This window comes from Ruditapes philippinarum, unplaced genomic scaffold, assembly GCF_026571515.1.
Source record: "Ruditapes philippinarum isolate M1 unplaced genomic scaffold, ASM2657151v2 ctg4409_1_1_1_1, whole genome shotgun sequence".
Lineage (NCBI taxonomy): Eukaryota > Metazoa > Mollusca > Bivalvia > Venerida > Veneridae > Ruditapes > Ruditapes philippinarum.
In genome coordinates, this window is record NW_026855991.1 from 144,287 (window position 1) to 216,375 (window position 72,089).

Sequence of the window (72,089 nt, forward strand, 5' to 3'; positions counted from 1 at the left end):
TGGGCACAATTGACAACGTTTTTATTTTACATGGATTAATTAATCATATTTTAAGTGAAAATAAGAAAATATACGCATGTTTTGTAGATTTTACCAAAGCTTTTGACTTACTAGTGCGAGAGAATATTTGGTTAAAGCTGATTCATATTGGTGTCCGAGGAAAGATTCTTACTGTTTTAAGATCTATGTATCAAAATGTTAAGTCTAGGGTGAAAACTCAAAACAACACTTTGAGTGAAAGCTTTCTATGTTCGTTGGGTGTCCGTCAAGGTGATTGCTTATCTCCCTTTCTTTTTTCTATTTATGTAAACGATATTGAAGATACTCTTTTACGTGAAGGATTTAAAGGCATAGATACCGGTTTTTTAAAACTTTTTCTTCTTTTATACGCAGACGATATTGTGATAATAGCCGAAAGTTTAGATGATTTACAAAAAGGCATGGATATTTTAAAAGATTATTGTGAACGTTGGAAACTTACCGTAAATATTAATAAAACAAAAGTGATGATTTTCAGAAAGGGTGGACGATTACCAAGAAATATTAGGGTTATGTATAATGGGTCTGAAATTGAAATAGTGAATAAATTTACATATCTTGGTATAGTTTTTTTCTTGTGGGGGTCTTTTGAACACACATATGATGCATTGTCAGGTCAAGCATTAAAAGCTATTTTCAAAATGAAACAATACTTACAGAAATTTACTTATATAGATATAAAACATAAAATTGAATTGTTTGACAAGTTAATTAAACCGATTTTATGTTATGGGTGTGAAATATGGGGCATGAATAAAGCTGATAAAATAGAAAATATACATACACATTTTTTTGAAAAATATTTTAGGGGTAAAATTACAAACCCAGACTAATTTTGTATACGGCGATTTAGGTAGAATGCCTTTAAAAAACAAAGAATAATACAAGTTTTAAAATTCTGGTTAAAGATTATTAAATGCGATAACGTGAAACTGATTAAACAAACATACAATTTGATGCTTGAAGATATTGAACGAAACAATGAAATTACTAATTGGGCAACATCTGTAAGAACAATTCTTGAAAATTTAGGCTTAAATTATGCATGGATATTTCAAGAAATAGGAAATGAAAACATTTTTATAGCAGAAATCAAGCGAAGACTTGAAGATAATTTTATTCAAACCTGGATGTCTGAAGTTGAAGCTTCACCCAGGGCCGACACATATAAACTTTTCGCTACTTTCGGTTTTTCGAAATACATAGAACAAATTAATATCAATAAATACCGAGCTGCTTTAACAAGATTTCGTTTATCGTCACACAGATTGTATATAGAAACCGGCAGATGGCATAAACCGCATCCGATTCCAAGAAATGAACGCAAATGTATCTTATGTAACACACTAGAAGACGAATTTCATTTTCTTTTAGAATGCGAATTATATAAAGATTTAAGAATTAGATATATAAAACAATATTTTTCGAAAAAGACCGAATATTCCAAAGTTTGTTGAACTTCTTTCCAGCGACCAAAAACAAATAAATACAAATCTTGCCATATACTTATTTAAAGCCATGGAACGCCGTAGCATAGTTTTATATTAAATGTGAGTCACTTTTCTCCACAAAATATATTTTTACATTTTTCTCTTGTGGAAGACTCTATTTTGATGTATTAATAATATTTTTGTATACGTGTGCACGTGTGTGTGCGCGTGCGTGTGTGTGTGTGTATGCGTGTGGGTGTGCGTGCGTGTGCGAAGTTTTTTTAATTCTCATGTTTAATATTCATTGTATTTTTCAAAATCTTATTGACGTTGACTATAATAGGTGTATAACTGTTTGAAAATTTGAGAAGATTTACATAAAAGCATTTATGATACTGTTGTTTCACCAATCGCCTCTTATAGTTTGCAAACTGATAATGATTGCATGCAGTGATGATTGATATTTTTTACGATCTCATACATTTATGCTGATTTATATAGAATTGGACCGCCACTGATTATTTTGTAAAAAAAACAAACTTGTATTATATGTATGTATATATGTACTCACAGGCATTTGCCTTTTGTTCAATAAAATTATTATATTATATATATTTAGAAGAAGTGACCTTTCCTAAATAGTTCTCGGCATCATCCCATTATTGTGAGCATTTGTTCCAGGTAATACTTACTTTAAGTGTTATGGAGCGGACTCAAAATGTTGGTTTTGTTTTCAAATTTACCTTTAAGTGTAACCATGACTTTGGGATAGCGACCTGATTGTAAAGCCTTTTTACACCAGGATGCTCATTTGTGCTAAGGTATTCTAAAAACCTTTCATATTTTTTGAAAAATATTTAGCGGACACGAATGCTGACTTTTATATTTGACTTTTAAGGATGATCTTGACCTTTGGGGTAGCGACCTGATTGTAAAGCATTTTTACACCAGGATGCTCATTTGTGCTAAGGTATTCTAAAAACATTTCATAATTTTCAAAAATATTTAGCGGACACGAATGCTGACTTTTTATATTTGACTTTTAAGGATGACCTTGACCTTTGGTTAGCAAATTTTTTGTTGTGTTATTGTGTGTGAAAATTGTCACATAATTGTGTACTTTAGCTTCGAGTTACTTTAAAGGTTAGCATTAAAAATAAGAACAAATTTTCACTACAGTGACGAAATGTTTTGGGGTTTTTTTTTTGTTGTTGTTTTTTTGTTGTTTTTTTTTTTTTTTGGGGGGGGGGGGGGGGGTACATTTGACCTTTAAGAGTGACCTTGTCCCTAGGAGTAGCGACTTGGTTGTTGTGCTTGATAATCATCTCAAAAAGATGACCATTTATTTACACATATGAAAAGAAATCTATCTATTTATTAGTTTATAATTTATGAAGTGGACAACGAATTGTTATGGAGCCATTCCTATTATGGTCACCTCCATTACGGAACAGGGGATAAAAAATTAGGTAACATATTTAAGTGATTAAACACAACTCGAGTATGAGTACTTTAACCACATATCGACCAGCACGAAACATCCGTGCTGAATAAGCTTCAACGATCTGCAATATAACACTAAGGCATTAAAGTAATTTAAATAAATGCACTGAAGTTCACAGTATTAATCAAGGCTTGAAAAAGAAATTGGTTTCTAAGGCAAAGTTTGCTAACAATGAATTGCATATTACGCTGAATGAGAACAAAGGACATGTTTATTCTTCTACAGTTGTTTTAATCAGAGGAAAATTAATTAAAGTGCATTCCTGCAAATAAATGATGATCAAGGATTTTCAATTCTAAATATTGTATATTTGCTGTTGAATTTAGCTCTCTTAGAAAAAAATGCGTTTTTCTAAAAGTATTTTGGAGTCTAAGTCTCGTCCTTGTTTAAGAAAAATCTGTTCTGTATATAAGATTTAGAGAGGTTCCAACCACAAATAATATACATCAGGAAAGAGTTTTGGTTAAGTGATATTCGTTTTGTTTAACTGCATATTGCAAAACATATTAAGTTTTTGTCTGTGGCTTCTTCCCTATAATGATTCTAATTAGATTGTTTTTTTTTTGGTTTTTTTTGTTTTTTTAATTTTCAAGTGAAATACGTTTGTTGTTTCTGATGCAATACATGTACATTCACATGTATATTATCAATTAATCGATTCGTATTGGGTACAATTAAAACAAGAAATATCACCATATTGCAATTTTTTGAGTAAATGCAATAACAATTATGTCCATATTTCTATATTTTGATACGAATAGCTTCAGATAAATCCTAGATGGCTCATAAATGAATTGGACCCATTGAGCTGCTCAGAAGTAAATATGGGTAAGGAATAAAATGAGCATCTAGTATGCTATAACATTATTACAACATTTTTGCATTGATTGTTGCAATTTCCTCTTTCATCTCTTTCTATTAATTGCTAGTCTGATTTCATGATGCCCTTTTGTTTCAATTTCAACAAAGTTAATGCAAAAAAGTAGACAGTGAATATGTTCAAATGACAAGATTACAAATGAATTGAAACTTTATTTTAGAATTAAGACTATTGTTATCGAGTAAGGTAGTAGATTATAAATTATGCAAGGGAGAAACACGATATATTGACGCTTTTGTCAACATTCTTTCTTGAATTGATATGTCAGTTATAAAGGATTTACACATAAAACCTTACTTTATCGGTATTTACAGTTTATTTGATATTTTACGATTTATTTATGGATTTTCATTTACTTCATTTTAACAATTTAAAGGACAGTGGCTTTAAAAAACACCTTTTAACACACCAAAGTTTTAATCAAGTATTAACCAATTAATTAAGAGTTTGGTCCAATATTGAAACTCGATTTCTAATTTTCTAAAGTCATGTGTTTGTGTAACGTGAAAGAATAACTTGTTTATGCATCGAACAAACTGTGAACATTTATTGAGAAATTGATCTTCTAATGGAAGAACTTGAATGTTATCATTACAGATGATCATTTTAGTCTTGACCTTTTCGTTCTTTTGAGTCTAGTCTTGTCAATTATTAGGATAGTCGTAAAAAACTGAAACGCGATACCTCTTTTCTAATATTCTATGGTTATTTTTTTCGTTTGAATATTCATGACTTACGTTCAAAAAGTATGCAAAATGAAGTATTTATGACCATGTGTGGACAGGAAATATGTAGGAGCAGAGGAGATTTTGGGAACATCGCTGCACACTTTTATATAAAGCAACAGCGCAAGTCAATAATGTTTATTTGAAGCAAGTTAAAGCAAGTTGAGCGATAAAATAAGCGTCGTTCGCTTGATATGATAGCATTAATTTTTCGTAATAAACTGAACTGCACAATGATTCATAAAAAAGTTACATCTATATATAAGACTATAAAACCATACATTTTATAAATATATTTTGTGTTTAGTTTTTTATTCTGTTATCATATTATGATTTAATGTAAGGAAAGCCCATAAAAACAAGTCATCAGTAACTAAAATCTTCAGGTTAGGTGATAAATGTACTTGAATTTTCATTCTCAAATGCGGACGTATTTTATCATTACTGTTAAGAAAAGATGCCTTGTAAAAACACCACAAGGAAGGCGTTGAAAAATGAGATAGAAGAATAATAAACTTGTCGAGTCTATCGTCACCGTTTCGCCTACACAATATACTCAATAGTCTCGTTCTCTCCCCATTTTGAGTAATGCCATTTCGTACGTTCACCGTATATATCAAACGTTATACAATTTATAGCATGCGTCAATGTCGAACGATAGTGCAAATCAAACGATGATCATTTAATGTTCTTTAAGAAAGAAATATAGTTGTTGAATGCGTTGCTAATTGATAGCTAGATGTTTGTGGAGTTGCAATAATCAGATATAAAAACAGTAGCATGATATCAATATGACTAGAATTATCATTAAATTATCAGTTAACAAACGTTTTACTCCATCTTTTAGATTTTATTTAAATATTTCTTCACTTTGGTTTGAAGTAATTTCGGTAAAAGGGGCGTCCGGCTGGTTTCTCACTACCGCAGGTTTTAGCCGTGCAAGCGTCGTCGAGAAAGATATCCAGCTAGCTAACGGAACGTCAATGGTTCTACTCAGTTGCCAGTTTGTGCCTGATATAATGTACAGAGGGACACCTGAGACCATTATTCACTTGTAAAGCTTGAACGTCGCATTACGACTTATACTGTGTTGGTACGACGAAAATCGAAACAACAAAAACGACCACAATTCGGTAAAAATACAAAATCGTAGGTAAAACATACCACTGAAAAACAATAGATAGTTGCGTGTGTGTTATGCCATACGATGATTCAGATAAAACATTTATATAGACATTGTTTACTTATGAAATAATAAAATTAAGAGAAATTTATAAAAAAATAACTTTCTAAAAATATATAGCTCAAAAGCAGTGTAAACATTGTATGATTTGTATGTCTAGTAAATATTATTTAATTTCAAAATGTGCGTAGCAGTCCGATATATTTGTTACTAAACAACTCAAATTTACCTCATTTTAAAAAGCAAAGTAAACGCTCGTTTAACATTTAATATGAAAATGCATACTTAGAAATGTACTATGTGCTAGTTTATAGCAGGGTTGGGACACACGAGTTCTATGAGTATGAACCAGCCCAGCGGGTAATACTGGGAAAACTGTTTCTTGGTTATACTGGGCGGCATTTCTTGATTATTAAAATTTTCAATATAGCATATCATTATTCATGTTATGTTTTGATTATATAGTGCATTGAGAGATGCAAGAAAGGTGTAAACAAGTAGTTTGAAGTGATTATTGTTTGTATAGGCAACGCTATACCTTACTTAAAGATCAAACTGGTTACCTATAATGACTCTTTATAATAGTACCAGCAGAAACCTAATTGTATGAACGTGAATTTGAGAAATGTTTTTACAAGTAAAGCAAGTTAAGGTTTAGTCAAACAAACAAGAAAAAGTGACTTCCTTGAGTGACTGGAAATTTTCCTACCTTAACAAAAATGAGACCTTGTCAGGTCTTTCGATCTTGATTCTTGGTGAACAACAGTCTTAAATAGCTTGTAAACTGTCGGGAATGCATGCCAGCTCAGCGTCCGTAGAGCGCTTTTTTCAAACTTGGACTTATCCAAAATAAATAAAGAAATAAACTTGGGATACAAAAAAAATCGTGAAATACAGAATCCCTAAAGAACGTGCTATGTTAGTTTTCTGCTACAGAATGCTGAGAAGAAAGGAAGAGATAGAGATAGGAACTTATCCTGTACTGTAGCCTGATAATGACAAGCATATAATCAACATAGTTGTTGATGTTCAGAACTTATTTTGTATGAAATGCACGTGTGCGATCCTTATGTCTACTCTTCCTGTTAATTAATGTAAATATGTTCAGTATTCTTTGGAAATGAAAACACATCAGAATATCATATTATCCAGTATTGCCCAATATTGCGCAGTTAAGGGAATATTGCCCAGCCCGGACAACACCTGTCAACCTTGATTTGCAGTACATGTAGTATTGTTTACTCAAATAGATTAAGAAAATAAATATTTTTGTGTAACAAATAAGTAGCATTGGAACATTTAAATATCAAATAATAAATTATAAAAAGTTCAACTAAAATAAGTATAAACAAAACGTGTATTTCTGATTAAAGATTAAGCACGCAGCTTTACATCTTTTCTTTTTACAACAAAGAAAGTACAGTTTGCATTTTAAGAAGAAATATAATTTTGCGATGCAAAGAGGAACATTGAAAAGGATACGATAAAAAAGGTTCTAAGGGTAATGAAGTTTCATGTTAGTTTTTATCAAAGGACACGGTTTTAAGAAATATTTACCATATAACTCTCGAATGCTAATTTTCTGTCAACCTTGATTTGCATCACTGTTTTATTAGCATTCAAAGTCTGCCAGATTAGATTTGTTTACAATGGCTTTCCTTGTTTATTTTTTCTCATTCAATTATAATCAATTATCTCGAGTTGTTCGTTATGTAGAGCCAACATTTTACATTGGACAAATTCTCTCGTGCGTTTGTCAATGTATTAAAAAAGAACGGTATCTACAGCATTCGTTTTCTTTATGAGACATGACAAGGTTAATAAAAAAAATCTGAATCTCATTTCAACTTTGTTTGCACTTTATTCCTTAATGTAAACTTTCTAAAATATATAGATAATATATTGTCAACCAAAATTAAGTTTAGTTAACATTTTATAGAATATTATTTTAGATAATAATAAATAATTGTAATTATATTAATATATTCAACTTTTTAAGTTCTTATTAGGCTTGACTGAATCTGATACTAATGATAAATGGGTTTTGTGGTGGGTACAGTAATTTTTATACATTCATCAGTTACAGTATTACCTAACACATAAATGTACAACTGTTTGAAATGTTGCATTAAGTTATAATGGTAACCAGATTTTACGAACGGGGCTTTTATTGTAAGGGGCAAGTTAAATCAGCCTTCAGTGCTTTTTTATGCTCTACTTTGCTTTAGGACAAAATAATAACTTAAAACTAGTAATGTATAAAGTTCATTAAAAATCAAAATTTTTATTCAATTGACATTTGTATATCATTGCAACACAAAATATAACAAACTTGTATACAACATGTAAATATACTGTATATGGGTTTTAATCAATCAACAGTTGTCTAGTGTTTCAATTAATAAAAGAACTTTATAGTTTATCAAATTATCTAATAGTTCCTTTCTATAACTATGCAAAAATAACATTTTATCATTCAGTGAACACCTTAAATTATACAGTACAACAATTTAAACAATTTGAAAGTGAAATTATCCATATTCAATATAAATTACATAAAGATAGTATCATAAATAGTTTTAACGAATCAAAGCACTATATTTTGATGCATTAGAACTGTACATTTTATGATTTGAAAAATTGCATATATTATGTATGAATGAAAACCGATTATTAGTAAATGTACGTTAAAACGGTAAGAAAATACATAGTTTATAACCTTTTATTCTAAGTTATACAAACTAATTAAAAATATTGTTTTCAATGTGAACATCATCATTTTTCTAATCACAGGCATTATACATTACAGCATAGTTGCATTTGTGATGTACACACTTATTTAACACAGATGAAAAGAAACAGCAATTTCAATGACTTATGTCTTTCCCTGGTCAATTAAGAAAAACATTGATCTAACTTGTTTTACAATTTTACATAGATCTGCAGATTGATTTGGGTAGCTGCCGGGCATAAAGCCAGACACTTATAATATGTTACAAGAATTAAATTGTCATAGAATAATAATGAGATCACTTAATCACTGCTTTATTTGGCCTTAATTGACTGCCTTAACTGTTTGTTTGTTGATGTAGTTTTGTTGCAGTTTTTTTGTTGCTGTTTTTGTTATTGTTTTTTATTTACTTCCATGGACAAACGCACAATGAAGTCATAAAAGGAAGTACACAAAAATGCACAAACATGTAAAAATCACTTGAAGGTTAAGTAAGACATAGTATTTATTAATGTAAAGATATAAATTAATGTCTGGAGCATCAATATTTGTATCATGCTATTGCTTGATTTTCAATTTTTATTTTTTTTCTTAACAAAACAAAAACCTATGTCACAATAATTTCCGTTTTAGGTACAATATACAATGCATTTTTTGAATATGTCTGAATACGAACTATGAGAAAGGGAGCTAGCTTTGAGAAGGTGAAGTAGAATATGACTAAACTCTAATTACCTTAGTAAGTTTTAAATTATAACCTATGTTCTTAACATAACAAAACAATTATACTAATTATTATAAATTTCACAATAGTTAAACACAAAATAGTTCTTTCAGAAAATGAATGTGCATTCATTTATATTTACAAAATTGCTTATGAATCACATTTGATGCATCTTTTGCATTTCCTTGTTCCGATAATTTTTATCACTTTTTTTAAATGGAGAAACAGGAATCCCTAAAGAACGGTCATAACGTCACACTTTGAAAGTCTTGCTGGTAGTTCACCTAATTTTATTAAAATTTAAGTATACTTACTATGTTTCAATGGAAAATGTAAACAAGTTTCGTGTTCATAAAAACAAATTACAAGATCACTTATGGACCTTTACTGCCGCCCAACCCCGTTTAATTGTTGGTAGCAAAGTTTGATTGCGCTTTATCATAGTCGGCAGTGGTAATTGCAAGTTTCTGGTAATGCAATAACTCAACACTTCTGTGTTAAAAATATATATAAGAATGACAATACTCTTGGAGTAATTGAAAAGCTCTTATTTAATATTGTCCTTTTTATTGAAAAGCATTTTGTTTCTCGAAAATGCTAATATTCTGTTAACATTAATTTGCATTTAAATGTCTTATTTGCTACCTGATTTAATTTTTCAGGACAGTGTTCATTTTTTCCTTCCTATTCAGTGCAAATTTATTTCGCCCGGTGAGTTATATTTAATCTATTCAAAATTCTTCGAACAAAATTAGGTAAATTATGTGGACGACTGGAGTGTTAAATGGGACATCACATTTATATTTTTGTTCTACATTTTTTCTGTGTATGTGCTTGTATTGTTATGCAAGTAAAAAAATATCATTCAAATGCCTTTTGGGTATATTTTGCCAATGTCATACTTTTATAAAAGTTATAAATCCATACGTATACTGTATTTTATAAGTATATATGCGTATAAAATACTTACAATAAACTTGAATTACCGTTATACTATCATCATGGTGTTAATATAGCTTTCCGGCAACCAAGTGGGTTGCACGCTTATTTTATTTGAAATTGAAACTACATTAAGGGCTTTTTTAAAAAAACCCCGTTTTACAAAAGGGGAATTTTAAAACCCGGAAATTTTTTGGGTTTTAAATTTTGCATTTTTTAAAAAAAAGGGGATAATTACCCTTAAATTTAACAACTTGATCTGGGAACGGGATTTTTACATTTTAAAATTACCCAAGAGTCTCATAGTTTTGTTTTTTGGAATAACGGGGGAAAAACGATTTTTTAAATTTTTAGCTTTTTACAAAATTTTTGGGTTTTATTGCCCCTTTTGGAGAGGGGAAAGGGCAATAAATTAAACCCTTTTTTCAAACTTCGAATAATCAAAAAAACTGTTTTTTTTTAATTTTTTCTTTTGCTAAAAAAAATTTCCCGGGGAAAAAGTTAGTTTTAAATTTAAAGGGGGAAAATTATGGGGTTTAAGAACGGGGCATAGTTTTTTTTTATTTTTTAAAGAAATTAAAAAAAATTATACTTATATTCTATCATGATTACATTAATCATAATTTTTTCAATGCTTAATACATAAGACCTCAAAAGAAGATGTTTTGTGCCGTTCTGTTTCCAAGTTTACTTTTAATTAACAATTAACGTTAATCGAAACAAAAATTACATGATAATTGCAGACTAAGTAAGTTTTAAACATTACTTTAGAATGCTGACCGTTACAAAATATTCACATTTGACCAATGCATACTGATATCAGTTAGCAAATCATGGTCCTCAACGTTTTGTTGTTCATTCGGCACATGTTATGAAATGTTTTTTGAAACTGATGAATATGTTTGTCCAACATTGAAAAAAAGGACACGTCAAGTAAAGACATTTAGCATGATAATGATTCATAAAATAATATTTATCTACTAAAACCTTTTATTTCATGGAATAAACTTCCTTTATCTGAGAAATCATGTGTACATTATTAAAGCTGATCAATCACTTTATGATCTTATAAATACCTTTGTGATTTAAACCCTAAAACCACCAACAAACATACAAACTATATAAAGGAATACTTGTGTTAAGATTTCCTTGTTGTTAACTAATAATGAAAACTTCAACTTTATGTTTGAATCTTGATTCTAAACATTATGTCTGCCATTTTAATACATATTATTATATGATCTAAATATAGCTGCAATCCCATTGGTCCAAACAGTAGTAAACAGAACTTTTTTATAAAATCATATTTACTGGGTGTAGTATCATATTCACTGGCTGAATTGGATTTTCCCAGTCTAAAAATAGATTGAGACTCATATTCAATGATCATACACCGTAGACTGTTAATTACGCCGTGTTAATTAAAAAAATAATTGTTGCTTTTTTCTTTATGGCATTTTTCTCGATTAAAATATCAATACTTTGCTATAATACTTCAGGGTTACACCGCAATAATGAGTATAAACCTGAATTTTTTTTTGTATGCGCAGCGTTCGCGTAGTCGTTGCACGCCTTACACGCGCGTCTTTCTTCCCGCGATTCAACGAGGCAAAATGTGTACATGTATAATTATAAGGTTGCACTGTTGTGATTTTTTTAATTTCTTAGCCTATTCATATCATAAAACAATTATTGACTAGTGAACCATTGAATATGATGTGATATTCACCGGCAGATGACATATTGACCGAGGCGATATGTTTGAATATGTGAATAGCACATAGATAGTAAAATAAGTAAAACAATGGTTTTAATTGTGTGTACGGTCTTCTTCTATGATCTCAAGTGCAAAAGAAATCCTAAATAAAATCACAGTTTATGTTATCAATTATTCAAATCTCTGAACACTGTTTTTGACTATTTTGTCATTACTGTTTTGTTTTTTTTAATAAATAGACAAAATGCTATAAAGTACGTAAAGCAATGCGTTATTTCTTATTTCATAGTGATCTGGTTTACAATGGGCATATCTACTGCAAATATTTCAAATATTGATAAAACAATTATAATGTAATAATGTCGGGATATTAATGGGAAATATTCGGTTAGAAAGAAGATTGAGACTTAAAGTTCCTAGGGTAATTTCATTTTATAACTTTTATCTAGTGGAAAGGTCATTGGGATTTTGGGGAAAATCGTTGATAGTTCCCCACCCGCAGGGGAATGGGAACATTATTGGGGAAACGGAGCGATAGCCCAGTGGGATATCATATTCATATTTCTTTGGGCTCAATAGTTCAATAAGCTGCTTATTATATGGGGAAGCTAATTTAAAATTATAGAAAAAAAGTAATCAGGAAAGTTAAAAGCTTTTGGAGGGTAAAAAAAAAACCTATTGTTCATTGAATTGTCAGGAAAAAAGACACCACGGTAAAAACAAAGATGGACGTCGGGCGTTTCCAATAGGGCTTACCCCGCCGGAATTTTGCTGCCGGCCGGGCAAAAAAAGGAAAATTCAAGTTTTTTTAACAACCTTTCCCCGTAAAAAGGGTTTTTTTAATTATTAAGGAAAAAAGTTAGGGGAAATTTTGGGGAATTTTTAAAGAGTTTATTTTCATAAAAAAAACCCCAAAATAAAAAAATTAAATATTTTTCAATGGGGAGGCCAATTTTGGTTTTCCGTGTTATGTTTTAAATTGAATTTTTGGGGTTTCTCATTCTACTTTTAGAAGGGGGAAAATTCCCCATTTCAAGCCAAAAAATAAAATAAAAAAAACCAAAGGTTTTTATAAATTTTTTAGTTTCGTTTCCAATGATTTGAAAAACCAAATTTTAATAATTAAAATTTCAAAAACTTTTTTAAAAGGGTTTTTTTTCTGCTCTTTAAATAACTTATGATCTGCTGTAAATAAATATGTAATATCGGATCATGTATCTCACTCATATAAACAACTTCCACATATAATTTGTTTGTGTTCTGATATCAAGTATGACACTAAATGCTATCAATATGATTATTTATGGCACAATGTATTACAGACATTCTATTTAAAACAAATTCACTTTAAGCCTACGGTCGAGACACTTTTTCCTACACAATAATCAATAGTCTCGTTTTGTCTTGATGAATACATTAGTTTGTCGCATCATTCTGAATGTTGTACATTAATAATGTTATTATGTAATTGCAAAAACAAACGTGCAACAACTCTTTCTTATTATGAATTTAAGCATACATATACTTTGAATAGACGTATACATAAAAATTTGAATCATTAAGTAAACATCATTAAATCTTTTAAGTAAATACCCGATTAGAATGAGAAGTTTTTATCAAAATGAAGTTATATCATAATCTTATACTATTGCATTAAAAATGTTACCATAATTGATTGTTTCAGCATTTTATATTCTATTACTCTCATTACGATAAAATTTCTTCTTAAATTTCATAATACTGTACAGTAAAATGATAATGTTACAATGCAGTATCCTTTTGTATTCACATAAATGAAAACTACACTTTACATCGTCCAATTAAATACACTATACAAACCGACGTACCAATTCCAGTCAATAAAAACATGAGGTTATTCACGGACATAAGTGCTTTATTAGAAGAAGCACTTAAAGTTTGTAAAACCACACACGCAATTAGCCATCTTTCTAATGCTAACTTTCTGTCAACTTAAATTTGCATCACTGTTTTCTTTGCTTTCATACTTTTCTGATTTGATTTTGTCAACAAATGCTTTTCCTTTCCTGTTCCTTCCAATTCAGAGGTAATCAATTCTCTCCTGATAAATTGGAATTGTAAATACATTCAAGGAGCCCACTTTCCTACACATTAGGGACTTTGTATTCGACAGCATAACTGAATCTGTCCTTCCATTGTGATATTTTTTATTTTCTATGATCAATGAAGAAATGTTCATAAACACATAAAACAAAATAATTTTATTACTCTTTACTAAAGTAGTTCTCATATGATTGTATTATGTTTCAAATATGAATAGTGATTAAATTAGTGTTTATTATCTTATTGATTTTCAAAACCTCCTTTTGGTTTTATGGATGCTTTCATTTAAAAAAAGATAGAATTGCTAATAAGATATTTCTACATATTAAATTGTTAGATAGTATTAAATGCGTATTTTCATCTTGTAAATTGAGTTTTGTTTATAACGAATGAGCATACATTTGTTAAGGCATAATGAGTGCGTATTGACAAAGTGGTTACAGAACTACAGTGCTTGCTCCACATATATAGGTATAGATAAATGAAACTGTCGCATCATTCTGAATTCAGAGGTAATCAAACATAGCATCAACGTAGATATAGCATCATTTTATTCATGTTATATCTAAAACACAAGATTTTTTTAAATTAAAACAAGTGGAAACTATTGCATAAAAACAATGAACGAAGGACATTTTAATATTCGTCTATCAGCACCAGTATGACCTTTACATTGTCTGTGTCATTCAAATTATCAAAAAAAACAACAGAATTTCATTTGGAACTTAAATGTAATTGGCCACTTAAGTGTGTCTGTTCTTTTGAAGATATTATACAAACGTCCCTTTTAACACAATGTATTGCATTTAACATTTAACAGTCCATTTGTTAATGAACGGACTGTTATATAGTCCGTACTTATTTACCGAAATTTATTAAGACTATTTCATAGTAACATCTATTACAATGGCTAAAAATATACAGTTCTTGTAAAGAAACGTTTAAACATTGGTACATTGGTAGGCAAGAAACTTCAAGTATAAATTATACTTAAATAATTATAAAAATTTTAAAAAATGGAAAAATGGGGCTTCCTGTTATTTGGGAAAACAATTTTTTTTCCTAATGCATGTTGGTAAATTTTAGTCATTATAATAAAACTTTTTAAAAGAGAACAAAAAACAATTTAAAAATTTTAATTTTTTTAAATTTTAAAGAACTTTTATCCCCCCGCAAAATTTTAAACCATTTAATTTTTAACAATTAAAATGTGCCAAATTTTTATTTAATACTTACGGACAAATAGAATCATAATATATTTTAATATTTCGTGAATGTGTTTGTCTTTTTTAATTTGCTATGTCTCTATGGCATTTTAACATCTGGAATTTTTATTACACCAGACGCTGTCGGTATATGCTTACATGCAAAATAGGTTGAGTACATAAGAACAGTTATTTCTTTATTCCAATAGGGATATTTTACATTCGTATTGAATAGATTCTTATTTCATTTCCATTATTTATTTGATATTGCCTGACTCAGACATAACACCAAAGAAATTGCCCCAAGGTTGACATTTGACATTTCATACCGTCTGGGTTGAACTGTCAGTGTTTGTGTCACATAGAAATTTATTAAAGTATAGTTTGGAATTTATCTATCAAGAAATGGATTTTGGATAATGAATAGAAATAAAAAAAAACTGACGTAATTATGTTTTAGAGTTGCATAATTATTATATGTTTGTAAATATTTTAATAGTCAATTTTGCATTATATAAAAGCAATAGTAAGAACTTTATTGTATCCAAGAAAGAAATGCACACTACACTTAATCCGGATTTATTCTAGCTAATCCGGGGATACAAACAAATAAATTTCTAAATTAGGGTAACAATATTGTCGCAATTTCAAATCTATCAAAACTCTTTAACTATTGCTCGCTTTTCCTTCATTTTCTAAATAGTTAGGTAATAAATGTCAAAAAACTGCAAACAAAAAATTGAGATTCCTAATTTACTGAAAAAATATAGTCACAAGGTCGTTTCTAAAAATATTTTATAATTCATTTCATTCAGTGTACATGAAAACTTCATGACTTTATTTACCACTGTATATTGTTATTATAATAGTTCAATATTTATAAAAGAATCTGATTATCAGAAATAATTGATAAAAAACATTCTTTTTTTGTTTGTTTCATTTTACGCCTTTTTCCAACAGTATTCAGTCATATAGGCGGGTAGTTTCCCTAACCATCTCCAGGAACGATGGTTAGGAAACTACCCCCCTATATGACTGAAATACTGTTGGAAAAAGGCGTAAAATGAAACAAACAAACAAACAAACAAAAATAAAAAAGAATGTTTTTTTATCAATTATTTCTGAAAATAAGATTCTTTTCTACACAAAATAAACAAAAATATAAAATATTTCATTGACATTGCATAGACAATAAACAGTAAGTGTTTAGTATTGAATTTTTAAGACTTTCAGTCTGGTGACACACGACACATTACGTTATCCTTATTGAGATTATAATGTTCATAAATCGTGGTGTAACACGATAAAACCATATTGCACCTGCTTCAGTCTACTCATAACTATATAAATTGTCTAGGGATAGTCAGGTTTTTAAATTTTTTTTCGAAAAAATAAAGCTAAAAAGAAAATTTTTGTCGGGAAATGTTTTTTTATTTTCCCTTTTTTTTTAAATTTCATAAAAAAAAATATGCCCACTTGGTATTATAAACATTTATCAATGGCAGATAAAATTTTTTTGATAATTTTTTGATGCGTGGAAAACCCTTTCGGGAAAAGGGGGCGAAAAATGGACAGTTTTTGTAAGGAATTTTTCTAATAAAAGATTTGCTAAAATATAAAATTGTCTAAATGAATTGGCATTTCCTATCAATTTAAAAATGGTTTTATCCCCAAAAAATTGAAACAATAATTAGTTGATTAAAATAAAATTTTTGTAAAGTATAATAAAAATTTTTTAAAGTGACTTTTGGGGGAGTAGTAATTTAAAAAGCATAAAAAATCAATTTTTTTTAAAAATTTTAGTTTATGAATTTAATTTTAATTGTAGCTTTTTTAATTGTTTTTTATGGGTGGTTCCCGTATTTTTATTTTAATAATCTAAATTTTAATTGGGAAAAACATTGCCTCCTTTTTAAATGTGGTTTTTTTTTGACTTGTCTTTTGATAAATGTGCCCTTTCCCGGGGGTGTTGCACAATTTTTAAAGGGAATGAACAGCCAAAATTTGAACATTTCCCCAAAATCGGGCCAAAACCCTTTTTCCAATTTCAAATTTTCGTTGTTTTGTATAAAAAAATTAACAACCCCAAATTTCTTTTTCGAAACCTTAAATTGTGAAAACTTTTTTTTAGAATATTGTATTTGATTTAAGAAACCTTATTTTTGTGTTATATAAACCCGTTTTAAAATAATGAATAAAAAATAGGGGGGATTTAAGGAAAAGACCCCCAAATTTTTTTTTAAATTATTGTTTTAAAAACAAAAAATGGATTAACACAATTTTATTGATGGTGTTTGGTAACAACGTCATCTTTTATTTCCATTGAGGCCTGGCGTTGCAGCAGAACATTATAATAGCCATAAACATGCAAGCCATTCTAATAGATTGAGTAGATTTTACAGTGTAAATTTGATTTGTTTATTCTATAAAATGGAGAAGAAAATGGATGATATTAGGGAAATGCTAGTTTTGCCACAAATCAAATCAGTTTTAAAGGATATATTGGGAAGTTGTTTATAATTGCACAAAATTACTTCTGTCAGCATTCTTTCTCATTATTTCTTAGCTGTATGACATTCTACAACTAGAAGTGTTATTTTGAGGGTCATATTACAATTTACAGAGGATGCCAAACTAGAAGGGCACACAATGATAGAAACTTATAATTGTAAAATGATATTTAAGATCGACAGGAAACGTGACCTTTAGATTGATTGACTGCCATGACCTGATTATATACACATGGTTTAATCTTTTAACGAATGTTGAATCTGCATGCATCCAAATAAGCCAAAATATTTCAAGAAAATAACCCTTGAGAAAATGCACTAAGATTTTCAGTAGAAGATGAAGATTCAAGATTCTAGTAATTATTTATATGCTACTTGCAACTTATGGCTGATTTTGCAGTATTTTGCACAGGATTGATGGAAATACGCACGTTTGTATTAGTTTCCTACAACACTTGTGAAACCACGTGTTCACAACCTAACAACAACAACAACTGCCAATAACAAATAGAACAAATTATGTGTTTTATTGAATTAACTTATTTCAATTTGTTTTTCTCTCTCTTATTTTAGCAATTATTGTACGAATATTGTATTTACCGAGACATTTTGTATAATTATTTTACATTTATAATCAATAAAACATTCGTTTAAATATGTTTTACAAAACATATCATGTCTGTAGAATTTAAATCAGTCTTGTTTTCTAAGGAAATTTGCGTCAAAAATGACTGCTTAAAGCTCGTAATAACAACATCAGCGGAAATAAATTACTGTTATAACGATGCAAAAGACTGGCTAAGTAGATCCTTACATTTTCCCATTAAGATCATTAAAGGAAAGACGAAAACTACGGTGTCCTTATCGTGCCATTTAGAATGTCGTCCGTCGCGTCTAAGGGTAGACACACGACAATGCGAAGTGACATCGCGACAATGCGAAGCGACGCTCGACAACGCGAAGCGATATGCGACAATGCGAAGCGACGCTCGACAGTGTCAAACGATATGTCGCACTGTCGCCTAGAAATGTCGCGGTAAAAAAGGACGACATTTAAGAAATGTCGCTTCGCGTTGTCGAGTGTCGCTTCGCATTGTCGAGCGTCGCTTCGCGTTGTCGCGATGTCACTTCGCGTTGTCGCGATGTCACTTCGCGTTGTCGCATTGTCACTTCGCATTGTCGAGTGTCGAGGTTGGTAGAAGTGCATACCACGACACTCGACAATGCGAAACGACAACGCGACAATGCGATACGACGCTCGACAATGCGAAGTGACACTCGACATCGCGAAGCGACATTTTTAAAATGTCGAGTAAATGTCGCGTTATTTTTATGATTTTTACACCGCGACGCTCAACATTGCGAAGCGACACTCGACAATGCGAAGCGACACTCGACAACGCGAAGCGATACTCGACAACGCGAAGCGACACTCGACAATGCGAAGCGACATTTGGAATAATATCGTATCGCATTGTCGTGCGTCTACCGGTGCTTGGTCAGAATTTACTAACTCACCGACAAACGGTGCGATCATGGAAGGGGTCGCACTAAACTGCTGACGAATTAGCTGACGATATAGATATATAGGAAACTGCTGACCAGTTAAATAAAGAAGGATTATCGGAAAATGCTGACCAGTTACACAAAGAAGGGAAACATTGAAGGTGTGAAGTTATATAAACACGCCGTAGGGGGTAATAAAAAGATGGGAAATTACTTTTATTCTTTTAATTATATTTTTAATTTTTGCATTTATATGACTATGTTTATAAACTAAATTAATATATACATTTAAAGTACCATAATATCATACATTTTAACACGGATTTACATTACTACATGTAATATAAATCCGTGATTTTAAAAGGATATATTAAACAGCTTTTTATACCTCTAAAGATATGCACAAATTTGAATTAATGTTTTATAAAGAATTATGATGTTATGAGTTTTATCAAAATCTCTTGTTAGTGATATTTCAATAGAAAAATCTTTGTAACGGAAAAAAAATGTATTTTCAAAAGCAATAATTGCAATTTGAATTAATATTAAATAAGTCAGCAGTGTTTTAACTTAATTAAATGTCGACAAAATTTTATACAATATATTGAATTTCGTACATTATAAAATGAATTAAAATTTCACGACAAAATATATTTTTTTCTATATTTCTAACTGGTCAGCAGTTTCCCTATATATCTAACTGGTCAGCAGATTCTACTACATGTGTATATGTTTAACTGGTCAGCATTTTCTCGCCTGAATGTAAAGAGCGTTAAATTTGCTAACCATATAGAATAAGAAGAGTTTTACGGCTTAAGTCAATTTGAAATAACATTAAATTGGTCAGCAGTGTTTTTACTTAATTAAATGTCGACATAATTTTATAAAATAAATTGAATTTGCATACATAATAAAAATGAATTACAATTTCACGGCAAAAATATATTTTTCTCTATATATCTAACTGGTCAGCAGTTTCCCTATATACGAGGGCTGTCCGGAAAGTTCGTAGACAAGGCTATAAAATTATTTTAAGCAGACATATCAATATGATGATTTAATACTTTACTTAAGTATTTATCTGCTACATATTTCTAAATTAAAAAACATGATAAAAGTAATATTCGCAAAGCGCCGATCACCATGGCAACATGATCAACGAACCACGGAGCACTTTGATTTCATGATGATAGCTACTCGAATAAAAAGTTGCTAAAAGATGTAATTTTAATGCAATCTCTCGTTTTAATTTTGTGACATCATAGGATAGTATAACATGATATTCAGTGTAAATTATGATGTCATACGTAAATAAACAGCTTGTTTACGGCGATTATTACGGAATGCCGTAAGGGCCATCGCCTATGAATGTGTTGATCTGAAACGCGATAGTCGATAGTACGATGGTGAAAACGCGAAATCACGAAACTACGATGGTGAAAACGCGAAAGTACGATGATGAAAAAGCGATAGTACGATGATGAAAACGCGACAGTACGATACTACGATGATGAAAACGCGACAAACTATCGTGTTTTCACCATCGTACTGTCGCGTTTTCACCATCGTAGTTTCGTGATTTCGCGTTTTCATCATCGTACTGTCGAGTATCGCGTTTCAGATCAAACCATTCATAGGCGATGGCCCTAACGGCATTCCGGAATGCCGTAAGGGCCATCGCCTATGAATGTGTTAATCTGAAACTCGATAGTCGATAGTACGATGGTGAAAACACGAAATCACGAAACTACGATGGTGAAAACACGATAGTACGATGATGAAAACGCGATAGTACGATGATGAAAATGCGATAGTACGATGATGAAAACACGACGGTACGATGTTGAAAACGCGATAGTACGATGATGAAAACACGACAGTACGATGATGAAAACGCGATAGAACGATGGTGAAAACGCGATAGTACGATGATGAAAACACGACAGTACGATGATGAAAACGCGAAATGACGAAACTACGATGGTGAAAACGCGACAATACGATGGTGAAAACACGATAGTTTATCGCGTTTTCATCATCGTAGTATCGTACTGTCGCGTTTTCATCATCGTACTTTCGCGTTTTCATCATCGTACTTTCGCGTTTTCACCATCGTAGTTTCGTGATTTCGCGTTTTCACCATCGTACTATCGACTATCGCGTTTCAGATCAACACATTCATAGGCAATGGCCCTAACGGCATTCCGTAGATTATAGGCAATGAAGGTGCGTACATTTTGTGTTGCAAAAATGACGTCAAATTAACGGACGGAGCAACGTAATGATATTTAACTTCATAGCAACGCTAATATGGCGCCAACTGAGATTATAATCTTTACCTTTAAAACAAAATTAACCATGAAATGTTAAAGGCAACTTGTGTTTAAATGAATAAATGTCAAACAAGATAAAGAAGCGGTGATGACAGGATATTGTATAAGAAACGCTCCAGAAGTGACCAAAAGTAGCATGGCTGAAATATCGTAGATTGCGTTACAACATTTTTTGAAAAAAGCAGACATCTTACACACAGTATGGGAACCAGTGAAATCTTTATTTTTAAATAATAACTTTAAATATGAAATGTATGAAGCAATAACATGTATTAAGTATACGTCAGACAGGTACCATGATGGCTTTTGAAATCGGAAGAAATTAAATAGTTGGTAAACATGAATTTAATTTGACGCCGTTGACGTTGTCAAAGTGCTCCATGATTATGTATATATGTTGTATGTAAATACTTTTAAAATACAAACGTTAGTCACAGTTCAGTAATTTTTGATAAATGTGTTCGCTAGATATGTATTTTTATGCTGACAAAATTTGTACAGCGTATGTATTGTTTTACAATAAAAAAAATGAAGATGTATATGAACTTTCCGGACATCCCTCGTATCTAACTGGTCAGCAGATTCTACTATATATGTTTAACTGGTCAGCATTTTCTCGCCTGAATGTAAAGAGCGTTAAATTTGCTGACCATATAGAATAAGAGAGTTTTACGGCTTAAATCAATTTGAATTAACATTAAATTGGTCAGCAGTGTTTTTACTTAATTAAATGTCGACAAAATTTTATACAATATATTGAATTTCGTACATTATAAAATGAATTAAAATTTCACGGCAAAATATATTTTTCTCTATATATCTAACTGGTCAGCAGTTTCCCTATATATCTAACTGGTCAGCAGATTCTACTATATGTTTAACTGGTCAGCATTTTCTCGCCTGAATGTAAAGAGCGTTAAATTTGCTGACCATATAGAATAAGAGAGTTTTACGGCTTAAATCAATTTGAATTAACATTAAATTGGTCAGCAGTGTTTTTACTTAATTAAATGTCGACATTATTTTATAAAATATATTAAATTTGCATAATGAGTAACAATTTCGTAGCATTTAAATATATTTTTCTCTATATATCTAACTTTTCAGCAGATTCTACAATATGGTCAGCATTTTAATAACATATTTTTGACTGTTTATTGTATTTTGTCATAGATAAATCAAGAATGACACGTCGCGTGTGAAATCGATTTTAATATGACCTTGGGGCATATCGATCTCGATAAATTATCAGTTTAATGGATATCTGTGGAAACATGATGTTTATAATGTAATAAAAGCTTATTAACAATAACAATTAGCACATTATTAATTTTTGTTCAATATTACTTATACAATTATACGAACAACAAATAAGGAAACAGAAATCACTTTATTTCATATTTGCACTAAATACGACATAATAATTATATTTTGTTAAAATATACATTACGTATATGTACATGTATATATTTTAACCTATGATGCATAGTTTTATACATACTTGAAACAAATTATGATTTTTCGTACATCATATTTTGACTACATTTTTAAAATTTTAACCAATATATAACACATAGAAGAAAATTCATTAAGGTACTTAAATAAAATATTATATCAAAATAAATTGAGAAATATACAGTATATATCAATTGAATTTTTTATAATTAATATGTATCATTTGTAATATTGACATCTTGAAAAAACATTTTATCAAGTATTTCTCGACCTCGCCTGTAATATCACCAACGGCAATTTGACACCTTCAATGTTTCCCTTCTTTGTGTAACTGGTCAGCAGTTTTCGATAATCCTTCTTTGTTTAACTGGTCAGCAGTTTCCTATATATTCTATATCGTCAGCTAATTCGTCAGCAGTTTAGTGCGACCCCTTCCATGATCGCACCGTTTGTCGGTGAGTTAGTAAATTCTGACCAAGCACCGGTAGACGCACGACAATGCGATACGATATTATTCCAAATGTCGCTTCGCATTGTCGAGTGTCGCTTCGCGTTGTCGAGTATCGCTTCGCGTTGTCGAGTGTCGCTTCGCATTGTCGAGTGTCGTTTCGCAATGTTGAGCGTCGCGGTGTAAAAATCATAAAAATAACGCGACATTTACTCGACATTTTAAAAATGTCGCTTCGCGATGTCGAGTGTCACTTCGCATTGTCGAGCGTCGTATCGCATTGTCGCGTTGTCGTTTCGCATTGTCGAGTGTCGTGGTATGCACTTCTACCAACCTCGACACTCGACAATGCGAAGTGACAATGCGACAACGCGAAGTGACATCGCGACAACGCGAAGTGACATCGCGACAACGCGAAGCGACGCTCGACAATGCGAAGCGACACTCGACAACGCGAAGCGACATTTCTTAAATGTCGCCCTTTTTTACCGCGACATTTCTAGGCGACAGTGCGACATATCGTTTGACACTGTCGAGCGTCGCTTCGCATTGTCGCATATCGCTTCGCGTTGTCGAGCGTCGCTTCGCATTGTCGCGATGTCACTTCGCATTGTCGTGTGTCTACCCTTAGACGCGACGGACGACATTCTAAATGGCACGATAAGGACACCGTAAAAACACAGTCACAATTGAAAATTATGAACTATCTTTCAAATCACAAATTGTATTGGCTACTAGAACTTGAACGAAGACTGTATAAGGAATATTTTTACTTGCTTTCAAGTTTTATACAAATCTTTCACCCATGATCTTTGCTTTCATACTTTGTTTGAAATTTAAACTACGCGTGACGCTTTTCATCGCGGCACTTATCAGTTAAATATGTTCAGTTTTGAGAGAAGTAAGCAGTTAACCTGGCAAACTATACTGAAAGTAAAAATGTAACCTACTTTAAGTTCTGATAAAGCACGTTTTAAATTAATGAATGGCAGTGTCTGATGCAAGTGACTGTAAATGCCACTAAGCACTGACTTGAGCAGTATTCAACTTCCAATTTTGCAGAAATGTATATATCATTATTAAGTTATATCAACATACATATTGCAAACCTCAGAGTGACACTGTCATACCAGAAGAAATGAAGTCAGCTAATCAGTTTAAGATGTCAAAAGACAAATTTAATAAGCAAGCAATATATCCTTAGGGATTTTATAAATATTTATGTAGAAATTCGTTAAAAAAAACACTTGAACTTTAAAGAAAGAATACCAGAGTAAATGTCGTTACTATTGTGCTTATTCATAAGATTTCTGAATATATTTGGAGACATAAACGTCAATCACATGTCACAACAATGTAAATGTGGCGAAGAGGTAGTAAAATGGCATCCGTTTAAGGCGACTTACCTAACAAAGAGAAATTGAAAATCTTGAATTATGCTGGTTTGATAGCCTGTACGTCGATGTCGACCGATTACGTCATTTAATACATTGAATTAAGAGAAATGTTTCAAAGTATAATCCTCCTACTTCAAGATTGGTCTATATAACACAGTATAATGTACATACTAAATTTCAAGAATTATAAAATTTAAATTATTACTTAACAAACATTTTTTCTTATTTCTTTGTTATAATGATTCAAATAGACATATTTCAAAAGAGAAAATTAAGTATATTTAATAAACAAAACCAATTTAATGTTTAAATTTTAATGAATAATCCTCTCATTTAAAACCAAACTCTTGATCTCAAGTTGATATTTATTTAGGATATTGTTTCTGAATAACTTTTTACTCCTAGATTTATCAGTGTTTTAAATTATAATGAGTAAAACATAGCAAGTTCTGTGACCAATAATATTTTTTCCAGATTCAACTTCATCATATTAAAATGCAAATGAGCGCATCTGTACACTTCTGAATTTCAATATTGAGAGGAAAAGAGAAATTCACTTGGACAAGGGCATCTGTGGTTTCAAATGACTTTTTTTAGATTAAAGTATTATGTAGTTGAACGCTCGAAGACAATTAATTTGCTATGTTTAATTGTGGAATCTATAAGTGAGTTTAATAGAATACATAACATTTTAACTATGCTTGCATCATTGAAATGTTTAGAACAAAATCAATCCGCGTGTGCTCATGGCATATCATTTATAATGCTTACTGGCTGTTTCCTTAAATTACAAAAATATTTTAATCATCATAGAATAATGCAATGCAGGTATGGAATAATTTACCTTTATATATTAAAGATTCTTCGTCTCTATATGCTTTTAAAAGACATGAAAAAATATTTACCTGATATACAATTTAAATGAATATGATGTATGCATGTGTCTGTCAATTTGAATGGTTGTTGTTTATGTTTACATACTCGTATTTGTGAATTTCATTATATTGTTTAATTGAAGGCCACATTGTTAATAAGATATGTATTTCTTAATATGGTACCTTCATGAAATAAAGTGTTTATTATTATTATTCTTCTTCTTATTATTATTATTATTATTTTATAAAATTACCCATATCAAAATAATCTAGCCAAAAACTTGATCTTATCATTTATCCTTTTCGTTTTCAACCGTAACGCATTATTATGTCAATAATCTTAAGATTGATTCACGAAAGAAATGTAAAATAGAATGTTTATGTCCTTTAACACAGGCATCTAAATATTGTACGACAATAAACAAAAACGTTCAGAACAAACTATTACTTTGCTGTTTTTGCCATTTGAAGTAGGGCTTTATCCGTTTTATAATGCTTTCGTGTGTGCGTCACTCGCTTTTAAGCTTTCTTACTACCATGTTGTTTTTTCTTGTTGTTTTTTGTTTCATACAGGCATTTTGGAAGGAAGTATTCCTTTTTAAAATTTAAACAATATTTTTTGCAGCAGATTTGCACTAAAAACCTCTTTTTTTCAAATGCGATTGGTGTTGTAAACAGTCTGTAATGAAATTGAATTTAGAATTAATTATACATCCTAAGTCTATTTTGAACTTGATTTCTGAAATAATTTCAGTCTGGTAAATTAAATTTAATTTTATATGGCTTTACTAAGATAATATTTCACGTTGATATACAGTTTAATGTTGTTAATAAAAATAAATTTTAGGATTATGTCATTATATAGATATCGTAGGATATGTTTAACATATGTTACACACTTTCCTAGTTTCTGTAATATCACATTATACATAATTTTCAAATAAACGTTCGAAATGTCTGAGAAGAAGGGAAAAAAAGATTGTTGTTAAAGATTACAGCGGCTACATATCAGAATTATCGCTGGAGAATAAGGTGAAATAACAAACTAATTTTGGTTTTCTTCTGAAACCTTTTAATGGTATTGATAATGCTCGTAAAGTAACATGCTCTTAAACTATGTTTTGTTTTCTCTTTGTAAATCATTATTATCATTATTATTTTGCAAATCAGTTGCAATGTAACATATTTCAATAAGAAAATTACATGTATTAGTTGTTTAAATTGTTGTTTTAAAGACGTAAGACTTTAATATTGATCGATAAAATGATAGATAAACAATCATAAGGCGCTTTTGTTTAACTAGTTTGATTTTTAGCGATGTTTTGTGCGTGTTTCGTGTACTTTTTAACAAAGGACACGCGTAAACCTCATTGTAAAAGAACCGAATCCTGTTTTGTTAAGAAAATTGTGTTTCTTTGCTTTTATTTCAGTAAATAATGCCATATCATAAACGATTAAATGGCTAATGATTTCTAGTTAAATTCATTGACATATTATATTATTAAACGTAACAAGTCAATTGTATTCGAGCGTACAATTGTATATTTCAAAAAAATCCATTTGAAGCCACATGTGCCTTCGTACATCAAGTGAATGTTTTTCCCACTCAATATTCAAGTACAAAAAGTGTGCAAATGCACTCATTTGCATTTTGATATGATACAGTTCAGTCTGAAAACATATTATTGGTCACGGAACTTGTTAACTTGCCGTATTCTTTGCTCATGATAATGTAAAACAAGAAAACAATCTCGTTATGAATTAAGGAGAAAACTGAAAAGAAAAATCGAAAAATAAACTTATAATAAGAGTTCGACTTTAAATAGGACGGCTATGTTTTCAAGTTTCGGAACTTCGGAAACATCTAATGTGTCTGTTTATTATTTATACTTGTCTCTTCTCTCCACAATAAGCCTAATAAGTGTGTATTTGAATAATCGTTTAAATCGTTATGACACATAAATAAGAACAATTTGATTTTGCAAAGAAATAATTCAAATTTTATCATTCTTGAAATTCATTGACATTTTTTTGGAAACATTCTGCTTGGTCCGCCAATCCGTGAACATGTTTATACAATTAGTTGGTTCTCATATTAATTAGTAGCATTCGATTTATTTGTATCATATTAAGCGAACAACTTTGACGTACACGTTATAAAACCAAAACCGCAATATTCTCAATTACGTCGTGTAAGGCAGCTTATAAATGTGTGCCTTTTTTTATTTCATTGTCACAATAGGGTTGTTTAAGGCATTAAGGATCCGAATATATGAATATTATTATTGTCGTTAACATTATTGACATCTTTAGAACGGTAGGGACGACATTTTATGTGGTATTAACCGTTGCTGTCGTAATTCTACAGGAATATCTTCAATTACCTTATAGATATTTTCCTGCTTTGAAATTTTATCTACCGACATGTATTACTTATAATCATACTTTTTTCTCTGGCACATTGAGGTTTTCAAGCATTCTCCGAGTAAATCTGTTTATATAAGTTAAGTTTTTTTTAAATATTGATCACGATTGGAGGATGAATTCTGCTTAACTCATTGGCTAGCATTAGGCACTTCGATCTAAAAGGGAACATTTACATGTTCAGTATAGGTGTTGATCTTTATGTTTGCCAGTCTAAGTGCTCACTCCCTTAAAATTGTTCTTGAAATCTTATCGACAATTAAATGCCTCGTCAAAAATAAAAAGTTCGAACAACTTATGACAGCAAAGATTATGGGTGAAATATATATAAGGTGAGTACAAATTTCTAGGCTAGTGTTTCAAAGACGATCAGGTTTGTTATCTTTTCTACAGTTCCTGGAATATTGTGAAGTTTTAGATATATTTTTTTAAACTGTTTTTACATTTTCTTCCTTGTTTTAATGACATTAGCGGGAAAATGTAAGGCTCTTTTTAGCCTGCTTTTACATCAGTATTACAGTAATTAACTTCCGCACATGTTGCTCCTACGATTTTTATGCAGTCAGTTTTTATGCAAATGTCCTGAAAAAACAAAACTGCTTTCAATTTCAATTCTTATCTTGCAAAACATATTAAATTAAAGTATCACTGATTTAAGATGTAAACTTGTTTAATTTATTAAATGTCTCAAAATACTCCTAAAAACAAAATAAAGAAAAAGAGAATGATAATAATGATGATAAAAGTAATAATAATAATTATAATAGAATACATGGAATATCTTGGACGAATTTTTCAAACATATAATTTTTTCCTGAGAGGTATTGTTTTTTGTTGTAATTTTTTCTCTCTCTTTAAGCTGTTTCCCTCAACTCTGTCAATAATAAACATTCATACATTTCAAACATGACAAATAGAAAGCATTGATTCTATTTCAATACCAAAAAAACGTACTTTTAGATAATATATCTGTTACTCTTCCCAATATAACATGTAATCCTTTATCATTAATTTTCAAAACTCGTTGATATTCATGGACTATACTCTATTCAATAAAATTTTATGACAAATGCTAACTAAAGTATTCAACACTGAACATGGCTATACCAGCAACACCATTTTAAATGTTTTACATTCTGAAAATTGAAAAAATACAAATAAACATAATTGTTTATATATAGACTGTAATTATTGTTTTTCATATTCAATAGACATACCGGTATTTATGTTTACAATTTGTTTACATCTTTATTAATGAAACTTCATTTTCTAGATTTTTTATATATAAAACTTCTAATGAGTAAGGCCGGTATGTTGATGTTGTTACAACTGCAGGCCTAATCCATTCGGATATGACTTCGTTTCCCATTTTTATCTATATTTATCATATGCATGGACACAAACAATAACATAACATATTGCATTTGAAGGACACTTCTAAATTCCATTAAAACCCGACATTTCTTTGCAAAGTCTAATCTACAGTACAATTATATAAACAGTTAATCGTTTTTGAACATGGAAACCATAAGAGCACATTACCTCAAAGTACATTTGGAAGTCGTTAGGCGAAATACTTACCCTGTCTCAATTGCATAAAATGTGATTTAAGAAGTTGTCTACAATTCATAAGATGACTTCTGACCACGTTCTTTCTCATTATTTTCCATCTGTAAGACATTCTACGACGAAATGTATTATTTTGTGGGATACTTTACAATTCACAGACATGTCAAAATCGAAGGTCACACTGTCACAGGTTTTGGATTGCGAATTGACTATTCTTAGATCAACCGGAAACGTAATCATTTGATGTAAAAGGACAAACAGCTATGCCATAATTACATGTGTATATAGACATTGTTTTATCTGTTTACGAATGTTAAAAGTACTCCAAAACTATATTTGTATTCAAAGAGTACATGACTTATCAACAATGAGAAACATTTATAAAAAAAAAAACTCATCACGAACTTAAAAGACACTTCGAATCTGCTAATATGCTATCAAATTTAAATAAAAGTAACAAAGTAACCATTAAAAATCTGAAAACGAAACAGCTCTGCCTTTAGGGAATATTGTTTTAACAGATGAAAATCAAAACTTCCTTATTTAAAACAAAATACAATTGTTTGCATAATGCATGTAATGGAAAGATGAAAAGGAATTGTTACAATTAACAATACATTTTTTAAAACTTTTGAATTTGCAAACAAAAACTAGCATTTTTTATATTTCCATCCATTTTGTATCCATTTTGTTAAAATACAAAACAAATCAAATTCAACTGTAAAATCTACTCAATCTATGAGTAATGGCTTGAATGTTTATAGTTATTGTTAATAGATTTCTCCATTATCAGATCTCAACGGAAATATAAAATGTCGTTGTTAGCAAACACCATCAATAAAAGTATGTGTGCCACTTTTTGTTTTTTTAAACGATAATTTTAGAATATGATGTCATTTCATTAATCACTATTTATAATTATATCGAAATATTTTATTTAAACTCGATTGAATAACGCTCCTTCTTTATACAAAACTTAAGTAAAGATCATATTAATAGTTTATCATTTATGCAAAAATAAAGCAAATGATTTAAAATCAATTTAGATAAAACATATATATCTTATAAAATATATTTACATGTAACAATTTTTCAACATTTTAATTAACAGTAATTTATAATTAATTGCTTAATTAAATAAATATAATTAAACAAAGTGTATATTAGACTTGTCTTATCGTAATTAAAACAATATTAATTAATGACCACCTTTTGACGTTACAAAACCATCATTACTTCGGCAAGTCCAGGCTGTTTGTTTCGATTTTTAATCCGAAATGTCGATAGGAAAAAACATGTTTTACTCATGTGTTGTTGTTGTTGTTGATGATGATCTTATAAGCGTGACATTTTATTCAGACTATCGTACTTAACAACGTTCTTCAATGAATTCTCAGTACTTTAATACAAGCTCTGCAAACGGCACTTTCAGCAATTAATATATACAAAGTTTTGATAATATGCAATAACTCATTTTCTTATCAATTCTAGGGATGACACCACTTTATTATAATAGGAAATGCTTAGTCATGTCCTGTTAGACGATTTAAAGCTATACAATTAGACAATGATGCTGTTTTTAATATGTTTAAGAATGTATCTATAAATTTAAAAAGAAATCTATACATTGTTCAATGTATTAAGATATTAAGTCGCTTGGTTTGAATATATAAAAAATAATACAGGAACATTTTCCATCGTGACAAAACTGTATCAAGTTTCTAAAACAATAATACATACTGTTGTGTTTGACATCATATTTTAGTGTTAAAAAGCAGATTAGTTAAAACAAGCCGATACTTTGAACATATTTTCTAGTTATTCATGCATAAATGCGTATTCAAAACAAATAAATGACACTACTCATTACAAATTAGACTGGTCAACTTTTTGTGTTAAATTTTCTTAAAATATAGTTTGATATTTTTTATAGCCTAAGGTATTATCGTATTCCGAATATGGTTTTATTAAATTATATAATTATGTTCGTAGTTTAGGATAACTTTAAAGTTCTCGCTTTATAACGCTTATGCCATCATGCTATATAAGTAGTTAACCGTTAAAACTGACAAGCAACATTCTATTTTTGCAATATGCATCTCTAAAATAATAATTATAATAATTACATCGGTTTTCTTATTTCCATTTATTATCCGAATTTCATTTTTGTTTGAGAAATAGATCCAAAACTATATTAATCCATTTAACTACGCAGTTTTGAATTAGAAATATTCATTGGTGTAGTAGTGTGTGCATAATAAATAAGACGTGCAGACATTTCCTTCAAGTATTTCCTTGTTTCTAGACAATTTGTTCAAAACTACACTATAAACTTCTATGTTATACAAAAAGTGCCAATTTGAAATACCAAATGTCAACCTTAGAACAATTTGTTTGTTGTAATGTCTTGGTTCAGGCAATTGCAAATAACGAAATGCGAATGAAATAAGATTCTATTCAATACAAATCTGAAATGTTCCTTTTGAAATTGAGACATATCTATTCTTGTGTAATCAAACTATCTTTCATATTGTAAAATCGACTTCGTCTTGAACAAACCATTATGAAGACTAATATCTTAAAATGTATGACAATAAACATAGCAAACAAACAAACAAACAAACACGCGGAAGAAAGAAAACTATAACTGTGCTTAAATTCTTTCGTAAGTTTGAAACGTTGCTTATATGATGCATAAGTTTAAATTGCGCAAATAATTTGTAAAAGGTGCGTGAACTCAGTCCATATTTACATTAAATGAGATTCGATTATTGCTCTATGAACACATCATCATTCTACGGATGTTTCGAAATTCCAAATTTCACTACTTTTATGTTTAAATGTTGGATTCTGCTAAAACTGGTTCTTAGAACTAGGACTGTAAATTGCACTTTACTCTGCTGTGCATGAACAGCCTTAATGAAACCGAGTCTGCAACAGTTTCAGTTGTGGGCGTTCCTTAGTGATTCAGTTTTTTTCTATATTGATTTAAAAGACCGTTATTGTGTGCCTCTTAGTTTTCACTCTTAGTTTTCACTCTTGGTTTCACTTTAAGGAAATCGAAACAAGATGGAGTCTTGTTATTTGTTTTCAACAAACATTTAAACGCCTTATCATAATAACTATAAATAACTAATGAAATATGACCATGCATTAGAAATAGAAAGTAAATTCAATAATAGGAGGCACTATGTCCAATTTAAGAATTTATAAATATTTAAGTCTAACTGATAAGTCCCTTTGCTGCCAGTATTTAAATGTGGTTTATACGTAGAATTGAAAATTGAAATTAATAGCTGTTACCTTGACTTATTCTTAACCGTCAATGAAGTTTTGTTTCGATATTGTGATTTATACAAACATTTTTCAAAGGACAGTTTCAGTCAAGCTGTCAAAAATAAAGTCCCTGATAATTATTTTCCTCAACGTGTAGAAAAGCTTAATCTTTGAACGAATTTACAATTCTAATCTATTCATATAAATTATCAGAAGAGAACTGATTACCTTTGAAGTGAGAAATAATCAGGAAAGGAAAGCCTTTGTTAACAAAATCAATTCAGGCAGAGCATGAAAGCAAATAAAACATTGATGCAAATTTAAGTTGACAGAGAATTAGCATTAGAAAGATGGTTAATTCCGTGTGTGTTTTACAAACTTTAAGTGCTTCTTCCAATAAAACACTTTTTTCCGGGAATAACCTTATGTTTTTATTGACCGTGATCGGTAAAACGGGGATTTTTATGTACAAATATATTTTAATTGGATTTTTCATTTAATACGACAATTTGTTCTTTTCAATATAAAGGGTAACAGTTTTTGTAAAGAAAAACGACCTGTTCAGTGGCCAACCTATCAAACACCATTTGTTTGATACCGTCACACCCAGCTCTAGGCCAAGGGATATGACCTAGAGATTTGTGTGTGGCAAGGCCGATTTGCGCCATTTACGGTTAGTCTTGTAAAATATGTTACATACTTAAAAAGGTAATTAATCCATTTCATTTTATTACATTTGAAGTATTGCTTTACAACAATATAAGGCTAACGCAAGGAGACATGTCAGCGAAGTAAATTCACTTTTTGCATTCAAGATTTTTTACGCAAATAAAGTCTTTACATTTTCATTAAAGGGTACCATTATTTGGAGTCAAACTTTTGTCTGATTTCGTTTCGGATTCGTTTATGTATCAGTTTTGAGGATATTCTTTCCATTAATATAAGACCATGTGTCCTTACCCAATTAAAATGTCCTGAAGATTTTCGCATGGTTTGGTGCATTTGCATCTTTATACACACATGTACATGTTTTATTGTATTAAACAGCAACTTACGTTTGATTTTAATATAACATTTTTATAACGTTTCTTTTATTACCGTAGACGTCTGTTTGTACGTCATATTCTTTGTTATTTACCATCTGATGAAGCTAATAAAGCAAAATATGTATTGGTATTTAAAATTGTATTGGATTTTGATCTCATTTTCAAGATATTTGTTACAACTTATTTCTTTTTGTTTCAGTTTGGAGTTTTTTTACAGCAGTATAAGGCCCATGCCCTGATACAATGAACATGTCCGGGACATTTCCGCGTAGTATGGTCGTTTTTTGTTTTTGGCAATCTATTCTTTTTTATATAAAGGGAAACATTTTTCTCACATATGACCATTTTCACAGGCCAACCTGTCAAACATCATTTATGTAATTCCGTTCCAGATTAGAAATTAAAACAATTTGGCATTTCGTCTATATATAACTTTTAAACTAATGAAGACTTTTTTAAAATTACTTTGCGACAATTGAAGACAGTTTGCAGATCGCAACAATCCGGTTGCTTCCAAAATGCTAAGGACACTTTTATAGGTCAAATACAAAAGTTTTACCATTACGTGTTCGCTCCATTATTTTTTCAACTATTGAAAGGTTTTTAACTTACTTTGCGCAAACGATCACTATAATAACTTAAAGACATTGTGCAGAGCACAAGTACTAGGTGGCTCACTAACCCAAAGTTCAAGAACACCCTTAAACGTCAAATGTGAAAGATTCAGCACTGTGTCCGCTAAAAAATTTTGAAAAAGGACATTTTGTTTAGCATTGGCATCATAGATTATCATTATGAAACAATGTGCAGAGTACAATAATCTCTTATAAACACCAAAAGCGAGTTTTGTGCCGCCCATTTCTTTAATTGCATCAAACGATAATTTTAAAAAATTTACAAGAACATGCCTTAAAAGCTAAACCTTTCGCTGTTATGATTCTTCCCGTCTAATTATTGTGTTATGATCTAATTATTGTTTATTTCAAGCAGGCCATGTAGATTGTATACATTTCCCGTATAAATTACAATAATATTATTTTTATTCATGCCATCAAATCTTCACATATCTGAAGATGTAACCTTAGACTGTGATTTGCCATAGAATATTTATGACAAAATGCCTTACGGAAGTCAAACCTCATTTTCTACCGGAACATAATAACTATTGTCTGCCATCAAAATAGATTACAGGAAGAATAAACAAGACCTAACAGATATTCTGTGATAAAATACGGAAAATGTGTGTGGTAAAAGTATACTTCTTATCAAAATAATGCTGGCGACATTCAAAAGATTGTTTGGTGTTTCGCAACATTTTATACACATTTTTCTTAAAACTAGCATATATGAGTGGCTCGTATATAAGTGACTGAAGTGTTGCTGTTTAATGAATGGCCAGTCTGTACGCAAGATAAGACAGTTATAACTGATAATCAAAATGAAATTGAAGGGCATAAATCTGATCTATTACATGAAATGCATTTACCTTGCTTATGTTTTACTACTAGTTCACAAAATGAATAGTAATTTTTTCACAATCTACATTACATTGTTTGCCCTTTCAAAACCATTCGTCGATGTTAAAAATCCCTCTTATAAAGTTTGCATTATTTTTTCTATGATGATCGTCATCGATATTTACAATTAATAATTGCAACGAGATCAATGCTTGCACGTTTAATGGCACTTTCTTACATACATAAAAGTATTCTGAAACAAAGATGAAAGTTTTATATTACTTAAATAACGTGTCGAGCTTCAATGGCATATTTGCTATGGAGTTATATCTGAAATAATACATTATAATTATGACAGTGCTGTAAAATAGTTATTTTCGTAAGAACAAAATATGCGGGCTAGGAAACAATAATTGGTGACCTAAAGGTTATTTGCCTTAACATTATTTACTTGTGCATGGACTTTTTAATGTCACCCACTGGAGCAGATATAAAACTAGACATTGCAAAAACAGTATCAAGTTGTACATAATTTCTAATAGATTTGAATCTTAACAGAAAAATGAATAGAAAAAACTTCAAATGAAGAAAATAAGGAATTATTTAGACTGTATTATCTTTCACATAATTGATTTGTATAACAATAACAACCCCATTGGTAACAAATCATAAGTGCCTTAATCAATGTTTGTTAGCAATGAAGCTTCGTCAAGTGTTCTTATTTTGACCGAGAACAAAAATTAATTAATTAATTAATTTATTTATTAAATTATTATTTCTTAAAAAGTTAATTTATTTATTAATTTACTTATCTTAAAAAACATAAATAAATAAATAATAGATAAATAAATAAAAGCACTAACTTTTGATTAACCTTCGATTCAAAGGAGCATAATTCCAGATTAATGCTCATTTTCATAAAAGTTTTGAAACTGTATTAAAAGATTTGAGCTTATACACTTATTCATCATTTAATTTTTAAGGATAATATCAATACAAAGGGTTGCCGTATTTTTGTTTTCAATTTTGAATACTTATGTAATTAATTTGACATTTGAATTAGATTGAAATACGATATAAACTATTTTCTATATATTTCTTTGCACAACGATACACATATACATCTTTAGTAAGTTTTTTATCCACTTGAATAAATTCTTCACATTTTTCTTCCCTTGCTTTTAAGGAAATTATTCTGTTCAAGATGAGCGCGCATCAATCAGTTTAACTTTTTTTCTTTTATCAAACTGTGTTGTTCTGATTAACCACAAGTTAAACAGTTTGACTTGCAATCTATCCGCTGCAAAGAGGCTTTAGATAAAAACTAGACAGTTCGGTCAATAGCTTACAAAAGTTCTTCTACGTTATACGAACACAGACAGTGTGACTCCAGACAATCTTATATCTCTTGTCAGCGCTTGATCAACCTAGTTTGTAATAACATCATATTTCATGCAAAACAAGTAAGTCGTTTTTGATTATTTTGTAGAAATATGATGATATGTCATCCAAGATAATATATATGCACACAAATTTATTATTCATTATTGCATAGCAAGATATTGCCAACGTTTCTACATTATACTGTTTACATAATTTAACAGGATCACTATAGATGATATATTGAGGATAGAAGAAGCATAATGTCAGACACATTCCTGGTCAGCAAATAGCAATATTAAAATAAAATTTAAAAAAAACTAAAAAAAAAAACATGCATCCATTTTTCCAATTCGAGAGTGAATAGTTACCTAACATGATATTTGCATGGAGATATAGATTTATAAAAGTACTTCATGCTGCTTCGCTTCATGACTTCCTTATATATAATGTTGAAACAACACTGATGACTGATGATACAATCACAAATTTATTCACATCAAGACGTTGCCGTGTTGTGAATTAAATTAAACATCAGGGACTGTCACTGTTTCTATGGAAACGAAATATATAAATAGGACTTAATCTTTTGCAGAAAGCTGTCTCGGTAACGATACTTTTATGATTTATTTTAAGCAAGATAACTGTCGTTAACATTTATTTGGCTTAGTCGTAAATCAAATCCTGCAATCGCCACAAAGCATAGTTATTTCGAATCGTATTGCAAACACGTCACTTTGATTTGTAATTAAAACACTTAGATATACACGGTTTATCTTTATGTATGCTACATTTTCGGGAATTGTGAATTGTTATATCTCTTTATTTTTATTTTTGTTGGCTTGTTTGGGTTTTTTCCTTTTTTTTTTTCCTTTTCTTTTTTTACCCTACAGAGGAGATACGATATGTTGTTTAAATGGTAATAATGAGAGAAAAAATATTCTTATAATGGCTTTGAATTCTAGACTACTTATTCGATATGATAATATGTGTCATTCATAATTATCATAACTATAATATTCTATACATGTACATGGACAGAAACATGACAAAGTCACAGAACATCAAACCAACAAGAAAATTTCTATTAACTTATTTAATTCTTATAAGATTTATATGTCGTATTTACATTTTACGACGCTTTTTAGAAAGGCAGGTAAAGCATCATGAATGTTTTCGTAGGAGAGTTTTCTTAATGCACATATTGGCAATAGTGTTAAATATTAAACATTTAAAGACACACATGAAAAATAAAGGTGATACAATTTGTTATGATTGCATTTTATTTTTTAAGTGAATTGATATTGTAGTTTCAAAAGTATCGTGTAATCAAGACATGGTCAAAATCGGTCACATCAAAGATACTTCATAATTTAATGTTCTTTTTTAAATATATCACTTTTTCAGATACAAGTTTATGTAGTTAAACTATTTCCATTATACGATATTTAATTGATTCCCAACGGGTGTAATCAAACTCATCTCATATAAAATTTTCAATAAAGATTGGATTACTAACATCTCATTTTGATTCTAGAATAAATTAGTATTGTCTAGGAAAAAAAGTAAAACGTAATCAGTATAAGGGTCTCAGGTGTCAAACGTGTAAGTACTATTACTTTTTTAATTTTAAACCGTAAATTGTTTATTTCATTGACATTTCGTACCTAATGACATGTGCATTTGGTAAGTACTTAAATTTCTCAGACAAATCTTGTCTGAGAGCTGTTTTAACAACTGCATAAATGCAAAGATTTTATATTCTTTTAAGGCATTATCCGGTATAAGCCTGAAGTAAAAGTGAATCAGTACCATCTTTGTAAATCATACAAGAAAACGCACTTTTAAAACGGTAATTGTAATATCGATAAATATAATCATCACATGTTGTGAATTTAGTAATTAGACATCTTCAAAATAGATTATTATTATTATTATTATTATTATTCTTATTATTAGTTTCCCTATGGCATAACATTTATTGTTTATCAATTGTTTTTAAATCCCAATTAAATAAACATAATTCATTTATCTACTTGCATACCGTACATAATGTTTTACCAAATAATATGTCACGTTTTAGTTTTAAAACATTGAATATTTCGTTTTCTTTAACATTTGTTTTTAAAAGTGTTACAGAAACAGTAACAGAAACATTTTTATACAATTGATATATTATGTTATACTCATTTCTAAAACTTTAAACAATGTTCTTCGATACACAATGTAAAACGTCTGTAAATTTGATTTATGTTTGTTTACTTCCATTATTTTCCATCCTTTTCAGATATATCGCAATATTGCAAAAAAACAACAACAAATGCTTAAGTATATATACGGTCCGGATATACCTGTTGCAAACTTACATTTTATAAAGATTCCTTTCAATGACTTACGACTGTTTGTGACGGTATCACAAATTGCAAACATTATGATTAAATACGTCATTTGTCAGAATTAATGATAATGATGAAAATGCGCAGTGACTATTATTCAGCCACTTGTCTAAGTTTTACGATGTTATGTCAAAAATATACATGCATGTCTATCACTCATTCAACATGTAACCATTAAAATCCAGTAAAAAATGTAATTGTAACACTTTAGGAAATGTCGCCCAATCTAAGATGTTGCAAAGTTGCAGAAATTCTGATACTTTTTGGATGTCGATGTATTGTTTTCATCAATCAAGTACAAACAAGTTACTAACACTCACTCGATTATTAATAAGTCATAATTGTATTTCTTCTTGAAGTATATTTGTATTAACCAAGGTCACTTAACCTTCGATTTCTAGTAATGTACTACATGTATGGTTAAAATGTTATTTGTTATTTCTCAGAAGCTGTGACAAATACAGTTTTGTAAATAAGACGAACAATATTGACATTTATTATTCACCTATGAGAATGTGATAAACACTGAAATTACTTTTCACATGATGGTTATTATGTTAAGTTCGATAATATTACGGCATTTTTCACTACATCCAGTAGACCATGCCCAAGACTGAATTGTAACTGTATGCGTCTAAGGATTCTTTTAGATATTAGTGACTTTAGTGTAAGTAGTTGTGTTGTTCTTCTGGCCCTGTGGGATCATTAATTCAAATATTTTATTGTGTTGAAATTTATTACTGCATAAGACGATGCAAAGGGCGGGGGGCGCTCGTGAGAGATTATGCACGTTTCGTTATCTCGTAAAACAGGCTCAAACAAACCGAGTCTGAAGTTTTCATATTTAAACTTTGTTGTCATTGCTTTTGGCAGATTCCCCCTTTTCCGGAAATGTATTGCTTTGGAACATAGATTAGATCAAATGAACATAAATAGATATTAATTAATATTCTAAAAAAGCGCACCCAGATGTTTAAAGACAGTCATAACGACGTTCTATATTTATCTTTTAATTATCTTTTTCTGAGACGGAAATAACGAACTTGAGATTTAAATTCATATGAGGGGGTAGAAAAGTAGTGTATTATATAATTTAAAAATGTGATACCTAAGTCACGTAAAAAAATACAAAATTAACATTTGTTATTTCCTTTTTGAAATTGCCATTAAATGCCTGATAATTCCTTGCATGGTCGACATTTTTTCCATCGGTTTATGGTTGTTTTATTAAGTCCAGAATAAATTTCCCCCTTTTGACGTTATTTAAATTAGGCAAATTCATTTGAATATTTCAATCCATATTTGAAACATTGACGATATATTGCTGATATGAACATTTTATGCCCGTACAAACTTTGAGAGTGTTTCTATAAGCTTATAACTTCTTTAATGATGGAACTTAAATAAAATGTTGCACAAACTATAATGCATGTTGCTGTACATTATGTACAATAAAGATTATCCCCTAAAATTAGAGGCACATTTTGCTTGTTGTTTATACTCTTGTCCTGTGGTTATTCGCCTCCAAGAAGCTGTCCAATATTGCTAGACGAAATTTAATTATAACACAACAATCATGTCACCTTTGTAGATGAATACGACTGTCGGTACAATCTTTTTTATCGTTAATTTATTATTTGAAATATACAACACAAATGGAACGACAGCACGGATAGTAAAACCTATCACCTAACTGATCTTGACTATCGTTATATAGTGTAATGTTCTAGATCAAAATTATCTATCCAGATTCTTCTTTCAGAAAAATAGAAATTCACAAGATACTTTGTAATTGTAAGCAGTCAATATAATATTACCTTTTCCAGGCACGAACTTAAATAAGATTTCTGTACATATAGCGTGTTAACCATTACCAACACAGCTTCCTGTTAAGAATGTGTTTTCTTAAAATTGAGTGAAGTGTAGATTACATGTATAATTTTATGGTATTTAATATTTAATATTTGCAATAAATTATATAGGAAAGGAGATATAAAATATTTGTTTTTTTTATTTCAGCTCTCGAAAACTGTAATGAGAAATCAATATAAAAATATATCTGACTTTCTATTGAAAAGAATGTATATTATTCGTTCACCATTTTGTGATTTGAGTATCTTTAATCTAGCAGAAAGCAATGCCAATTCCTAATTGGCCAATTTTCCGAATATATTTAAACGGACAAAAAGTTAAAATCGCATTATTAAAACGATTGATAATAATCACATTGAATAAATCTGGAGAGAGGAAAAATAGACCAAAACGTTACATTAACGGTTTGCAAATTTGAATTGAATTTAATTGAGCAAACTTAGATTTCAAACATTAATGCAATACAATAACGTTGATTTATAATATTGATTTGCTACATCAAGACATAATTCCTCAAAAAGGAAATGAAAAAATATCACTTTAATTATTGATTTATCCAAGTGCGTTATTTCAATATTGATCTTGCTTGGTACATTGCATTAGCAAATACAATTTATTTCTAGATATTAAAATATATTCTCTAATTTAAAGAAATAACATTTGTAATTTAAATTACAAATTTAAAGTGTGTTAACTTATATATTTGATGCAAAAAAATAGTGTTATTTTAAAAGAAACGAGTGTTTCAAAATGCTTGTATGAAAGACAAATGGAAGTATATTGCTCTAAAAGCGAATGGCGCATGCATAAAATCATTGCAAAATAGTTAAAACTCTAGTATTTAAAATAGTGTTATTTATTAACAACACCCCTAAAATAATTTGTACCTTGTTTTTGTAAAGCATTATCTAAAATATCATAAGCATTATATACAAGCTATGTACTTAGTTATCATATCAAAATGAAATCCAACATGTATGATGCATGTAAGGCTTCTCAAATATTAATCAATTTAAGTATAGTGCTATCTAAACCTATATTTAAAATGGTTTCATATATGTTCAAGTGTTGTATGATTAAAGTTTTGTGCGATGCAAGTTAAAGTTAATTGATCCATTATAAGAATTATATTATATTATAAATTATAATTAAATACTAAGTTAATTATAAAATTAAATAAAGTGGCAAAAGATCGCACGCCCAAACTCTGCTATAAAGTTTAAACACATTTGATTAAGCGTATTGGGTAGCCCAAAAATATAATACTAATAAGTGTCTTAAAGTGACATTATTCCCATTAAAGAGTATATATGGTGAATGAACAGGTAGTTAATCAAAATAGGTTTACTTGTTGCCATTAGTCCTTAAAGTCTATAAATATCCATCGGAATTAACCTGTTACGTTCAATTTATGAAAAAAGAGTGGCACAGTTTTTGTATCTTTCTAATAGACACATTGTATTATATTCTAAACATGTTCCATTATATACAGTAGGTTTATCATCATTTAAACTACCAATTGTTTGAAATATATATTCAATTCAGCCCAACTTGACAATAAAAACAATGAGCATAATGTTACTTTAAAGCTGCACGCTTCCAGATGAGCCAATATTTCAAGAAATTCAATCTTTAGAAAAATGAATTAAGATCTTAAGAAAAAAGTAAAAAGATTCAATATTTAATTGTTATGTTTTGTGCGATTAATGTCTGATTTTGCATTATTAATATCTATAATTATACTGCGTTCCTAACACAGTAAGAGTTTTTTATGTATATTGTGACATCATTTTGGTAATTTACGTGGTTTATAAGTGCCGTTTGCAATGTGTAAAAAATTTTCTTTCTTCACCTCACAGTATTTCACTTTTAAATATATTAAAAAAACATTTCATAAAAAATAGCATGAATCTGGAGGCATGCTGCTTCAATAAATATATTCCTTCTCCAGCATGAAACCGTCTAAAAAGGTGAAATGATAAACGGAATGGCAACTTGGTTAGACAAAGAACGACCTGTTGATTATCAACTTAAATACTTTATGGCAGAGAAATGACAGAAGGTATAATAAAACTATATTAAATAGTATAAACTGACAGAAATATTTTAGCAAGTCTGACATGCTGTTCAAGTTTTGTTTAAAGCTTAATATCCTGTCTAGACAGCTTTCTCTTGGTGGGATTAATTAGTTTGATGCTTTGTTTGACAAAACTTACAAATGTTTGCTGTAAATACAATTACACATCTCTTAAGATATGTATTAAACATCAAAATGCAGTCCATACCTTAAAGATGTTTCCTTGAGAAGCACACCATGTGTGAACAGACCAAAATAAATGAATATAAGAATATAAAATTTGACGAGGATTTATAAAAGTCTGCCGCTTATCGGAACATTTCTTAAAGGGATGGCCGTACCCAGACAGCGTTAGTTAAGCATGTGTATTATACAAACTATACGAAGTAAAAACGTGTTCAGATGTTTATGTCATATCGAAAGCTTCAGATTCGTTGTCTCATTTTAAAACGACTGAAAGTGACTGTTATACCTTCTCTAATGACAAGCAAAATATTGTGAAAAAGCAGACACTAGGGACGCTATAGCTGTTCCGGTTGCAGGATAATCTAAGAATGTCAATGGTGAACGGGAGACAAATTGTTAATTCTTTCAATGGCTTGTTCTCGCTCTTAGATGATGTATCATATACAACCCTTACTATATAGCTTCATTCACATTTTAATGCTCCCCGAAACATTTCGTGGGAACATAAAGTCGCCGGGTTGTCCGTCCGTCCGTACGTCCAGAATTCGTGTCCGGCCCATAACTTTGTTCTTTGAAGTCGGATTTTAAAACTATCTCACAGAAATGATCACCATATTAAGACGACGTGTCGCGCGCAACATTCGGGTCGCTACTTTGAAGGTCAAGGTCACAGCATGACCTTGAAGCAAAGTCGTGTCTGGCCTATAACTTCGTTATTTGAGGTCGGATTATAAAACTTTTTCACAGAAAAGATCACCATATTAAGACAGCGTGTCGCGTGCAACATCTGGGTCGCTACCTTGAAAGTCAAGGCCACAGCATGACGTTGAAGCTAAATCGTGTCCGGCCCTTTGTTATTTGAAATAGGATTTTAAAACTATTTCACAGAAATGATCACCATATTGAGGCTACGTGTCGTGCGCAACATTTGGTTCTCTACATTGAAGGTCAAGGTCACAGCATGACCTTGAAGCAAAATCGTGTCCGGCCAATAACTTAATTATTTGAAGTCGGATTTTAAAAACTATTTCACAGAAATGATCAACATATTGAGACGACGTGTTGCGTGCAACATTTGGGTCGCTATTTTGAAGGTCAAGGTCACAGCATGACCTTGAAGCAAAATCGTGTCCGGCCGATAACTTCGTTATTTGATATCAGATTTTAAAAACTATTTCACAGAAATGATCAACATATTGAGACGACGTGTCGCGCGCAACATTTGGGTCGCTACTTTGGAGGTCAAGGTTACAACATGACATTGCAGCAAAATCGTGTCCGACCAATAACTTCGTTATTTGAAGTCGGATTTTACAATTTTTTCACAGAAATGATCATCAAATTGAGAGAACATGTCGCGCGCACCGTTTGAGTCGCTACCTTGAAATTCAAGGTCGTCGCAGCAGGACCTTAAAGCAAAATCGTGTCCGGCCCATAATTTGGTTTTTTGAAGTCGGATTTTACAACTATTTCACAGAAATGATCACCATATTGAGACGACATGTCGCACGCAAGTTGGTAGATAGATCTTATTGAGTAGAAGTGCAGTGCAAAGAACAGTAACTCTGCATTGACTAAGTTTAGAATTATCACACTTTGAACTTTGTCTGGGAGATAACTCTGAAACTACAAAAGATATACTTTTCTGTGTCCAAATCCTAGTCGGGGAGCATCACCCGGTTCAACGAGCTCTTGTTTTTTCTAAAGGAAATTTAAGAGTAACAATGCGTAAATTGAAGATAGTAAAAATCATCGTTTAATAAATAAATATTGGGTAATGCAACACAGTGAACTTTAAAGATAGAACAAAGAACTTAAGTGTCTTTTTTAACCTAAAAAACTTCAAAATAAAACCTTAGATTTTATTAACTTATGATTTGAAATAAGAATGCAAACAAAAAAATAATTTTAAAAAATCAATAAAGACACTGTTAAGTTAGACTTTGAGATGACAAATAATTGACCACGTACATTGTAATTTAGGAGAAAGGTTTTCATATAGCTTCACTTACAAAGCAAGTAATTATCAAGTACGTGATCTCAAGGGAAAGACAAGATGAGATGGTCTAGTTTAGATGACAACTGAATTATAAGTTATTACAGTCGCAACTTGATAATTTGACATTCAGCAAACAAACAAAAAATAGAAGATAATAAAGTAATACCCAAAAAAGAACAAAAAAAAAGAAAAAACTTTAAGAAAGAAACTAAAAATCGTTAAGGCTTAATTTTAAGTTGAGGTGTTAATTCTACTCGTTTATTGCTATTTCTACGTCTCCTAATAACGTTTTAAGCATATTTTAACATTGCAAATTGTAAATGACTCAATTTTATTTCGAAACACCTATGTGTTTATGCAACTGATGTCATGGAAATTTATATTAAATACTTCTAAAACCACAGGCATTTCGTACTGAAAGGATCGGGAATATAACATCTCTGATAAAATCTACGACGCGAGATTTTACGGTCGCCACACAGCACAAACGACACCGATATGACAATAAAATATATGCCGTGACGTTTATATAATCCATTGTTTCTTTCTTAATCACGCATATACATAACATTGTCCATTTGAGATAACATTTTATAACAAATTATATTTCAATGCCGGCGATTCATTTTGTTTCATATAGAAGTATTCACATGCAACATGTTTTACATATGTTACATCAGCTAGGTTTCAGACTGTCTTTTATTCTTTCATAAAACATAAGAATTATGAAATTAAAGCGTATTTGTTAGGGGCAAGCAAAATAAAGGAACAGCTTTAACTACATGTTGTTTTTTATATTTAAGCTTAAATAAATAACTTATCGTATGAAAGTTGACTATATATTAAAATTTGTAGTTAGATAAAGTAAAGCAAACTAATGTGTGCACTGTGTTAATATAAAACAAACTTTAAAGTAAAAACGTTTAAAGCAGATTCATTTGTAGCTTAATCAGTCGTTCATGCGTCGGCGTCACACTTTAATTACTTTAAGTTTTTGCATGCAAGTTGCAATCTTCAACGATGTTGAAGGGAACGGGTTGAAACTTCACGCAAATGTTCGAGAGCATAACATGTCACTGTCCAAGGCACATAATTTTCACATGGACTTTGACAGAATAAAGGCCAGTTTTAACTTACCAGTACTACTGAAGGGAATGAGTTGAAACTTCACACACTTAATGACAGCATAATAGGAGATCAAAGGCAATTTATCATAACCTGGATCTTGACAGGATAAAAGCTCGTTTATAATGCATTTTTCAAGCACTTGTTTTACTATAAAACAATGAGTATAGTCGAGTACGCTGTTCTCCCGAAACTCTTTATATCATATTGTTTTCTTTGTGTGTTCGTAATATGTTATGACCATCATTAATATGTTCACTTATACTATAATAGATATTCTTGACTGACACATTAGGTATGATTAAATGTTAATCTGATTTAAGGTAAGAAATGATATATGTTTTTGCAAGGAATCGCACTTAGATATTCTTGTGATCAGACAACGCAAAGTGCAATTAACATCTCCATGCTTGACCCATGTTCCTCACTTATGATGGATTACGTTTTTGTGATAGGTATGAAACGAAGCATACAATTAACTTTAACTCTCTGCAAAATGATTTGCTTTAAAGGAGATCCACAGTGACTGATGTCAGAAAGCCAAAGAACATAAATTTGTAAATTTAACATAGTTCAAGTGATGCGCCTAAAATGGATATAATAATGATATATCAGAACAATTTAAATTATATAGGATATCGTATATAGAAATATACTAAAAGCGTTCTACGCTTTTCATTTTAGGATGGGTTTACAGAATAGAAATGATTATTCTAGAATTCGGGGTGATTGTATGATCTGAAAATTTGCACACAAGGTATTGGTCTAGACTTACATCGATTGGTACACACATATTGTAAATTCCTGTTTTGTTAAGAAACTTCCATGGAGTTCCTTTCATACAAAGAACAATGAAGTAGAGAAGTTACATGCAACGTTATGTTCGCAACACAGATTCAAATTTTGTTCTAAGAAAATATATCAACCAAGGCGTATCATATTCTTTAAAAAGCGTATTTAAAGAATGATTTGAGAAAGCTTTGTCCAGCTAATAGTGGTTTATAGATCATACCTAATAATCATAAAATAAAGCCATTGTAAGTTATATTTTCCTGTTTGTTACTAACTTACTACTATTTAATCACAGGTTCAAATTTGTTATGATCGGTAAAGGAGATGGTGAACAATGAAGAAACAATTATTTTTTGTCTAAATTGCAGGCCATGTTATTGTAAGTATGACATTATGTCCTGGCATCAGAAATTAACTCAATTTATTGTCTAGACAAACACTCTATGAGGAAGAAATAAGTAAAACGCCTCGTTTTTTCCTTTTTTCCATAATAAGTTAGAGTAATTTTGGAAACAATTGCATTCATCTATAAAATTATCAACTACTGACTCATCATAAAATGCTGTATTAATAATGATTATATGTAATATATATCGTATGTGTGAATCAAATTCAACAGTTTGAAGACTATTTTATTCCATTGGTAAGTATCGTCCTTGAAATCTTTTGGAAAAAATAACGTTATTTTACTTGATGTCAGTAACAAAAACACTGTCAATTTATTTATTTTTGACCTTCTATTTGATGTATATTCAAGTATATTAGTATTTAAAATGATTAACTTAATACATTCTTTTTTTCAACTTTAATTTGTGAAGTTGAAATAAGTTACAAGCATGCATGCTAAAAAAATCACATTATTACAGAGGCACAATAACGTTTCACATAAAGAGATTATATATAAATAAAAAAAACAGTCCGGGCTTTTAACGTAATGTAATGTAAGTTCTATAGTAAGAAATAATGCATATCTCAAATGCATTTTTGAAATATCCACTGTTTATAAAATTTAATAACATTCAAGGCATCTTAAAGAATGTCCCTTTCTTATTAGATTTTATTTCATAAAATTATGTATTAAAACAGGAATATTTAATATAAAAACAGAACACAATTAATTAAATGATTAAATTACAAACATGGTATTTGAAACTATTTTAATTAATTTTCTGAACGATCTTTAAATGGCACAGGCATAAAGTTTTATTTTAATCAACTGTAATAAAACACAGCAAATACGAAATCTTACTTCAGCAATATAAGCGCCATTAATTCACATTTGCAGGAATCAAGCCTAAAAGGAAATTTTAAAACAAGTCTTATTTGATCTTTTATTTGAGATTTATTTGATTTCTTGCTTGAGATTTCAGTATTTCATACGATGTTTTATTGATTTTATCTATTTGTTTCTGACCGTCCTTAAAGTGTATACAACTGAATATCTGATGCAAAAATTATTGTTTGGATTTCAAAAAAGAATACTTCCAAATTGTTTGTATGAAATAAAAATGGCAATAAATTGACTTAAAGCGAGTGGCACATGCACAAAGTCATTGCTAAACGGATAGAACCCTACATAAAATAAATATTTTGTTCCAGAACATTTTATTCTGTTTATATACGTTCATTTGCCATGTGTATTAAAGAACAGAGACACACTTTGTTTCAGCTTTTTCTGGAATCAGACATATAATAATGGAAACAGTATAATTTTACTGTTGATCAATTTTATGATTATATAATCAGAAGATATAGATTTATACCATTTAAATCCAATTTACAAAACAGATGATTATCTAAATATTACTAAAATAATAATTGAAGCAACTGCGCATATGACATGATGACATATTTTCGATTTTTATCAGCGAGATGAGTTAACCATTTTAACTTCATTATGGCTTACACAGAATAGCACAATTACCATTTGTACACCCGTATACAGGTTTAAATGTCAAAACATATCTAAGAACAGGTCATGATGTTTTTTATAGATGTTTATTTTATTTGTCAAGCGAATGAAATGTTAAACAATATTTCGTTTGAATTTCATATATACTTTGTTAGTTGATGTTATCAATACCTTAAGCACGTATGTGTCCTCCGTTGCCGAGTGGTTCTTTGATGTTAGTAAGTTTACCACCTATCTATAACGGAAGTTTGGTGGTTCTACTCCAGTGCTAATGTGACTTAAAATATAACAAAACAAACAAACATAACATAAATAAATAGTTTTAATGCTTAAATGATAACATTTTTAAAAATTTATAATATCGTGCGTAAAGATATTATTGCTATTTCTACTTGTTTGAAAAACTTATAGAATTTAAACAGAAACTTCTGGTTTTTTTCATCTATTGCTGCCTGAAATCTGACACGAATTTTGCGAGCAATGATTGTTTTCTTTTAAAAATCAAATTTAAAAGCTATATTAAATTTAAAATAGGAAAATCGGGATTAATTTCAACCCTTGTATTGTAATTAAACTGAAAAAATGTATTTCCTAGTGATAAAAAATATATCATTCTATTTTACATAATCATGAAATTAATATTTTCACATTAAATAGAAACTGTTATAACAGAAAGAACAAAACTCCTGACCTTCACAATAGTTTTCCTTAAGATGCCCAAAAGGCTAATAAAAGTTACTGTAATTGTGTTTAGATGACAGTCGGTCTTAATGCAACCGTAACTAAGGCAGTACTTAACTAAAATTTTAGCTCTGCTGATTTAACACAAAAAGGCCTCTTCCAGAACTAAAATTTAAAAAACAAAAACACTTTAAAAAAGATCTCACCCGGAATGGCTAGTAAGATATTTATGAAACTTCACAAAATTGATCACCAGTTGGTCTTTTAAAAATAAAATCTTCTCGGTCAATCAAACAAAATGGCCATCAGAGCTGAAAATAGAAATTACTTCATTTTATTAAAATTTATATCCTGTCCACATCCCAACCGTTGTCTTTAATCGTCTAATTTATTTCGGAATCCGAAAGTAATTTAAGTACCCAAATATGATGAACATAATTTTCAATATTTAAAATAATAACAGGCAATAACTTTCAAATGCTAAGGAACTGTATGAAAGTGCCACAACCTTTAATAAAACGCAAGGTTTTACATAAGACGTGAATATTAAACAAGGCACATTAATATTACTCAGAAACTCATACCTTTTTAATTGTAGAAATTTCAAACATGTGTTTAATATTAAGATATTAGATTAAGTGCATATAAGATGTTTTATGACTGAAATAAAAGTAGAGCTGAACATGCAGTGCATACGTATCGTAAAGGTAGCAAAATTTGTAAAAGTAGTATTTTGATTTCTATATGAAATACTAACTCACTTTGATAATACCAATTGCCAACAGTACTAAAGATAAAACATATTGTTCATTTATATAGCAAATGATGCATGACTTTGAATTCCAAATCAAAATATAGATGATATTGCGTGAGTGTACGTTTAAAACTAATTTTATTGGACGCGTTGACAAAAAGTTATTAAAAGTTATTATGCAATCCTCTGGAGAGCATAATATTATTTGAATATTATTTTCCTCAACGAGTTCAATAAATTTAGCAAAACGCTTCACGAATATAACATTATGTTTATCACATATCCAAAACAAATGATTCTTCACGGTGTAAATGAACAACTGTTTCATTGACGCGCTTATACCTCAATGCTTAAACTAAGCTCGTCTATACACAATGTTTGTATAAGGCAAATGATGTCACTTCAAAATGCAATACCGTTTTTTACTTTGTTGCAAAAGCGGCACGGTATGTGATAATTATTTGTTGTACTAGAATATAGGAATTTACGTTTATATATATTTTGACGCTGTTTCCGTCGGTTTATCCGAACAATATTCTAACACCATACCAAGAGATCTGAAATGTGCCTTAAATTTAAAATTTGTTTTTGTGTCTGTGTCGTGAAATAACATTAATTAACCTGGACAATAGTAACTGTAACAATTTAATTGGCTTTAACAATTTTGAAATCTAATCAACATTTGGAATAATCATGTATAGATTTATACAACGTAAAAATCGGATTTCACAACACAACAAATATTTGGTGAAGAAATGCTGGAAATTTTAATTATTGCTTTGAATTTGTGAGCCTTTGAAAATAATGAAATACATTTTCTTGAATAATTTGACTGATAAAAGAAGAAGGTCATAAAATAACTACAATATTAAACAGATGTTTAAAACATGTAAGAATTTATTTTATAAATCAGATTTCATACAGACTAAGGTTTAAAACAAAAAGTTTGATTTAATCCCAATGCAATCTTCTTTAATAAATAAATCTCTTTAAAATTTGTGGGTACAAGATCGACAAAATTTGTTGTAAGTTTACATATTTTTATTGATATTTTTTATCATTTTAGATAGTTTTTAATTGTTTTTAACTAGTTAAATTTTACTTTGCAAAATATCATCCGTTTTATCAAACTCTTTTCAAGTTAATAATCATTTGAAGACATCTTTGATGTTCGAGCATTCTTTACAGTAATAGGCCCAAAGCCTATCCTAGGTAAATTGTCCAGGAGATTTCCGCGTGCCATGGCCATTTCTAGACTTGCAATTTGTTCTTTTTGTATATAAACTGAAATAATATTTATAAAACATAATATTCTCGCGAGAACCGTGAAAATAACATTTGACTGATTCTGATGCATTCATACAACGTTTACTTGATGAACAGTACATTATAATGAAAAGAACGCTACGTACTTACAAAAACCGTTGAATTTATAATGCATTGAATTGTGAAAGTTTGAGTTTCTTCTGCAAAGAAATATCAGGCCCAAACCATCACAAAAAACCCTAACTCAATCATAATGTCCAGGAGATTTCCGCATGGCATTTTCGTTTTTCAGTACCACGGCCTCAGGGAGTACAGAAATGCTAACACATCCAATGGCATTTTGAGGGTTCTGATCGCAGTGAAACCCAGGGCCATAGCCTTAAGGAATGAAGCTCAGACCACCCACGGTGATATACCTTTTATGGGGTTCTGAATGCACTGAAACCCACATGGTATAGCCTCAGTGAAGCTCACACGGCCCACAGTGATGGGCTTTTATGGAGCTTTTATTGAGATAAACCCAAGGTGATAGCCTTATGAAATACTGTGATGCTTTACTGACCCACGGTGATAATCTTTTTAGGGGTTCTGATGGCAGAAAAAGCCACAGTGATAGCCTAAGGGAATACAGTGAATTCCCCACACGACTCACGGAGATAGGCCTTTTAGTGTGTACTGATGGCAGGAAAAACGTCTATGATAGCCTTAGGGGAATACAATTAAGCCCTCACGACCCTTAGTGATAGGCCTTTTAGGGGGGTTTGATGGCAGTAAGTCCGCGGTAATAGCTTCAGGGAATAGTGCGCACTAGAGCTTACCCGACCCACTGTGATAGGCCTTTTAGAAGGATCTAATGGCAGTAAAAAATATGATAAACAAGATCAACAAGGAAAGGCGACGTTCAATGAACTGAGCGTGCAGTAAAACTGCAATATGATAGTCTAATGGAATACAGTAAAGCGCACACGACCCACTATGAGAGGCTTTTTATGAGGTTCTGTTGGCGTAAAAGTCTGCGGCGATTAACTCAGGGATTACAGTGAAGCTCACACGATCCAGGTAAAATGCCTTTTTGGAGGTTCAGACGTCAGTTAAACCAGTTGCGATAGCCTCAGGGTTATCATTGAAGCAAACACAATGCACGGTGACCGGCCTTTCACTGGGTTCGTTAACAGTAAAGCCAGCGCTGTTAGCCACTGGAAATACAGTCAAGTTCACACAAGGCACAAATGGTCTTTTTGGGGGTTCTGATTGCAGTAAAACTCGCGGTGATAGCCTCTGGGAGTACAGTGAAGCTCACACGGCCCACGTTGATCGGCCTTTTAGTGGGTTCTGACGGCAAAAAACCCTACGGAGATAGTCTCAGGGAAAACATTGAAGCACCAACGACCCCCAGTTACAAGCATTTAAGGGGTTTCCGATGTCAGTAAAGCCCACGATTATAGCCTCACGGAATACATTGAAACTCACACTACCCATGGTAATAGGCCTATTAGGGAGATTTGATGGCAGTTTAACCCACGATGAATCCCTCAGGGAATACAATGAAGCTCATACTACCAACGGTATTAGGCCTTTTAGGGTTCTTTATGTCAGTAAAACCCAAGGTGATAGCCTCAGGTAATACAGTGAAGCTTACATATCCCTCAGTGATAGCCCTTTATGGGGTTCTGATGGCAGTAAATTCCACGGTGATAGCCTTGCGAATTCAGTGAAGCTCTCAAGACCAACGGTTAAAGCAAAACCCACGGTGATAGCCTAAGGGTATACAGTGAAATACAACAGGCTCACGATAATAGGCTTTTTTGAGGATACTGATTGCAGTAAAACCAACGGTGATAGGCCCAGGGAATACAGTGAAGCTTACACGACCCACGATGATAGGCCTTTAAGGGTGTTTGATGACAGTAAAAGACACGGTTATTACCTCAGTGAATACAGTATAGCTCATACCAACCACGTTTTTCGGCATTTCTAAGGGTGCTTATCTTAAGGCAATCCATAGTAATAGCCTCAGGGAATACAGTGCAGCTCAAACAACGCACGTTGAAAGGCATTTTAAGGGATTCTGATGGCAGAAAATCTCAGTGATAGCCTCAGGGTATACAGTGAATCTCACACGCCCACGGGGATATGCCTCTTAGTGTGTACTGATGGCAGTAAAACCTCAGTACAATGGTGATAGCGTCAGGAAAACAGTGATTCTAACACGGGCTACGGTGATAGGCCTTTTAATGAGTTCTGATGGCAGTAAAACTCACGGTGATAGCCTCGGAGAGGAGAATGCAGTGAAGCTCTTAAGACCAACGGTTAAAGCAAAACCCACGGTGATAGCCTAAAGGTATACAGTGAAATACAACCGGCCCACGGTAATAGGCTTTTATGAGGATACTGATTGCAGTTAAACCAACGGTGATAGGCCCAGGGAATACAGTGAAGCTTACACGACCCACGATGATAGGCATTTTAGGGTGTTCTGGTGACAGTAAAAGACACGGTTATTACCTCAGGGAATACAGTATAGCTCATAACAACCACGTTTTTCGGCATTTCTAATGGTGATTATCTGAAGGCAATCCACAGTAATAGCCTCAGTGAATACAGTGAAGCTCAAACAACGCACGTTGAAAGGCATTTTAAGGGATTCTGATGGCAGAAAATCTCAGTGATAGCCTCAGGGTATACAGTGAATCTCACACGCCCACGGGGATATGCCTCTTAGTGTGTACTGATGGCAGTAAAACCCACGGTGATAGCCTCGGGGAATGCAGTGAGGCTCAAACAATTCAAGGAGATAGGACTTTTAGAGTATTCTGATGGCAGTAAAAGCCACGGTGATAACCTCTGCGAATACAGTGAAGCTCAAACGACCCACGAGGATAAGACTTTTAATTTATGATATTTATATGGCGGTTAAACTCACGGTGATAGCCTCTTGGAATACAGTCAAGATTCAGAACCTAAGGTGATAATCATTTAAGGGGTTTCCGATGACAGTAATACCCGCGGTGATAGCCTCATAGAATGCAGTAAAGCTTATAGGACCACGTTGGTAGTCCTTTTTAGTGGTTCTGATGGCATTTATACCTACGGTAATAGCCTCAGGGAGTACAGGGAAGCTCACAAAACCCACGGTGATAATCCTTGTCGGATTTTCTGAAGGCCATGGTGATAGCCTCAGGAAAATAGTGATTCTAACACGGTCTACGATGATAGGCCTTTTAATGGGTTCTGATGGCAGTAAAACTCACGGTGATAGCCTCAGGGAATACAGTAATCCAACACGACCCAATGAGATAGGTGTTTAAGGGGGTTGCGATGGCAATAAAACCTACGGTGATAGCCTCAGGAAATAAAGTGAATCTCACACGCCCACTGGGACAGGCTTTTAAGGTTGTACTGATGGCAGTATGATAGCCGTAGGAAATAAAGTGAAGCTCACACGACCCACGGTGAAAGACGTTTTAGATGGTTCTCATGGCAGTAAAACTCACGGTGATAACCTCAGAGATACAGTGAAAATCACCGAACCCTAGGGGATAAGACTTTTTATGGTATTCATATGGCAGTAAAACTCACGGTGAAAGCCTCACGGAATTCGGTGAATCCTACACGACCACACGGAGACAGGTCTTTTAAGGGGTTCTGATGGCAGTAAAACCCACGGTGATTGCCGTAGGGAATACAATGAATCACACACGCACACTAGATATGCCTTTTAGGGTGTACTGATGGCAGTGAAACTCAGGGAAATAGTCTCAGGGAATTGCAGTGAAGCCCACATGACACTTGGTGATAGGTCTTTTAGAAGGTACTTATGGTAGTAAAACTCACGGTGATAGCCTCAGGGAATACAGTGAAGATCACACGACCCACGGTGATAAGCCTTTTAGAGCGTTCATATGGCAGTAAAACTCAAAAGTTAAGGGCTTCTACACCAGATCAAATTTATATCAGTTTATATTCGAATTTACATAATCTGTAAGGAAAAGAATGAAAAGGGAGCGGTGGCCAATAGGGTATGGTGTCTTGCTCTCAGGGAGCATTGGTTAAAGACCTAATCTGGTCATGACCATGTTTCTTTATATGACACCAGGACTGGTTGGTTCCAGGAAGCGGACTTGAATGTGATTTATATAAGTTGCAAGAACTTGTTTAGCAATCAAGCGTAGATAAATATGTTTAAACAAATCATACCAAAAAAGTATTGAACATGACCATTGGGAAAATAACAAATTACCCGGTAAAGCAAGAAGAGGCAAATGAAATGTATTAAAATGATTATGGCCATTGATGAAATCTTCAGAAAATTAACGCATGACAAAACATTTAAATAAATTCGTTCTCTTAAATAATGTAATGATCGCAGGAAATAAAATCAGAAAATAAAATGGATACCTACATAATAAAGAAATTTTGGCGGTAACAAATAAAAACTGTCAAGCGTAAAATCTCTTCTCGAAAATGTATTAAATTAATAAATTTGTAATAAGTAAAAGGTTCAATGTCATAAAATGTAGGACAAACTTAATGTTGTTCGATTAAAATAGATTAGCTAGCACATTGCCACGTCGTCTTAAGGTTACATGGTCTTGACTTTTACGTCTGCAATAAAAATACACTTTAAGGTAGACCATGAGTAATGGGCACTAGAAGGAACTGTAAAATTGACAACAGGACAGTTATATGTCTTTCAGGTCACCTGTATGCAAAATTTAAATAAAATTTATCGTGTGGTTTATGAGTTATGGATATATTTCTGATATACAGAACTAGAACTTTGCTATTACTAGGTTGTTTTTTTTCAGAAATGGGGAAACTCTAAATAATCTATAATATCATCATTATGAAAATATATTTCTATATCTCATTGTTAGGAAACAAATTATAACATTCAGGTAACAAATTACACAAGCAAAATGATTGTTTCTAAACAAAATGGTTTTCATATGCATATAAATATCACCCTACTTTTAAACACTTATTTGACCATTTCAAAATATCCCTAAAATTTACCACAATGAGAGGCTGTTTTCAAAGTTTCCCTAATTTTTTTTTTTGTATATTGGTTGATCATGCGAAATATAAAATACTTCTACTGTGTAGTTTTTATTATATTAAATTTTGAAAATATCTGGTATCATATTTGCTATCCAATTTGGCAAAAAATACCTACAATAATTATATAATTAAAATCAAACACTTTTTTCTTCCATAATGGATCTGAGAGATACATAAATAATGTTAAAAGAAAAAAAGAAAAAATATTGCCCCTTCTGGGGTTTGAACCACGCCCATCATTTTCAATGTAGTTGAAAAGTGATTCTAGCCTATTTGAATACTCTTCAAAGTGGAGGTAATGCATTACCCATGGTCTACCTTAAAATTGATTTTTTACCTCAAAGTGTCGATATTTTACTTTGACAGCCATAAACCTTTATGTTTCTTAATAATGTTTTATTGGGATTCATATAAAATAATTCAATAGTAAAATGTTCTTCACTTTGTCCTTTATTACAATGATTTACACGATTTTCATTTTTTTATTATTTATTTTTATTTATCTATCTAAAAAAATCTATTAGATAAATTAAATGCGTATCGTGTAAAATGAAGTTATAAGTAGTAGTAACGCTATAAAATACAAAATACTTAAATGAAATATTTTCAGTCTCTTCTTTTAAATCTACTGAAAATTCAATATAATATTACTTTTAGAGGGTCCTTTTTACGCATATGTCAATGATTTGAAATCATGCAGGAAGTGAATTTGTATAATGTTTTTTCGATAATGAAGCAAGAGTTATTTTTATGTTTTGTCAAAACTGAGAGCTGGCGTCGTAATTTTTCAGTTCTAGAGACTGTTGATTGAAGTCAGCAGACAGAGAACAAATATCATTTATCAATCTTACTGTATCCCAATAACAACATTTGTAGCCATAAAATGATTTGTTTGATTTTATGTTGTCATCAATTAGTATTAAACAGCTTGCAGCCAAAAGCTAATACTGTCATATCCGTTCTAAGGATGATATATAATACTCCACGTTTGTAACGACGCTTTTCACTGGATAATCGTGACATTTATATTGTTTTATATACATGGCTGCTGATAATTTATGAAGATTGCTGAAAGAAATCTCACCTTTTCTCTAAAGAGTATGCTTGTTGTATTATAAATTCGTTATAGATATTTTTGACATATAATATGTCCCTTTATAAACGGTTGTTTAGAAATATAACCTATGTCGGTATATCTAATATAAAAATAAACTAAATATGTTGATAAAAAGCATAACTTAAATATGGAGTTTCTAAGTGTAAGTTATTTATTTTAAGTCTAGGTTGATATATGCTAGATCCAACCTAACAGTAAATTCAAACCACTTTCTAGCGAATGTGACAGTATTAAAGTAAAAAATACCTGGATGAATAATATATGGTGGTTTAATGAAATGTTGTAGATCTACATTTCCTGTCCAGACAACCTCTCTCAGGAAGATTAATTAGAGTATCAACGATGTTTTACGGTGTTGACGTAATATCATAATTCTATTAAAGAAACAGACAAGTGCCCAAGAAGATGGGTCCAGTAATTGGTCATTGGCCTTTTGATTAACATCGTTTCTATAAAAAAGAAGTTACAGGAGTAAAGTGACATCTATTTAACTAACACTTTAATATTCATTTGACAGTATTTCAATTATTTCAAAAAGCAACCATGCGTGAAAACCAAAGATATGGTCGTTTTGAAATGAAAATAACTGACACTTTTCTACTTGTCAACTAAGCGTTTCCTCGATGTACCATAAAAATATTATAAAGTTGTACAAATTCATCAGATTTGCGTGAGACACTTTATCTCAAAGCGCTTATTTTTGCTTCTTGTTTCAAAATGTATTCATGAATGACAAAGACATGAGCTTGATATGATCTTTTTGGAAGAATAATATTAAGACTTGACCTTTGGACATGATAGTATATTCTTGCACCAGATCATTGACATTTTTTCTACTGACATTAATGCTAATCATTTGTACGTAATCAGTGATCAGGAGTGAATTATTGACCGGTCACGGCTTTCTGTGCATTTATTGAAATCGCAATATCATGACATTCAATGGATAAGTGTGAGCTTGACATTTATCCTTTTCTGTATCATATCCAACACAGTGATCTTGACCTTTATATATAAGCTTTACCGTAACAAATTTTGAAAATATTGTCTTCATATCACAGCATTACTGGTGTAAAAAGATGCCTCTTAACTATATAACTTAGATATTGCAGGCTTCCCCCCTTTATATAAATAAATCATCAATGGGATGAGAAAATTAATCTTTGACTGGTATAATAAATAAGAGGAGAAATTTATGTAACTGAATTTGATCTTACATAGATACACATATTTGATTTATGTTATGTGTGCAACGTCTTATGACTTCAGACATTCAAAACATATGGACATTAGATTCATTATCGTCTTGAAGATCTTTGGTAATCATCGGATTAAAATATTATCTTAAAAAATGCACTATAGTACAGTGTAACAGTTATAATTTTACCATTCAATACACGTTATGATGAGTAAATCTTCATGCATTATTGAAAATGCAATTTATTCATAGATGAAGATGAAAATATTAAAAAGAATAGTTTTCCTTTATCCATTTATTATTTCTGGTAGTACGTTATTGCAATGTAAGTTTTTTTTAAGTATGGGCGAATACCCTTTTATGTAACATTGACAACTATAGATATTAATATATGTGTTAAAACTTCTGATCCTTACTTCAATTGCTGCCACAGACGCTTATTTACAGTTCGCCACCAAAGTTTGTCTGCCAATCAAATCGCTCTATTTTGTTTAAACTTTGCCAAAATACTTACCATTCAACAGTATGTTAAATGGGCCGATTTTCGTTTCGTTCGATGTGTTTTCTATTTCTTCATTAAACTTTTTATAGTTTTAATGCCTTGTACTATTATCTATTGTTCTCAGAATCCTTAGGATCATCTATCGACCATGAGTACTGTCCTTTCTAAATAGAAAAAAATAAACCATGGTTTATTCTTTCTGTAACAGATCGCTACGGACATACACCATCGATGTTCAACTTGTAAAATTAGCGCATAAAACATAAATTGCACATTTTAATACTGCATTGTACTTATGTTTTGTTCTTGATATAAAAGATATAAATGGAAGACTTACGTTGAATACACTCTCAAACCATAGGCGAACATTACCAATTACAAATCTGATCAAACTGTTGAAAATAAAAGATTGTTTAACAAGCACTTAAAGCTTAACATCTCCCACTATCTTTTCAAAATCAATCATTGTTCACTTTATTGTACATAAAGGTTATTTTAAAAGTCTTACACAGAAAGGAAGAAAATCGGAAATTCTCGGAAAATATATTAAAATGATATGCAATTATAGATAAACCCGGGACTTCATTATATTAATATTTCTTTCATTTATTGGTATTTGTCATTAATTATGAAATAAATGTTATTTTGGATTGAAACAATCTACAATTAACCAAACCAATTGTACAGAATACATAAAAAATATGATTTCAAGCTTTCGGCTTTCAACGCAACATGATAGTAAATCTATATTTTAGAAGTGAAATCTATCACAAGAATTTTGAACACTTCGATGTTATCAGTTATGTGTGTGTCGCGATGGCCATAACAGGACACCGTAGGCTATCTAGATAATAAAGTACCATGTTCCAATTGTTACGTTAATACTTACATCTAGACTAGTATTTATGTACCGTTACATTACCAAGGTTCTTATTTAAAACATTATACAGTAATGATGTGAAAGGTGACAATCCCTTATAAGATATGTCTGAAATATTCTCCTATTACGCTAACAAAGATGTATAATTGATGATGTTTTTTTATGTTCGCTAGGTTTCTTCACTTTAATTTATACTCCTGTCTAATACAAGACGTATGCTTATTGAAAGTCTATAAGCACTTAATTAACTAATACTACTCAATATTTGCTAACCATCATATGTTTGGGTGTGAATATTATTTGGGATAGTTTTATTAACGCTGTGCGAAAGAATTTAAATGTTGATTTACTGTTTAATCAATTCAGCTGAAGGATGAATTTAGCCCTATAAATGAGTTTTAAATTGATTTTGTGCTAGAGCAGAGGATGACCCGATATTTTAAGATTTCAGAACATATAACGTGTTTAATTTTTTTTTTTTTAACTTTTAGACTTAATACCCTGTCTGTGACCCGTGACTATCAATGACAACTTGGCAGCGCCTTCTCATACTCCTTATTCGGTCTCTGATTGTTCTAACGGATATGGCTGCCCATTCTTAGACCAACATGGCTCTTAGCTCCTGGATAGTTCTGGGTTGCAGGTGAAGAGCTGAAATTCAAACCTGCAGGCTCATTCTACATGTTTCTATCGGATTTAAAAAAGGTGAGCGAGCTGTCCAGTCCATGCGCTCAATTGACTCCCTCTCTAGGTAGTCCTGGACCACCATGGCCCTATGGGGGCGAGCATTATTGTCCATAAGATTGAACTGATTGCCGACTGTCCCAGGTTACCAACTTGGTTGTTTAAAATGTCGCCTATTTATTGCTGACCTTTCAATGTGCCTTTATAGCCAGGTCGGTTCGTCGCTCCCAGCTGATGCATCCCTACACCATAACTGACCACCTTAGCGGTCATGCTCAGCAATATTTGCAGCCTGAAACCGTTCATCCGTCTTCTCTAGGACTCTAATCACCAAACCTATTGTGAACTTAGCCCGAACCCCGGGTCATCAAGTGAGCAGAAAAAAGGCCCCCAGTGTTGCCAGGTCCACCGTGTAAAGCACCATTTTTAACTGGGGGGAAAGGGATTTTCGTTTCCCTAAGAGGATAAATTTGTATTCAAAAAGTTTTGGGTACCCCTTTTTAAAAATTTAAAAAATTTTCAGAGGGAAAACATCTTAATTACAAAATTAAAATTTTCCCCAAAAAGGGTTTTAATTTGGGGTGCCAGGTTTTTAGGTTACCCGCACTCCGGACTTGCCCCAATTTTTATTGGGCCATTTTTTTTTAGGGGTTTTTTTTATTGTTTGGGAACCCCAAGGGAAAGGGGAAAACGAAAAGAAATTTTCATAAACCAATGCCGTTAATTTGGGAAACTTTTTTCTGGGGTTTTAAAATTGTGACAAAAAAGGGAACGTGTTTTTTTGTTTGACACAAAAAAAAGAAAAAACCCCAAAAACTCCAAGAAATATTTGGGGGCTGTTTTCCCTAAAAAAAAAAATAGGTTAAATTTTTTCCCCCAAATCCCCTTTACATACTTTATAGGGGCCATGACTTTAAAAGCAGCCCCTTATATTAGCTTAAAACAGAAAGCGTCCTTAAAAGATAGGGCCCCGCTTAAATTTCCATCGATTAAATTGGAAAAGAAATTTTTGAAAAATGTTCGGGTTTAAAAGTTTGGGAATTTTGATTTTTCCCCTTTTTTTGATTTATTTTTATGGGGGATATTTTCCCCTTCAGAAAGGCCACAAAGGGTTTTTTTTTTTGGGAAAAAAATTGGGTTTAAAAAATCCACTTGGGGTGTTGGGGTTTTCCTTAAAAGCCCCCTAAAATTTTTCAATAGGTGGCCCCTGGTTTCCAAAAACCCCCATACAAACCCTCCATAATTCTGCCTCTCTCAAATGCCGCTTAATGTTAGTATTTACCATATTAAAGTGACAGATGTAAGAAATGTAAGCCACTGAAGGACAATAAGCCGGTAATGTCGACGTGAAACAAAAGACATGTGATTGTATACCCAATCAAAAATATTATTATAACATGCTTTTAGCAAAACAATTTATTTTGTGTTATTTAAGGAAATATTTTGTGACATTATTTTATGCCCATTATTTTTTGAGCGGAGCAGGAAATTTTGATTTGCTCTTAATAGCCCGTTATGAAAACTATTCAAGGAAATATCATCCTTTGTTAAAGTGACATTATAATCATTATAATCATTATAATCATGCTTCAGCTGTCAAGTTGAGTTGCAGTTATAAATATTTCAAAAGAACGGCTATTATGATGGAATATTTTTCAATTAAGAGCAAGTACCAAAACGACATGGCGATGTATAAAGAAGATAACCACATGATGTTGTGTTGTTTTAAACCCTTAACTAATTAGTGTTAGCACCTAACTGCATTATCATACTTTTGGTTCTTGTACCTCGATTTTTTTTAATGTAATTATATGGACCTTGGTCATTTGTCTATGATTTATTATATAACATTGTCAATATGACACATGATCCAGCAAGGCGTATGAACATCCGTGTTTGACTGACATACTTTATATGTTGTTCCAAATTTAAATGTATTTGTAGCAGATAAAAGTTTTCTGTCAACAAATCTTTACGTTTGATAAATAATTTTCATTTCCTATGAGAAAAAGGACATGAATGACTTTTTTCTAAATGAAAATCTCATCGTATTAATCATGACGAATTATAGAAACTTATAGAGATTTAAGAGTACATAAATGATCGCTCGATCATTATTCTAGTACATAAAAAGAAATGATGTTAAAAAAATACAGGCCTCCGTTTGATTCTAGTTGTCCTACATTATGATTAGATGTGATTAGATGTAATCAGGGATAATTGCATGTTTCAATAGTTATATGCAGGGCCAGACATAGTGTCTATGTACACTTGGAAATAAAAAATATTCCTTTTTCAAACCCACTGCCTCAGCCTAGTCTGAAAATTACTGATATAATATTCAATTATTTTTTTATTTTTTTTATTTTTTTTTTGCGTAGAAGACTTAAGGTTAATCTAGACAAGAATCACAATGTATGAACAATTAAAACACTTTTTACACAGAATGGCGATGAACCGTTTTTTTACCGTTTTCTGCTTGTAGTTTTTTTTTGTTTTTTTTTGGACGCTGGAACTAGAAAATTCAAAATTATTGGAGTGCGATTTAATTGTATACTCAACACAGGTAATGGCATAGGAATTGCCACTTAATTTTAAGAAGGAAAGATTAAAAAATATCTAATAAATTTCTTATAAAATTAATTTTCCAATTGACAAAATGAAACAACGAGTTTCATCCAGTGGATTTAAATTTTCTAATAATCAAAATCTCTAATAGTGATTGTATGAACGATTTTTGATGTTTCTTTAACAACTCTTTCGTAATTTCCTGTAATTCTTCAATATTTAATCTAATTTTTTTTTCGAGGCGATTTTTTAACTTTTTGACTTTAGCTCTGATCCGCGCATTATCTTTTATTAAATTCTATTATTATTAATATCACGTGCCACACACTTTCCGTAAACTTAGTTTTACACCGAATAAAAAAAGAAAAACACAATGAAAAAGAAAAAAATAACTCAAAAAAAATGGCAAAGGAAAAATAAAGAAAACAAAAAATTAAAAAATAAGATAACGTTAAAAATAAATCCTTTTTGTCCGTTTTATCATCTTTTAAGTTTAAAAAATTTAAAAAATCTCTGCCCTTTTTAATCATATGTCTTTATTAACCAAACAAAAAAACCTTTTTTCCTTTTGCGGTGACTTTTTTTGGAAAAGGGCAGTTAAATTTGTAAATTTAAAGTTGATTGATTCTTTAAATACATTCGCGGTCCTTTTTTGTTACCTTTAAAATTTTGTTTTTCTGAAGATCCAAAGCCAAAATGTTACGCAAGGAGTTTAAATAAAATTACATCAATGATGTCCGAAATTCCCAATTATTAAAAGCAATTCACAGGACGTCGAACATATATTTATCTCAGTGGAGTTGGAAAAAATGGAAACTTTGTCTCACAACTGATTGATTTTAGGTAATTCTTACATTTGGGGCCCCTTTATTAAATTAGATATTTTGGGTTTAAAACAGAGTTCACCTTCTTTTTTTCCCTAATTTTCCATATTTTGTTCTTAAAAAACCTTAAAAAAATCCTTAATTTTTAAAAATTGGGCCAAAAACCTTTTGTCCTTTAATTTTAAAATTTTTTTTTTTTTTTCAAATAACTTTTTTTTTAAAAAAATTTTGTGGGTTTTTTGGACTAATTTGGGTGGGGATTTCCCACAAATTTTCAAAATTTTAAGGCAAGTCAAATTTTTTTTAGAAGGTGGGTTTAAACCCCTGGAAAGGAAAAGAAATTCACACCAAATTGCAAAAAAAAAATTTGAGGAAAAAATAAAAATTGAATAAATTGGGCCCCCATTTAATTTTTCTCCTTTTCGAAAAAAGAAACGCCTTTTTGAAAAATTTCAAGGGGGGAAAAATTAAATTCATTAAAGGTTTAATTCCAGGATTCAACCCTTTGAAAAACAAGGTTTAAATAATTTTTTTTGTTTTTAAATTTAAAATTTAAATTTTCCCTTTGGGGATTGGTTTAAAAACCCAGAAACAATTTTAAAATTTGGTTTTTACAAAGACGAACATAAAATCATATTTTTATTAAAATAAATTTCTTGTTTGGGAATTTCAAATTTTTAAAAGGTGATGGGGGTACACCAAACCCCCCAAACAGAAGGTTTAACCCTTAAATAAGAGCAATTTCCGGTAAAACCCCCCTTTTCCCCCCCAAAATTTTTTTCAAAGGTAAGTACATCGGGGTATTGATGACGCTGCCGGGGGTTTAATCCAGTGGGGGGGGCAAAAGAAAAAAAATTTATTTTTCAACCTGAATTTTGGGCAAAACATTTTTTAGAAATTAAATCTTTAAAATTTTTATCTTGAATGAAACATACTAAATAAAAAAGATAAACATGTCTCTTTTTGTATTTATTTTAAAATTCGCATGACGGGCAAAAATTTTTTAAACCCAAGAAAAACCCTTTTTTCATGCCCCTTTAAATTTGCTAAAGGGAAAATTTATTTTTTAATGCACTTGAATTGGGGCTAAAATTAAAATAATTCCAATAAAGTGATTTCAACCATTGCCATACATAAATTTTCCTACATATTTTCTATATCCCATCGCCCCTTTTTTATAACCAATTTTTTAGAATAAAGAATTTTGAAAAAAATTTGGGTTTTAAAGGACCTTTTTAAATAAAAAAAACCCAAGTGTTGGTTCAGGAAAATTGTGGCCCAAATTTTTTTGTTTAAAGGGGTTTTTTGATTAAAATTTCCCTTTTAAAAATTTTAATTCCCTTTTTTTTTGGGTTTTTTCCCTTATTAAAGCCTTTCCTTAAAAACCCTATTTAAAAAATTTTCATTGGTACAAGGGGGCAGTACCTGTATTTGAAGGCAAAGAAATTGGTTCCCCTTTTCAAAAAGGGAAAGAAAAAAAATGAAGTTTACAGACTGTTTTTCCCTATTAAACATTGTTTCAATTTATTTTAAAAGGGTTTTTTATTTACAGATTTTTTTCCTTTTTCTTAAAAAAAATGGACAATTTTTAAATTTTAAAAAAAATTTTGAGGGTTTTGCCAAAGTTTTTAAAGGAATTTTTGTTTTTAAAAAAAAGATTTGAAACAAATCTTTTACTTTTCATTTGTCTTGTACCCGATGTTTTACAATGGTTAATTTTATTTTTGGTCTGATTTGGCAACTTGTTGATGTTAAATTTTCTTTTTTCCCCTTTCAAAGGGAAAAGGGTTTCTTGTGGGGTTTCCCCAAAAGGGGCTATCCTGGGGCCATTATTATTTATAACTTATGTAAAAAAAGGGGTTTAAAATAAAAATTCTTTTTTTTTGCATTTTCAGGGCGCTATTCTTGGTTTCAGGTAAAAATAAAATTTATTTTATTGAAAAAACTGGGGAGATGAACTAAAAGCTGTCAGTCAAGTTTAATTGTTTATAGAAAAAAAAACTTTCCCTTTATTAGGCAAAAAAAGAGACAAATATTTTTTGGTTCAAAAAAATAGGTTAAAAAAATTATCTCTTCAGTAAGTTTAAAGGGGGTGAATACTGTCAACCCTATCAGTTCTCTTTTCAGAGAAGCAAAGGGAATTTTTTTACTAAAAACCCCAATGGATAAAAGTTTTTTGTATAGAAAAAAGTAATTTTTCCCCACATTTTACACTTAAAAAAAAATTTGGTTTTTGGCCCCATCCCCAAAGTCATTTTTATTAGCATTTTTGTTTTTGGTTTTTCCCCCGGGTTTCTTAATACTGGGAAAAATAAACTCCAAGTCCATAAAAAAAATTTTAAAAATTTTTTTAAATTTGGTTTTGATACCCCTAATTTATTTAATTTTTCACCCTTTTTAAAAAATTTAAAATTTGGTGGCCCCCGAAAAAGTCGATCAAAATTTTCTTTTTAAAATGTTTTAAAAAAAAAAATGGGTTGCCCCCGTTATTTGGGGAAAATTTAGGGTTTTAAATTTTGTTTCAAAACTTAAAGGCCCCAATTAAAAATGGGTTTATTTTTCTACCTAAGGTTCAATTATTACCATGTAATAATGATTTGAAAAGTATTAATTTATAAGTACTGTTATACATTTTGATTAAACAATTGAATATTTTTCCAATTTTTGCTTAAGAAACTCTCCGTGATGCTTGCTTTTGATTTCCGCGTGTCATGGTAGTTTTCTGGACCGACGATTTGTATGGAGGGTCTTTATGTAACGAAGACACTCCAAATTTGCGAAGGAATCAAACAACTAAAGTTTAAACGTTTGACTTGAGAATATGGTATTTTTTTAATTAATACATTTTATAAAAAAAATTCGTGTGTGCTTTAAGAGCTGGACTGAAAATGTTTAATTTGAGTTTGACATGTCCGGTGTGAAAGTTTGGTTAAAATTCGGCTGGAATTCACTTTCCTATACAAAATCAATCAAAAGCTAAGCTATTATTTTGTGAGGTCAAGAATAGTTTATTAAGCGGTAAATTTATGTGTTGGTTCTCGCAGATCTGTATTTGAGACTACTTCTGTTTCTTCGAAAACTCGAAAATGGTATTACAATTTATATACCAAACACCTCAGTCATTTCCATATAAGGATCAAAGCAAAGACAAAGAAAACGTTATTTTTTTTTTCAACATTCTCTATATTTGAAATATATTTATATGTCTTAAAAAGTTTTGTGATATCTTTTTATAAAAATAAGGGTATAGATAATAAAAAGATAAGATATAATAATGAAAATAACGTATGCAAATGATGACACACGTTTCTAATATTAAAGTGTTACAGTATTGCGTTTTTTTGGCTAAGTATAGAATTTTTAAGATGGGGGGTTATTTGTTGGGAAAAGGTAGGTTTATTTTTTTTACATTTAGTTTTATTTTTTAAAAGAATTATTTTAAAATTTTATATATTTCTTTAAACCCTGACCCAATTGCCAATTTTTTAATTTTTGTTAATTTTACAACTAAAATTTGAAAACGAGAGAGCAAGCATTTTTTTTCCCATTTCCCACATTATTTTTAAAAAGAATTTTTTTATAAATTTATTTTTTCACATTTTTAAAAACCCCAAAATCTTTAATAGTCATTGAATGTTAAAAAAAAAGCAGTTTTATTATTAAGAATGGGTTTAAATACTTAAAATGTCGTACACAAAAAAGTTAAAAAATACCCAAATTTTAAAAATTTTTTGTCAAAAAAAATCGGGGCACAAGTAAACCCGCTTTTCTTGAAAAAATAAACGACGTTTTTTTTTTAAACAAAAAAAAACTGTTAAAAGATTTTGCATTGACAGTCCCCGAAAATTTTTTTCGTTTTGAAAACCCTGCAAACCATTAAGCCCGAGAAAGTGTTAAAATTAAGGATAATTATTTTAAATAATTTATACGTCTGTCTACGTAATTAATGTCTTATACAAAATAAAAGTGTTCAAACTGCTTAGATCAAGCAACAATTGATATACAAATACGTAACAAGTTTGGGATTACTAAAGGGGACAATTTTTCTTTTAGCATCAAAAAATTAAAAAATATTTTTAAAACGAACAAAGCCCTTTAAATGTTTTTGGGAAAATCCAATTGCCCAACCCCGGTCGTTTTGAACCCGACAAATTTTATTGGAAATACAAAAATTAAATTAAAATGAAAACAATTTTAAAGCAAAATTTTTCCAATTTTTAAATTTTTTAAAACCCACAAAACCCCAAGTAATTTTGGGGTTTTTAGGGGGTTTGGGTTTTTTAGATATAAAAATAATTTATATTAATTAATTTTATAATTATATATTAAACATAATCCCTCATTGATAAAATTTATATTGATTACTCAGGTATCCCCGTGCATTCTTCAAGTACGATACTCGGCAATCGGAAAGTACCAGTAGCCGTTAATGCGCTTTCCTAATAGCATGACGATTCGCCGCCAGTCTGTAAGAATGTTTAAGAAACGTCATCATTACGATGCCATTTTTACCTATACTTTTAATATTTGTTTTACGTTTAGAGCAGTATAAATTGTATCTACCAATGCTACATTATTATATACATTTGAAATACCAAATAACTTTCAGCATTTCGATATTACAGACAGTAAAATGTTAAGCTGTTCGATTCTGTTTTGTTATGTCATAATGGAAACTGTAACTTCCCTCACGCAATTAGCACTGGCTTCAGAAGTTCTCGATCTTCAAAAATGTTGCGTTTCTCAAACAATTATCCAAAGGGCAAAAACATGACAATATTAAGCCAGTTTCTCGGAGCTACTCGTTAAACTGACTTGAATACAAATTTTAATAACAAAGTTATTTAGCAGAGTCAGAAATATAAAATATGAACTTGCAGTAAGGTTATTTTTTATCATTTGCACACATTTTGAAATATATAACAATTTTTGTCTTGTGGGTTTTAACCAGAGACTGCTACAAAAGAAAACAATTTTAATAAAAATTTTTAAGGGGAAATTTTTCAAAATTTTTTTACCAAAACAATTTTCTAATTTAGAAAATAAAAATTTTAATTTTACTACCCGTCAGTGAAACCAAAAGAAAATTTGGATTTTATCTAATTGGGAATTTTTCTTGTTGTGGATCATGCGGGGGATAAAAAAGGGCTTAAAAAGAAACGTTTAATGAAACGTTTAGTTGTACCGTTTTTATTTTATCTCAAGCATGAAAATTTAAAAAGATTGAATAAAAAGATATAAAATTTAAAAAAAGTTTAAAATGGAATGAAATTAATAAATAATTTTTCTCGATTAAATAAATAACAGTTTTTGTTAAGAAATGAAGTCTTATATGAAAAATTCTCTTTTTTCAAAATATTTTCTTGTTTTATTTTCAAGGATCCACAACCCCCAAAAATTCCGGGAATTTAATAACAGTTTTAAAAATTTTTGAAAATATTTTACATAACAATTTTAAAATTTTGGAAAGGAAAAGTCTTGTTAAAAAAAGTCTTTTTCAAAAAAATTTTTATGTTTTAGATTTTTTTCACCCAAATTTATCCCAAAGATTAAAACCAACAATTTAAATTTTTTTTTCCCAAGGGGAAGCCTGTCTAGACAGGGTTTTTGTCCAAAGGGGAAAAATGTCATAAATTACATTTAAAAACTGTCCTTCAATCTAAAACAAATTAATAAATGTTTTTTTATTTTCATTTTTTTCCTTTTCTTAATTTTACTAAATTTTGGGACCTGCCATAACACAAAAAAATGACGGGGTTTAAATACTTTTCACTTTCCCTTTGAAAAATTTAAAAAACTCTTTAAACTTTTTGTCGCTATTTTTAAATTTTTAATTAAAAATTTATTGGGATTTTTTTAATTTAAAATACGCTTACTTAATTTTTTTTTCATTTATAAATATTCTGAATGATAACATATTTTGTATTCCATGTTTATTTGTAAACACAAAATATCATCATAGATAATCCGAAATCACGTGACCACGTGTTCTTACTGTATAACACCGGGTGTATTTAAAATATGATGTAGACGGTGCGATTAAAAAATAGAATATAATACATATAAGGCTATATGTTTGCTTAATATCGAGTTATCAAGGCGCGAATGTGAAAACTGATCAATCGGTTGTCAACAAAGCTAGACAAATCTTCGTTTATTCCTCTGAGATTACAATTTTTTATAACTTTTTTCGTATAAGGGTTATTTCTGACATTCTCACCCAACTATTAAATAAAAATGTCTGGTTATCTGAAGGGTTGTTTGTTTGTTTGTTTGATTGATTGATTGATTGATTAATTGTTTGTTTGTTTGTTTATTTTGTTTAGTTTAGTTTTTCTTTCTTTTTTTGTTACCTTCTGTTTTTCTCTATTTTATATATTTATAATTTATATTCAAGGTTTAAAAAACATATTGTAAAAAGACGAAAATATTCAATTACGGGATACTTTTTGTAAGATAAATGTTGACATACATTAGTAAATATATAGAATTCATAGTAATCTGAAAGTCAGACTTATAAATATTTATAGCAAATAGAGAAAATATAAATAAGAAATTGCATAGAAGTAACAATATAGGAATTATGACGGCAAACACAATAACTTGATGAAAAAATGAAGAAAAAAAATAGTTTTCATATTTGTATCTAAAACTGAAAATTTATTGGGTACGAAAACAATTCAAAATTATATAACAAATATCAACCTAAATACCAAAATCAGAGCCAGTTTTATATATATAATTTAGGAGTTTTTAAGAAATAAACCATGTCTGAAGAAAATTTTATTACATTTAACATGGTTTGAAATTCATAGCTTTCTTTAATTGTTCAAGAAGCATTCTTAAAGCAATTTTAGAAATTTATTGATTAATTACACAAATGCAAAGCGAACATATAAAGCATATTGTTTAGTTAAAGAATTCGGTCAGTTGCCTAAATTCTTTGTTATTTACTTTCATGAACTCGGTTAATTGTTCTTTTCGAAATGGAAGTCGTTAAAATTTTACATTGAACATCAACGTGTGAATGTTTTATGTTTACTTTAAAATATTCAATGGAATAAATTTTAATCTGTTGGACGTTTCCTTGTAATTAATGACGTATAGAAATATTTAATTTGCCGTAATGACATAGATAGGACGAAAAACACAAACTTTGCACTAAAATGGTATCAAGCTGTATCTATTGAAATATACATAAATAAATAAATAAATAAATAAATAAATATAAAATAAGATTTATCAGCGGTAAAATTTAATATTTCCAAAATCTCGAAAAAGTTTCAACATAAACTGTCCCTGTTTTAAACACACGTCAATTTTGCTCGAAAATAGAATAAGATGTTCCGAAAAAATATTA